The sequence below is a fragment of the Somniosus microcephalus genome, chromosome 12, assembly GCF_052327205.1.
Source record: "Somniosus microcephalus isolate GS21.2 chromosome 12, FLI_Smic_1.0, whole genome shotgun sequence".
Lineage (NCBI taxonomy): Eukaryota > Metazoa > Chordata > Chondrichthyes > Squaliformes > Somniosidae > Somniosus > Somniosus microcephalus.
Window position 1 is genome coordinate 39,528,214 of NC_140998.1, and position 72,089 is coordinate 39,600,302.

Here is a 72,089-nt window from a genome sequence, read left to right on the forward strand (position 1 = left end):
TTGTCCACCTTGTGTTGTAGGGGTATATCTTCATTACACATTGCCTTGATAGCCTTCTTGAATGTTTGGACAAACCTCTCGGCCAATCCATTAGTGGCTGGATGATATGGGGCAGATGTGTAATGCTTAACACCATTGTTCTTTAAGAACCTCCGGAACTCTTCAGACACAAACTGTGGTCCATTGTCAGAGCAAATCTGTTCAGGCAGCCCATTCCTGGTGAATATGGTTCGTAAAACTGTGATAGTTTTTTCCGTGGTGGTTGAGGGCATTTTTATTACCTCTGGCCACTTTGAATGTGCATCCACCGCAATTAAAAACATCGAGTCCATGAAGGGACCAGCAAAATCAATGTGCACCCTTTGCCATGGAGATGAGGGCCACTCCCATGGATGCAGAGGAGCTTGTGGTGGGGCGTTTTGGACCTTCTGGCATCCTGCACAGCTCTTGGCCATCTCTTCAATTTCTCTATCGATTCCCGGCCACCACACAAACGCTCTGGCTAAGCTCTGCATTTTTACCCCACCCAGATGACCCTCATGAAGCTCATTGAGCACTTTATCCATCAACTTAGGTGGAATTACTACTCTGGATCCACACATCAAGGTTCCTCTGCACACTGACAGCTGTTCTCTTCTCGGCGAGAATGCTGGCAACAGTGGTTCGCCATGTGCTGGCCATCCCTTCACCGTTAAATCATAGACCCGTGATAGTGTCGGGTCATTCCGTGTTTCCTTTTCTATGTTTGCATTCGTCACAGGGAGACATTCGACTATGGTCGAGTGGAATAACTCCATTGGATCCACTGCAAGGTCTTCTTCTTCCACCGTCGGCAACGGTAGACGTGACAATCCATCAGCATTTCCATGCTGTTTAGTTCCTTTGTACTCGATGTCGTATTGGTGTGCCCCCAGGAAAAGGGACCATCTCTGCAGCCGTTGTGCTGTCATTATCGGTACGCCCTTCTGAGGGTTGAAAATGGAGACAAGAGGTTGATGATCGGTTAGTCGAGTAAATTTTTGACCGTGCAGATAGTGATTGAACGTCTTCACCCCCCACACTAGGCTGAGGGCCTCTCTGTCAATCTGGGCGTAGTTACGCTCGGCAGAAGTTAACGAGCGTGACGCAAAAGCTATCGGCCTCTCCAAACCATCAAGGAATTTATGTGACAGTACCGCCCCAATGCCGTAGGGAGACGCATCACACGCCAGCCTGATTGGCAGTGCTGGGTTGTAGTGAGCCAATACTTCCTTCAAAGTGATTAAGTCCTTACTCTTCTGAAAAGCACGTTTACAATCATCGCTCCATTTCCATGCTACCCCCGTTCGTAGCAGGGCGTTCAGTGGGTGCAGAATTGTTGACAAATTCGGCAAAAACTTATGATAGTAATTCACCAACCCGAGGAATGACCTCAGTTGCGACACATTTTCAGGTGCTGGGGCCTTAACAACCGCTTCAATTTTGTCAGGGGACTTATGTAACCCCTCTTCATCAATCACGTGGCCACAATACGATATCTGTTTCTTAAAAAATTCGCACTTGGGGCGGTTGGCTCGCAGCCCATGTTCCCGTAGTCTACTGAGCACCTGTTCTAGGTTGTTAAGGTGTTCACTGTCATCTTCACCTGTTAAAAGGATGTCGTCCAAGTAACACTGAGTCCCCGGAATCCCTTGCAAGACTTGTTCCATCGCTCTTTGCCATATCGCCGGAGCCGATGCTACTCCGAATACCAATCGATGATACTGGTAAAGACCTTTGTGAGTGTTTATCGTGAGATACTTCCTAGAGGACTCTTCAACCTCCATCTGCAAATATGCTTGTGCTAGGTCAATTTTTGTAAAACGCTTCCCTCCAGACAGTGATGCGAAGATGTCTTCTATCCTTGGAAGAGGATATTGTACTGTGTGAAGGACAGGGTTCACCGTCACCTTGAAATCCCCACAGATGCGAATCTTCCTTGGCTCCCCGGACTTATTTCTTAACGTTTTCTTCATGACAGGAACGATGGGTGTCGCCCACTCACTCCAGTCGACCTTAGACAACACACCCTCCTTCTCCAGATTCTCCAGCTCTGCCTTGACGGCTGGGCGAATTGCATATGGTACCGGTCTCGCTTTGAAAAACTTGGGAACTGCATTCTCTTCTATTTTTAACGAGGCGGTTACGCCTTTAAGCGTGCCCAGTTCTTGTTGAAATACCTCTTTGGCGTTAGCTAAGATTGTTGACAATCATCCAGGAGTGACGTCGTCATCTTTTTTACCGTCCACCATCATTGCATGAATGTGATGCCAATCCAAGTTTATCTTCCTGATCCATTCCCGTCCCAATAACGGTGGTCCACCATTTGGCAGTATGTAGAGATACAATTTCCGTATTTTCTTGCCATTGTATTCGACAGGCACCCTTATTTTTCCTCTGGGGTATACTTTTTGCCCCGTATACGTCGTCAAGACGATGGATGTCTCTCTCAAGGGTATGTGTGAAAATAGCCGCTCGTAGTCTCGTCGATTCATGACGGTTAGCGCTGATCCTGTATCCAATTCCATTTTAACTTGGGACCCTGCTATCGTGAGAGTGACCCAAATGGTTCGGTGATCCTCTTTTGCGATTACATTGTGAAGTTTGAGACAGCTTAGTCTCCTGTTTCCGGATTCACTATCGCTCATCTGGTCTTTGGAACAGCTGTCTGTCATCTTTTGTACTTTCTTGTACGGTTCCTTAGTAGCCTTTTTGTTGTCGCTGGTCTTCTTCCCAGACCTACAAACTCGTGCAATGTGTCCAATCTTCCCGCATTGTCTGCATATTTTGTCTTTGGACCAGCACTCCTTCTGGTCATGGTTAGTTCTGTCGCAGCGATAAGATTTTGCAAATCCCTGTGTCTTTTCGTGGGTGCCGTATTCCTGTGGTTTTTGTTGAATTTCTGCAGCTCCCCTGGCTGCTGCTTCATACGATACTGCCACGCTGAAAGCCTGATCTAGCGTCAGCTCTTTTTCTGCGAGTAACTTCTTCTGTGTTCCTTCACTCAGGAGTCCACAGACAAATTTGTCCCGTAGGGTATCTGCCAGTCCTGCTCCGAACTGGCAGTGCTTTGATAGCTTGCGTAGTTCCGTAAGATACTCAGCATTGCTCTCATCTTTGTGCTGAGTTCTCCTGTGGAATTTAAATCTTTCTGCTATCAACAGCGGTGCAGGGTTTAAGTGCTCCTGTAGAACAGCAACAATTTCGTTAAAACTCTTCGCCTTCGGTTTGGCTGGAGTAATCAGATCCCGCAATAGGCCGTACGTTCTAGCGCCCATTAAGTTTAACAATATCGATGCCTTTTTCCCCTCCGCTATATCGTTTGCCTCGAAATATACCTCGACTCTTTCCACATACGTGGTCCAGTCCTCTAATGTATTATCAAAAGCAGTGATACAGCCAGTCTTCGACATCTTGCAAATCTAAAATGGCGCCTCCCGCGCTTTGCCTTCTTCTCCGATTTAACAAAATGGCGCCTCCCGCGCTTTGCCTTCTTCCCCGCTGTTGTTAGCGCTGCTTTCCACGGTTTCTTGCGCGTATTCTTTTTCTTTTATTATTTTCCCGTCGTGGAGCGGACCCTCTGGGACACTTCCCTCCCTCTTCTTAGGTCCGAACGCTGCCCAGCTTCGAAACACCGGCCGCGCCCTGTATGCTCCACCCTCTCTCTCTCTCTCTTTGCTTCCCGACTCGCTGCCCGGCCCCGTTGAAAGGCCACCCGATCGAGCTTCAGCTCGCCGCAGCCCAGGAAGGATCAGAGCACTACCTGCCACCAGCCCGATTAGCTGGGAAACCACGGACCGAGGAACCCAGCCTGGCTCTGGAAAGTCGCTCCTGCAAAGCCTTGAACCCGATGATTGACGGTCGACGCCCGTTTCTCGAGTTTCAGTGGCCTCTATTTTTTTTTTCTTTCTTCTGGCTCCGACCTTCAACAACGTCGTCGGAGCTGCTGCTGAGTTGCAGGTAAGTTCGTTTCTTACTCGTCGCCAGTGTTAAGTCCGTGAATGATTTAGACATTGAAAACAAACACATCTTTACTGGTGAAAGGCAATAATCAAACTAAAACAACAGAGGCTCTCTAGCACCTTTTATACAGGGGTGGTCACTGCCGGTACGGCAGTCTGAGACCAGTTATTCTCTTAAAGGTACATACACAACATAGACAACAGCACCATCTGCGGCCATGACCGGCATAACCACGACGCCAACCTAGAAAAATTCCTCCGTACGGCTCAACGGCTGAATCTGACATACAACAGAGAAAAATGTATGTTCCGCACCACGCGCCTCGCTATTCTTGGCTGCGTGGTGGAAAACGGAGTCATCGGCCCCGACCCCGACCGAATGCGCCCCCTCCTGGAACTACCCCTCCCCCACTGCCTAAAAGCCCTGAAGAGATGCCTAGGGTTCTTCTCTTACTACGCCCAGTGGGTGCCCAACTATGCAGACAAAGCCCGGCCCCTCATCAAGTCAACCTCCTTCCCCCTGATGGCAAAGGCCCGTGCGGCCTTCACCCTCATAAAAGAGGACATTGCGAAGGCCACAATGCACGCAGTGGATGAGTCCATCCCTTTCCAAGTGGAGAGCGATGCATCCGACTTTGCCCTAGCCGCAACCCTTAACCAGGCGGGGAGACCCGTGGCCTTCTTTTCACGGACCCTCCAGGGCCCCGAAATTCGACACTCCTCTGTCGAGAAGGAGGCCCAGGCGATAGTGGAGGCTGTACGGCACTGGAGGCATTACCTGGCCGGTAAACGTTTCACCCTGCTCACTGACCAACGGTCAGTAGCATTTATGTTTAACAACAGACAAAGGGGGAAAATCGAAAATGATAAGATATTGCGGTGGAGGATCGAGTTATCCACCTACAACTACGATATCTTATACCGGCCCGGGAAACTTAATGAGCCCCCAGATGCCCTATCCTGTGGGACATGTGCCAACGCACAAGTCGATAGGCTACGGACCCTCCACAATGATCTCTGCCACCCGGGGGTCACCAGGTTCATCCATTTTATTAAAGCTCGCAACCTGCCTTACTCCATCGAGGAGGTCAGGACCATGACCATTAACTGCCAGGTCTGCGCCGAATGCAAACCGCATTTTTATAGGCCAGACAGGGCACACCTGATTAAAGCCACCCGCCCCTTCGAATGTTTCAGCGTCGATTTCAAGGGGCCCCTTCCCTCCTCTGACCGCAACACGTACTTCCTCAATATTATTGACGAGTACTCCCGTTTCCCTTTCGCCATCCCCTGCCCGGACATGACCAGCGCCACAGTCATCAGGTGCCTCAACGACCTGTTCGCCATATTTGGCTTCCCCAATTACATCCACAGCGACAGGGGCTCGTCGTTCATGAGCGACGAGCTGCGCCAGTACCTGCTCGAGAAGGGCATAACCACGAGCAGGACTACCAGCTACAACCCCCGGGGTAACGGACAGGTAGAGAGGGAGAACGCAACGGTGTGGAAGACCGCCATGCTCGCCCTAAAATCCAAGGGCCCCCCAATCTCCCGCTGGCAAGATGTCCTCCCCGATGCGCTCCACTCCATACGATCACTGCTCTGTACTGCCACAAACGCCACCCCTCACGAGAAGATGTTCGTCTTCCCCAGGAAATCCACCTCGGGGACATCACTATGGTGTGGAAGGAGCAGCGCTCCGAAAGCTTGTGATTTCAAATAAAACTGTCGGACTATAACCTGGTGTTGTGTGCTTCTTACACTTGTAAATGTAGGGGGGTGGCGTGTGCCCAGTCAGCTCTGCCCCTGACTGTCTCTGAGCGGTTCGAATCGCTCCCACACCCCTGGGTTCTAGACACCGGACTTAGGTACAGACAGCGATACAGAAAATAGAGTAGACAAGTGGTTTGGTGCAAGAAAACCACAATTTTTATTAAAGGCACAAAAAAACACAATACTGAGAATTACGAGAATAATTACAGGCATATAAAATTACACTTATTTGGGAATGGGGAACACATGGCACATCGAGGGAACAAACACATTAAAAATCCCCTTATCCTTATCCCACCCCCAATACCTAACTAGATTAAGCTACGAGGGGCCAGGAATTCATGCTCACAAATGGGGTTTCTTTTACGGTTCGAAATCTGTCGATTAAGTCAGTTGTGGTTTTGGGGTTCGCTCTTGTTGTCCTTTGGGGCCTGCCATCATCACGTGGTCCCAGGGCACGGCGATGGAGTTGTCTGTGCAAAGTACCCTCCTTTTCCTTCTTTAGAGTAAAGTCTTTTGTTGGGTACTTCATCTTGCAGGAATGGTTGTTCTTCTGGTGGTGGTTTGGTCACCGACGGTGTTGTTGCGGTTGGGGCTCAGTTGTCAGTTTACTTTGATTTTACTACCCATGCTCCGAATACCAGCTTATTCTGCCCGCTTGCCCCCAACGCTTCTTTATGCTGCCCTTCTCTGCTTATCGGTTTTTGCCGTTTGTCTCATCTCGCCTGCCCGCTTGCGGCCCCATGTGTCTTGTGTGCGTTGAGTCAGGTCCCGTTCTCCCTCCCGCGTTTGGCCCCCGGTGTTGTAATGGGCGTCCCCGGTGTCGAGAGAGGCAAGAGCAAGAGCAAGCCAGAGCGAGAGCGAGCGACCCTTGGCTACCGGTGGGCCTATAATTATACCTGGTTCTTTACCCCTTATCTGCGTGCCAAATCAGGTTAGTTCTTTGTTTAATTTTGGCGAGCTCGTCTAAAGCAATTACAATCATCCACTTTAACTGTTTTTGGGGCGGTTGTTTCCTTGTTTAATGGCTTCAATATCCTGGCTGTTTGTTATTTATGATATTTAATCGTCTTTTCCTGGCTTGGTAGCTGCTTTGAGCTGTTACCGATTAATTATGCAGAAAGTTAATGGCCTCAAGATTAGGTCTATCTTGAGTTGATCTGCTTCCAAGGTGAAGAATGCATATTCTGTGTTTACCTAGCTGTCTGGCTTTAGAACATGACAAAGTCTTTCACAGATCAATGCATGTTAGGTTTCGTTCCAGGATTTGAATGGACCTTGTCTTTTAAAAATCCTGCAGGTTTCTGTCACGAGGTTTCAGAAGCCATTTTCTTTTGGGTACCCTTTTTAATAACTTGTCCATGCAGGGTCCCTTTATCCATAACTTTTGGGGCATGTGGGAATTTTGAGAACCCTACATAAATCTTTTCTGCACCTTCTAGAAAGCCGTCCTATCCTTCCTAAAGTGCAGTGCCCAGAATTGGACACAATACTCCAGTTGGGGCTGAACTAATATTTTATACAGGTTCATCATAACTTCCTTGCTTTTGTACTCTATGTCATATGCTTTTTGAACTGATTTCTCAACCTGTCCTGCCACCTTCAATGATTTGTGCACATATACCCCCTGGTCTCTCTGTTCATGCACCCCCTTTAGAATTGTACCCTTTTGTTTATATTGCCTCTCCTCATTCTTCCTACCAAAATGTATCATTTCGCACTTTTCTGCGTTAAATTTCATCTGCCACGTGTCCGCCCATTCCATCAGGCTGTCTATGTCCTCTTGAAGTCTATCACTATCCTCCTCACTGTTCACTATATTTCCAAGTTTTGTGTCATCTGCAAATTTTGAAACTGTGCCCTGTACACCCAAGTCCAAGTCATTGATATATATCAAGAAAAGCAGTGGTCCTGGTACTGACCCCTGAGCAACACCACTGTGTACCTTCCTCCAGTCCGATAAACAATCGTTCACCACTACTCTGTTTCCTGTCACTTAGCCAATTCCGTATCCATGCTGCCACTGTCCCTTTTATTCCATGGGCTTCAACTTTGCTGGCAAACCTAATGGCCCAGAAATTCGGGTCTCCACGGGTGAGTACGCACGGGGTACTCACCCGTAAGCCCAATGGAAGTGCCGGTTTCCTGCATGCACTGCGCATGCGCAGGAAACCGGCACTTCCGTTCCCCTGAACGAAGGGGTTCAGAGTTCGAACGCATGTGCAGGAGAGGCTGTGCGTGCGCATTGAACTTACGTTTTTTTTGCAGGTTTTCCCGGGAGGGTAAGTCTCCAGAATTTACACATTTAAAAAGCAGGCGTAAGGCCTGCTTTTTACAAGGTAAGTGGTGAATTAATTAAAATTAAAACATTTTTTCCACAGGTTTATTATTTTTAAATACTTTAAAGCAAGGTAAGTTTATTGTTAGCCCCGTTAGAAAATAAAATTATTTTTTTCAAAAATTTAAATTATTGTTTAAAATAGTTATTTCATGTAATTCATAGTTTATTTTAAAAATGTGATTTAAAAAAAAAATTATTTGAAGATTTAGTGATGTTTTGGGGCCCGTAGTATTTATAAGTTTTGACAGGTCTTCCTGCTCCGATTGGCTCCCCATGGCCCACATGATCCCAGGGGATGCATCAAACTAACTATGCCCCTGGGATACGCAAGCACTGCGCACCGACAGTTGGAGCAGGCCCAGGATCGGAATTCCACGCGGGCCCACAGCTCAACGGCCGGCACGCTAGGTAACTGCAGGTCGGGGGCTTACACCCGCGGGAAGCCCCCGACCCGAATTTCTGGGCCATTATGTAGCACTTTATCAAACGCCTTTTGGAAGTCTATGTACACCACGTCAACCGCATTGCCCTCATCAACCCTCAGTGTTACCTCATCAAAAAACTCAATCAAGTTAGTTAAACATGATTTGCCTTTAACAAATCCGTGCTGGCTTTCCTTAATTAACCCACACTTGTCCAAGTGACTGTTAATTTTGTCCCAGATTATCGTTTCAAAAAGCTTCACCACCACCAAGGTTAAACTGACTGGCCTGTAGTTGCTGGGTTTATCCTTACAGCCTTTTTTGAACAAGGGTGTAACATTTGCAATTCTCCAGTCCTCTGGCACCACCCCCGTAATGACAAAAGGGATGATGGTGCAAGGCATGGAACAATAAAGGAACAAAAGATGGGTCCTGAGGAGGTGTAAGTGGCTGCAGCAGCAGCTGCTGTCTCAGAAAATGGGAGTGGTGGTTATGATCTGAAGTTATTTAACTCAATGTTGAGATCGGAAGGCTGTCAAGTGCCTAGTCGAAAGATGAGGTGCTGTTACTCGAGCTTCCTTTGAGCTTCATTGGAACAGTGTAGGAAGTCGAGGACAGAGAGGTCAGAGTGGGAATGGGATGGAGAATTAAAGTGGCAAGTGACCGGACGCTCAGGGTCACACTTGCAGACTGAACAGAGGTGTTCAGCAAAGCGATTACCCAATCTGCGCTTGGTGTCCCCAATGTCTCACCAGAGAACTTAAATCCTCCAGTTATGCAACTATAGTTTAAGTTAAATAACTTGGTCATACAACGTTATCTGTGCCTTTTGATATTGGGTGAACTTGTGATACTATCTCTCTTCAGAGCACTCCTTGTCACCTCCTGGTACATTATTCAGCCCAATTATACAAAATTTAGTGCCATTCTTATTTTTTGTATTTATAGATTAGCGATAATCAGCAGTTAGTATAGGCAAAAAAAGAAGGCGAAGAGAGTAAAAATGTATTTTCTTTGAAAAATATGTATCTATTTAATTATCCATTTTTCTATTGATCATCCATCTATCCACAGTGTTTATATTTAAGCTTCACTGGTGGTAATTGTAGTTATTCTGCTTACAAGGCTAACACACTCTTCATGGCATTTACAATAGTTCAAAAAACATAAGAACATAAGGCGTAGGAGCCGGAATAGGCCACTTGGCCCCTCGAGCCTGCTCCGCCATTCAATAAGATCATGGCTGATCTGATCTTGGCCTCAACTCCACTTCCCTGACCGCTCCCCATAACCCTTGACTCCCTTACCTTTCAAAAATCTGTCCATCTCCTCCTTAAATATATTCAATGACCCCGCCTCCACAGCTCTCTGGGGAAGAGAATTCCAAAGATTCACGACCCTCTGAGAGAAGAAATTCCTCCTCATTTCCGATTTAAAAGCATGCCCCCTTATTCTGAAATTATGCCCCCATAATTCTAGATTCCCCCACGAGGGGAAACATCCTCTCTGCATCTACCCTGTCAATCCCCCTCAGAATCTTATATGTTTCAATAAGATCCCCTCTCATTCTTCTAAACTCCAATGAGTCTAGGCCAAACCTGCTCAACCTTTCTTCATAAGACAACCCCTTCACCTCCGGAATCAACCTCGTGAACCTTCTCTGAACTGCCTGCAATGTAAGTATATCCTTCCTTAAATAAGGAGAAGAAAACTGTACGCAGTACTCCAGGCGTGGTCTCACCAACGCCCTGTACAGTTGTAACAGGACTTCCCTACTTTTATACTCCATTCCCTTTGCAATAAATGCCAACATTCCATTTTCCTTGCTAATTACTTGCTGCACCTGCATGCTAACTTTTTGTGATTCATCTACAAGGACCCCCAGATCCCTCTGTACCTCAGCAATTTGTAATCTCTCCCCATTTAAATAATGATTTGCTTTTTTATTTTTCCTACTAAAGTGGATAACCTCGCATTTTCGCACGTTATACTCCATCTGCCAGATTTTTGCCCACTCACTTAGCCTATCTATATCCCATGCAAGATGAAGGATGAGAACTCGACGTTGAACGTCATACTCTTCCTCAAACAGCAGCAACAACAACTTACGTTTTATAGTGTCCCTGATATACAGAGAAATGTCTCAAAAGGCTTTATAAGCTGGTGGACAAATGTTGACACCAAGCCGGAGGGAGGAAGGAAAAACAATGTTGCGGGGTGTCAAACATGGCCTAGAAATTCAGTTAGGGGCACCCAGCTCGCCTGGGCGCCGGAATTACCGCTGCGCGCGGAGCCACTTGCGCCAGCGGGAAATTCAGTTTCAGCGCCCCAAGTGGAAGCCGGCCGCTAAACAAGGGTTTCGGTGCCCCACTTGGGGCGCTGAAACTGAATATCGGCGTGTAAAGTGCCGCAGCGCCACCCGCTGCGGCACGGCAGCCTGCGGTACTGCAGGCCTTCCTCTCAGTCTTAAGGGGGAGGTGGCTGCAACAGCGCGATCCCCGCTCGCGAGTGCCGGCAAATGAGCCCGGCACCAAGGAGAAGTGCCGGGCTCTCTGGAAACAGCCGGCAATGCCGCGGGGGGGGGGTGTAGGAGGCCGGGGAAGGAGGTGTGGGCAGGCGGCCGCCAAAAACGCGGCCGGCCGTACCTCCACCTTAACTCGCCCCACTACCGGCACAGGTAGGCCCCGTGTACCGATCGCTGTTTGCGGCCGGCGCGGGGGAGGCGGCAGCAACCAAATATGGCCAGCGGGGCGATAGCGGGGCGATAGCGGGGCACTGCGCACACCGATGACGTCATCGGTGGCGGCGCAGCGCTAATGGCTAACGCCGCCATTAGCGCCCCGCTAAATATCGCGGTAGGTTTGCACAGTGGCGCAAAAGCCCTCTTTGGGCGCAAACTGGTGGCGCAGGCCACTGAATTTCTAGGCCATAATCAGAGAGTCTTTAAGAAGCTTTTCAAAGCAGGGAGTGATAACACGCAGCAGTATTGAATAACGACGTTCTATTGGAGGGTTGATGGAGTGACTGCAGATGGTGGAGTAAAGGCTGTGTGTGGGGATATATGGCTGGGATATATGAGAACTGGTGTCTCAAAATCAGTTTGCTGGGCAGAAGGGGCCAATGAAGCTGGATGATGGGTGATGGGGGAGGGAACTGTGATGCAAGCTTTTGTGTAGGTGGGCCAGGGCATGTTGATTGAGTTGTAGTTTGTGGGAGTGGGAAAACTCGCAAGCAGAGTATTGCAGAAAATGAGCCTTAAGGTGACAAAGACATGGATTAGTGTTTCAGCAGCGGGAGAGAGGCAGAGGTGAAAATATATAAAATGGGGGAAAAATTTGGTTGATTATCGCCTCCTGTTTGCGCCCTAAGAGAGTGCTAAAGGGGCGCAAAGCAACTAACGCCCGGGCGCGTCTATGATTGCGCCACTTGCGAAATTGACAAGAGTTTTTGCGGTGGCGCTAAACACTACTGCCACAATCGCCTACGCCCGCAGATTGTGACATCAGTCGAACGTGCAATGACGCGGTTGCACCCCAGACCAGATATTGAGTGGCGCCCCCTTCCTTTCCGCCTGCTGTTAGCAACGACAGGTAGAGGGGAACATTTTGCAGTCGGGAAGGGACTGGGGGAGCGCTATTTAAAGGCGGACTCTTCCTGCCTTCTTTTGTCGGAGACATTTTTGCACCACGCATTCTGAGAGAGAGAGAGAGAGAGATTCTGAGAGAGTGAGAGAGACTTCTGGAGAGATTCAATGTTGTGTGACGGAGTTTTGGGTACTGAGCAGCACTTTGCAGGTTCTTTTTGATTTGACCTTCCTTGCATCGATTTAGAAGAGACTGTGGGAGCTGCACTGAATCAGGGCGTCGTCCTGCACCTGCAGAATTGGTGGCATCAGAGACACAGAGAGAGAATGGCAAATATGGCCAGAGGGGGGAGGGCCAACAAGCCTCTGCACAGGAGACCTTACCCTCTCAGGGTATTCCGGGAACAATTACATAGAAACATAGAAGATAGGTGCAGGAGTAGGCCATTCGGTCCCTCGAGCCTGCTCCGCCATTTAATGAGATCATGGCTGATCATCCAAATTCATTACTTTGTCCCTGCTTTCTCCCCATATCCCTTGATCCCTTTAGCCTTAAGAAATATATCTAACTCCTTCTTGAATATATTTAATGAATTGGCCTGAACTGCCTTCTGTGGTAGAGAATTCTACAGGTTCACCACTCTCTGGGTGAAGAAATTCCTCCTCATCTCAGTCCTAAATGGCGTACCCCTTATCTTTAGACTGTGACCCCTGGTTCTGGAATCCCCCACCATCAGGAACATCCTTCCTGCATCTAGTCTGTCTAGTCCTGTTAGAATTTTATAAGTTTCAATGAGATCCCCTCTCATTCTTCTACACTCCAGTGAATATAAGCCCAATCGACCAAATCTCTCCTCATACGTCATTCCTGCCATCCCAGGTATCAGTCTGGTGAATCTTCGCTGCACTCCCTCCATGGCAAGAACATCCTTCCTCAGATAAGGCAACCAAAACTGCACACAATACTCAAGGTGTGGTCTCACCAAGGCCCTGTACAACTGCAGCAAGACATCCTTGCTCCTGCACTCGAATCCTCTCGCTATGAAGGCCAACATACCAATTGCCTTCTTAACCGCCTGCTGCACCTGCATGCTTACCTTCAGCGACTGGTGCACAAGGACACCCAGGTCTCGTTGCACTTCCCCTTCTCCCAATCTGTTGCCATTCAGATAATAATCTGCCTTCCTGTTTTTGCCACCAAAGTGGATAACCTCGCATTTATCCACATTATACTGCATCTGCCATGCATCTGCCCAATCACCCAACCTGTCCAAATCATACTGGAGTTTCTTGGCATCCTCCTCACAGCACACACGCCCACCCAGCTTTGTGTCGTCTGCAAACTTGGAGATATTACATCTAGTTCCCTCGTCTAGATCATTAATATATATTGTGAAATAGCTGGTGTCCTAGCACCAATCCCTGCGGTACCTCACTAGTCACAGCCTGCCACTCGGAGAAAGACCGATTTATTCCAGCTCTTTGCTTCCTGTCTGCCAACCAGTTCTCTATCCAAGTCAGTACCTTACCCCCAATCCCATGTGCTTTAAATTTACACGCTAATCTCTTATGCGGGACCTTATCGAAAGCTTTCTGAAAGTCCAAATACACCACATCCACTGGTTCTTCCTTATCTATTCTATCAGTTACATCCTCAAAAAATTCCAGTAGATTAGACAAGCACAATTTACCTTTTGTAAATCCATGTTGACTTTGTCTGATCTTGTCACTATTTTCCAAGTGCTCTGCTATTACATCTTTTATAATGGATTCTAGCATTATCCCCACTACCGATGTCAGGCTTACCAGTCTATAATTCCCCGTTTCCTCTCTACCGTCTTTTTTGAATACTGGGGATACATTAGCTACCCTCCAATCCATGGGAACTGTTCCATAGTGTATAGAATTTTGGAAGATGGCCAGCAATGCATCTACTATTTCTAGGGCCACTTCCTTAAGTACCCTAGGATGTAGATTATCAGGCCCTGGGGATTTATCGGCCTTCAATCCCATCATTTTCCCTAACACCATTTCCCTACATATACTGATTTCATTCAGTTCCTCCCTCTCATTAGACCCTATGTTCCCCGACATCTCTGGGAGGTTATTTGTGTCCTCCTTTGTAAAGACATAACCAAAGTATGTATTTAATTGGTCTGCCATTTCTTGGTTCCCCATTATAAATTCCCCTGATTCTGACTGTAAGGAACCTACGCTTGACTGCACCAAGCTTTTACAGTCAGTTTTTATGTTCCCTGCAAGCTTACTCTCATACTCTATTTTCCCTTTCTTAATTAATCCCTTTGTCCTCCTTTGCTCAATACTAAGCTGCTCCCAATCCTCAGGTTTGTTGCTTTTTCTGGCCAATTTGTCTGACCTCTCCTTGGACCTTATGCTGTCCCTAATTTCCCTTGTTAGCCACGGTTGAATCACCTTTTTTGTGTTATTTTTATGCCAAACAGGGATGAACAAATTCTATAGTTCATCCATGCGATCTTTAAATGTTTGCCATTGCCTATCCACCGTCAACCCTTTAAGTAAAGTGCCCCAATCCATCCTAGCCAACTCGCACCTCATAACATCATAGTTTCCTTTATTTAAATTCAGCACCCTAGTCTCTGAGTCAAATACTTCACTCTCCATCTTAATGAAGAATTCTATCATATTATGGTAGCTCTGCCCCAAGGGGCCTCGCACAACAAGATTGCTAATTAATCCTTTCTCATTACATCATACCCAGTCTAAGATGGCCTGATCTCTAGTTGGTTCCTTGACATATTGGCCCAGGAAACCATTCCGTATACACTCTAGGAATTCCTCCTCCACAGTACTGCTACTAATTTGGTTAGCCCAATCTATATGTAGATTAAAGTCACCCATGATAACTGCTGTGCCCTTATTGCACGCGTCTCTAATTTCCCATTTAATGCCATCCCCAACCTCAGCATTACTGTTTGGAGGTCTGTATACAACTCCCACTAACGTTTTCTGCCCCTTGGTATTTCGCAGCTCTACCCATGCAGATTCCACATCATCAGAGCTAATATCCTTCCTTACTATTGTGTTAATCTCCTCTTTAACCAGCAATGCTACCCCACCTACTTTTCCTTTTTGCCTGTCTTTCCTGAATATTAAATACCCCTGGATGTTGAATTCACAGCCTTGGTCAACCTGGAGCCATGTCTCCATAATCCCATTCATATCATATCCATTTACATCTATTTGCACAGCTAATTCACCCACCTTATTATGAATGCTCCTCGCATTAAGACACAAAGCCTTCAGGATTGTTTTTTTAACACTCTTAGATCTTTTAGAATTATTATGTACTGTGGCCATGTTTGATTTACACCCTTGATTTCTCTGACTGCCACTTTTGTTTTTCTCCTTCCTGTCTTTTGCTTCTATCCTTGCTTCCCTTTCCTCTGTCTCCCTGCACAGGTTCCCAACCCCCTGCCATTTTAGTTTAAACCCTCCCCAACAGCACTAGCAAACACTCCCCCTAGGACATCTGTCTCGGTCCTGCCCAGGTGCAAACCGTCCAGTTTGTACTGGTCCCACCTCCCCCAGAACTGGTTCCAATGTCCCAGGAATTTGAATCCCTCCCCCTTGCACCATTCCTCTAGCCACATATTCATCTGAAATATCCTTCTATTTCTACTAACATGTGGCACTGGTAGTAATCCTGAGGTTACTACCTGTGAGGTCCTATTTTTTAATTTAGCTCCTAACTCCCTATATTCAGCTTTTAGGACCTCATTCCGGTTTTTAACTATATCGTTGGTACCTATATGCACCACGACAACTGGCTGTTCACCCTCCCCTTCCAGGCTGCCCTGCAGCCGCTCCGAGACATCCTTGACCCTTGCAGCAGGGAGGCAACATACCATCCTGGAGTCTAGTTTGCAGCCGCAGAAACGCCTATCTATTCCCCTTACAATAGAATCCCCTATCACTATAGCTCTCCACTCGTTTTCCTCCCGTCCTGTGCAGCAGAACCACCCATGGTGCCAGGAAGTTGGCTGCTACTGCCTTCCCCCGATAAGCCATCTCCCTCAACAATATCCAAATTGGTATATCTCTGAGAGGGGGATGGATACAGGGGACCCCTGCACTACCTGCCTGTGCCTACTACTCTGGCTGGCGGTCACCAATTCCCTTCCTGCCTGTGCAGCCTTTACCTGCAGTGTGACCAACTGATTAAACGTGATATCCACGATGTCCTCAGCATCGCAAATGCTCCAGTATGTATCCATTTGCAGCTCCAGCACCATAATGCGGTCTGCCAGTAGCTGCAGCTGGATACATTTCCCACACACATGGTCGTCAGGGACACAGGAAGTGTCCTTGATTTTCCACATAGTGCAGAAGGAGCATGCCACGGGGCCGAGCTGTGCATTCATGACTTACCCTTCAATTAATTTAAATTAAATTAAATTAAATCAATACCACCAATTACACTACAATTAAATGATATACTCAAGGGCCCTTGGTTACTAGCACGCCCCGATACACAACAGAGACCTTGGAAACTATAACCACAAAAATTAATACCTTCTAAACTTTAGAAGCTTTTAACCTTAACTGTCAAACTAATTCTCCTACATTCATTTGTCAGAGGAGCAGTGTTTCCGCAGGCTGCGCTTCATCAAGGAGGTGGTCACTGAGTTCTGCCACCTGCTGCAACCAGATCTGCAGCCTCTACTGAGGGCCAGGAAGTGTACAGGAAGTGCAGGGGTGCAAATAAAAAGGATATTAGGAAAGCAAAGAGAGAGCATGAATAATTCTTGGCAAGTAAAATCAAGGAAAACTCAAAAATGTTTTATAAATATATTAAGAGTAAGAGGATAACTAAAGAAAGGGTAGGGCCTATTAGAGATCATGAGGGTAATCTGTGTGTGGAAGCGGGAGATGTTGGTAGGGACCTTAATGAATACTTTGCATCTGTTTTCAAAAAGGAGGGGGCGAAGCAGACATTGCTATCAGGGAGGAGGAGTGTGAAATATTACTTGAAAAAAGCATAGTGAGAGAGGACGTATTAAGGGGTTTAGCAGCTTTAAAAGTGGATAAATCCCCAGGCCTAGATGAAATGTATCCCAGCCTGTTAAGCGAAGCAAAAGAGAAAATAGCAGAGGCCCTGGCCATCATTTTCCAATCCTCTCTGGCTTCAGGTGTGGTGCTGGAGGAGCGGAGGACTGCTAATGTGGTGCCCTTGTTTAAAAAGGGAGAAAAGGGTAGACCGAGTAATTACAGACCAGTCAGCCTAAACTCGGTGGTGGGAAAAGTATTGGAAAGAATTCTGAAGGACCGGATAAATCTTCATTTAGAAAGACATGGATTAATCAAGGATAGTCAGCATGGATTTTTTAATAGAAGGTCGTGTCTGACAAACTTGATTGAATTTTTTGAGGAGGCAACAAGGAGGATAGATGAGGGTAGTGCATTTGATGTAGCATATATGAACTTTAGCAAGGCTTTTCATAAGGTTCCACATGGCAGACTGGTCACGAAGTTAAAAGCCCATGGGATCCAGGGCAAAGTGTCAAGTTGGATTCAAAACTGGCTTGGCAACAGGAAACAGAGGGTAATGGTTGATGGGTGTTCTTGTGACTGGAAGCTGTTTCCAGTGGGGTTCCGCAGGGCTCAGTACTGGGTCTCCTCCTTTTTGTGGTATATATCAATGATCTAGACTTGAATATAGGGGGTATGATTAAGAAGTTTGCAGATGATACTAAAATTGGCTGTGTGGTTGATACTGAAGAAGGAAGCTGTAGACTGCAGGAAGATATAAATAAATTGGTCAGGTGGGCAGAACAGTGGCAAATGGAATTCAATCGGGAGAAGTGTGAGGTAATGCATTTGGGAAGGGCTAACAAGGAAAGGGAATACACATTAAATGGTGGGACACTGAGTAGTGTAGAGGAACAAAGGGACCTTGGAATGCATATCCAAAGATCCCTGAAGGTAGCAGTTAAGAAGGCATATGGAATGCTTGCATTTATTAGCCGTGGCATAGAAAACAACAGCAGGGGGGTTATGCTTCAACTGTATAAAACACTAGTTAGGCCTCAGCTAGAGTACTGCGTGCAGTTCTGGTCACTACATTACAGGAAAGATGTGATTGCACTAGAGAGGGTACAGAGGACATTTACAAGGATGTTGCCGGGAGTAGAGAAACTTAACTACAAGGAAAGACTGGATAGGCTGGGTTTGTTTTCCTTGGAACAGAGGAGGCTGAGGGGAAGACATTATTGAGGTGTATAAAATTATGAGGGGCCTAGATAAAGTGGATAGAAAGGACATATTTCCCTTAGCAGAGGGGTCAAAAACCAAGGGGCACAGATTTAAAGTAATTGGTGGAAGGTTTAGAGGGGATTTGAGGGGAAATTTCTTCATCCAGAGGATTGTGGGTGTCTGGAACTCACTGCCTGAAAGGGTGGTAGAGGCAGAAACCGTAGTGTATGTACCTTTAAGAGAGAACTACTTTTACAGCTCCTGTGTGCTGTAGTACCGGCAGTGACCACACCTGTATATAAGCCTTGAGCATGCCTCTGTACCCACAATCTTGAGACTACCCTACTCCAGTAAACACCTGTTGATTGTTAAGTTACAGCATCCGTGTAGTTATTGGAAAACATCATACTCTCAGAATCACGGATCTAACAGAAACCTTAACCACAATTAAAAAGTACTTGGATGTGCACTTGGGATGCTGTAACCTGCAGGGCTACGGACCAAGAGCTGGGAAGTGGAATTAGGCTGGATAGCTCTTTGTTGGCCGGTGCGGACACGATGGGCTGAAATGGCCTCCTTCCATGCTGTAACTTTCTATGATTCTATGATTCTAGGATTCTAGGACATCTCTGTTGGTGGCAATGAAGGTGACAGTGGCTCTGAATTTTTATGCCACCGGCTCCTTTCAAGCAGCTACTGGGGTCATCGCCAATATCTCCCAGTTCGCTGTCAATTGCTGTATCCAGGAGGTGACAAATGCCCTCTTTAAAAGGAGACGCCAGTACATCTCTTTCCCCATGACCCGGGCCAAACAGCATGAATGTGCATGTGGCTTTGCGAGGTTAGCGGACTTCCCCATGGTGCAGGGCGCTATTGATTGCATGCATGTGGCATTGTGGGCATCGCATGAAAACTGCAAGGGCTTCCACTCCTTAAATGTGCATTTGGTCTGTGACCACAGACAGCTGATGCTCGCTGTCAATGCCCGCTATCCTGGCAGCAGCCACGATGCTTTCATCCTGCGCCAGACTGGTGTGCCAGACCTTTTCCAGGCACCGCATCAGCCAAGTAGTTGGCTCCTCGGGGAGAAGGGTTATCCACACTGCACCTGGCTGATGACACCGCTCCATAACCCCAACACCCCTGCTGAGCTGCGGTATAATGAGAGCCATATCGCCACCAGGAACATAATTGAGCAGACGATCGGCGTGCTCAAGCAACAGTTCTGATGTCTGGACCACTCAGGAGGATCCCTGCAGTACTCTCCTGAGCGAGTCTCCCTCTTCATAGTTGTATGCTGCATTCTTCATAATCTGGCAATCCTCAGGACCCAGCCAATGCCACCAGGGATTGATGCACCACCGAAGGAGGAGGAGGAAGAGGAGGAGGAAGAGGAAGAGGAGGATCAGCAGCAGCAGCAGCACCAACGTGGGAGGGAGGCGCACAATGTTGCCACTGCAAGAGCCGTCCGTCAACGGCTGATAACAAGCCGCTTCTAGGCCCCGACTCAGAAGATGGCTTCTGGCATGGAGAACAACATCATGGAAAGCAACCTGCAACCCCTATAGCCGGCCAAAGCTGCAATGATTCCAAAGGCCAAATATGTACATTTTGAATACAACAACGTTTTTATTTAACAAACTGTGTGAGTCATTTATTCAGGACAAACAAATAGAAACAAACAAAACAAATCGTTAATTAACAGAACAGGTTCTCACAAGCTGGAGAAAAACGGCAAAACAGTAAACAAATGTTATCAGGCGAACCTCGACCTTTACTACAAACATTCCCATGATTTGTTTAGACCTCCTACTGTTTGCTCTTCGAGGGTGATCTCCATCCCCTGCGCACTTCCCCCCTTCCCACCCTACTGCTCCTCCGTAATGGGGCCCCAGTGGCTACAGCAAGGCTGGTGGAAGGCTGCTGAATGTCAGATCCAGAGACTACAGATGCCCTTGTAGGACGCCCTCGACCAGCTCTGGGCCTGGAGGGCCCGGCTGCAGAGTGCACCAACTCTGCATGGGCGGCAGCAGTCTGGGCTGGCTGTGTTGCAGGCGGTGGCAAGTGCAATGGTGGAGTGGCAGTGGTGGCAGCAGGAATGCTGTCATCCTGAGAGTGGACAGCACCTTCCTGCTCGACCGACACACTGGCACTCCCACGGGGCAGTACCTCAGCATCCGGAGCAATCTGCTCAAGCACATATTGGTGGCACTGTGAGAGCCCCGAGGCAATGTGGCCGAACCAGCGACAATGGCAGCAGTCAGTGCTTGCATTACATCAATCTGAGACTGCATGAGAGTAGTCTGAGACTGGATGGCAGCAGCCAGTGACTGAATTGCAGCACTAAGCCGTTGCGTTGCTTCGGCCTGTGCTGCAGTGGAGTGCTCCACACTCCTAGCCAGTCCATCCATGCTTTCAGGCACCCTTCCCATTGCACCCATGAGCTGAGTGTGCATGTTCAAAGCCTGGGTATTCATTTCCGCAATGAGGCGCTCCTTCTCTGCGTCCAGTGCAGCAGGACTCACTTCCCTACTCTCCCTCCGGGGAGAAGGCCCCCGAGCTTCCCTACCTCCATGGCGTTGCTGCAGCCCGCTGGGTCCCGGAGCTTCGTCTCCATCAGACCCTTCCCCTCTGCTCCCCTCCATGGAAGGCATGGGCCCAGTGTGGCATGGGCTCCCTCAGGAGACGCAGGCGCCGAGGCTCCGGTTTCCTCTTCCTCCTCGCCTGGGCTGCCGCTCCCACTGCTTAGTTGAGGGACAGGCTGTTCAGCTGGTGGTTCACTATCTGAAAGCAGGGAGGTACAAGAGTGGCTTTGGCATTAGGACAGCGGAGCAGTAAGGGAGCAAGGACTGGAGACATTTAGTAAGTTGGATTGAAAGTGTAAAAGGCTGGTGTTGTGAGGGGCAAGTGGAATGAGAGAGGAGGGAAAACTGATGAACATACCATTGCTGTCCCCAAGAGGGTTGACCTCTCCAGCGGCCACGGCACCTATCACCTGGCTGGCAACAATCCTGTGGACGCACGCCTCCAAATCGCTGAGGTCTGCAGCTCAGCCGGCCCTCCACCCGCCTATTGCTGCTGCCACCTATTGTGAGATAGCTTGGCCTGCAAGGAAAAGGACGGCGTCTGAGTAAATGTGCAGCCATGTGCTTGCCTGATGTGCCTCCCATGGTTGAATAGTCCTTAATGTATGCAGCCATGTGCTTGCCTGATGTGCCTCCCATAGTTGAATATCCGTTAATGTATGCAGCCATGTGCTTGCCTGATGTGCCTCCCATATTTGAATAGCCCTTAATATATGCAAGGTGTGGAATGTGCATGTGTGTTATATGAGATGGCCATAGGTCTTGGATGAGTGTTGGGCATTTGGGATTTTTAAACCCTCTAGGCACAGAGTGAGGTTGAGATGGAGGGATGTAGAGGTATTGAAAAGCAGCCACTCACCCTGACCACCCGAGTGAGATCGTTGAACTTCTTCCGACATTGGATGTGGGTCCTGGACACCATGCTCCTGGAGGAGATGTGCTGAGTCACCACCCTCCACACTCTTCTATAATCCTGCCACTCTGTGTGTAGAGTGCTGATCTTTGGCACTCCACTGCGCCAACCAGAGCCACCAACCCCGGTCGCTGAAGCACTGAGCTCATTCCCTGGGCCTCTCCATTCTTCTTTGCAGCAGAATTCAAGTTCAGGTCTGTCAAGGCCTAGATTCAAGGCTGCAATGAGCAGGGTGTGGCTGGAGAGCAAGATCGACCCTCCCCTTTAAGAACTGGCTGGCGCCAGTGTGTCTGTGTTCCATTGCTAACTGACATCACCTGAGCTTCACCAGCGCTGTGAGGTAACGCCTTGCTCCTTGGCGTTAGCGCCTTAAGAGAGCTGTATTGCACCTGATTTAGCACTCAAATCACCTCCAGGGGGCGATATAAGCTAAGTTTGCAGTCGGAGGCGATAATTAGCGCCAGGCGCTAAACTTTGCACCCGGCCGATAATTGCGCTCCAAACGGCGCAATACTGAATTTCTCCCCCAATATTTCAGAAGTAAAAGAAAATCGACCCAGATCAGCTGTGAAAAGAAGCTGAGCTTGGAGTTGAACTGAATGCCTAAATTCTGTACCTCTAAGGATTAACCTGAGGTGGTGACTGAGGCGGTGTTGACGAATTTGAGGCTGGACATGTGTAGGTGTCGGTGGGAGCTGAAGAAGATAGTTTAAGTTTTGCTGGAGGAAGCATACACAAAACTTTTCTAATCTAATAGTGAAGTTTCAACTGCACTAAGGAGCATGGGTAAAAATTCTACCATTTAGCTTATCTAAGATCGTCAGCAAGGCGAGTGAGACTTATGGCAAAACATGATTAATATTAACAACATCAAAAAAACAAATGCTTCTATACAGCCAGTGATAATTTTGATACATAGACACACTAAACAATGAACCTGAATTAATATTTTATATGTCTCATTCAATATTTTACTTCCAATCTTTATCATGGAAATTTCAATTCCCCGTCATTGGAATGCTAATATCCCTTGCAAGCATCAGAGAACAATACAGCTTGAATGTCATTGTTTGTTACAGTGATGTGGTATAATAAGAATGATTTGCCTCAATCTGTGATGTGCTTGCATTAAATTCAGTTGTGTTTCTGATAATGTACTCATCGTCCCCTAGTAATTGCCCATGGCAGTCAGGAAACATTGGCTTTGTATTTAGTGAATAAATTAAGTTATCACTAAAATAAAATGTGACATAAATACTTTGAAATGCATTGCAAGACAATAAGTATTATTCTTAAAGAATTTTTCTTAGTTAATTATTCGCCTTGTTATATAGCAACTTTCAACTAGACAAAATGAGTTATTGAACTCAACATCCAAAATTAAGAAGCACCAACCTTTTAGTCACACCTGCCTTCTTAAATCCTTTATTGTTTATAATCAGTAGTGAAATTGTTTGTTATATTGCAACAGATTTTAAACTGGTCTGATTGGAGCATTCGCAACTGTTAGCTGCAATAAATTTAGTGGATCTACACTCAATTCTGCCGATGCTAAAAGTACATCAATATACAGCAAAAGCTTTCAATGTGTGGAAAGTCAATACACAATTAATCAGAAGCTATCTGTTATAAGTAGAAAAAGTAGCAATACCAAGTGCTTCAAATTAAATTCAGACAATTTTGTCGCAGTAGCAACCTGTGTACAAGAAATAGTTGAATGCAAGATTAAAAGCTGCATCAAGCAGTCATGACAGATAATAGTGTCATTTAAAGTTAAGATATACTTTTATGGCAAATGTATTTTTAATAGTGAAGCAAAGAATATAATATATACTTTTAGAAAAAAAACAATTCTGGTTTTTGAGGTGGTTGTGGGGATTATGGAAATTACTGTTGGCGTGCTAACCAAGGGATCATTGACTGTTACTTTGGGGGTTACAAAAAATGCTTAACATCTGATTTTAGTGAGGGCACTAAAATGTGCTTTTACGTCTGCACAGTGAGCCATCCAATAACATCAATTAATGTAGTGGATCATTTGTTCAATGCAAAGATGAGGCATTGAACCTCTGAAATAGTGTAGGGAAGACAGGCCCAGCTGTTAGCCCAGCGATTTATGCTGAAGAATGCAACTAACCAGACACAGAAAAAGTCAGTTCTTTTGAGTTCTGACGGAAGGCCATTGACATAAAATATTAACCCTATGTTTCTCTCTCTGCACAGATGCTGCCTGACCAGCTGAGTTTTTCCAGGATTTTCTGTTTTTATTACAGAAAAAGCAAGATTCACAGGGGAGACTAAGGAAGCCTTGTCGGGAGGACTGAGAGAATGGAGGGGATAGTTTATGGGACGAATGGGTAGCCTCTCATGGTTACTCATCACTGTTGCAATGGAGGCCTTGTACTCAACTCTCAAAGATACTCCCTTGGTCAGCTTGAACATGCTGGGAATTAATCGGGCTAATTTTCTAACTTTTGCACTCTTAGTGAGGAGATTTGCCTACCAGGAACTCATATTGAAAATTTGGGTAACTGAATCAAACCATTGGAAAATCATGTGCTGTGCACGCCTGTGTTTCCAATACGTGCATCAGGTGGGTGAGGCCCCCTGGCAAGAGTGCAAAATCAGAAACGTTTTCCTACAGAGTCAACCTTGAGGTAGGGATTCACAAACATCATAACTGCTCAAAGTTCAGCTCTCTGATTGACCATGGACATGCTGAGTGAATGCTGTACAGTGTAGGAGAAATGCTTTACAAATTGCCTATGAATTGCCCAAATCCATGCCCATTTTACCCGCAGCGCCATGTTTGAATCCCTCCAATCCCCCTGCCACTGTACTGAAACAGCTCTTACCAAAGTCACAAATGAAATCCTATGTGACTGTGACCATGGTAAACGCTCCCTCCTCATCTTTCTCAACCTATCTGAAGCCTTTGACATGTTTGACTACACCATCCTCCTCCAGTGCCTCTCCCCCATCATCCAGATGGGTAGGATTGCCCTCGCCTGGTTCCATTCTTATCTATCAAGTCGTAACCAGAGAATCATCTGCAATGGTTTCACTTCCCGCTTCTGCACCGTTACCTCTGGAGTACCCCAGGGATCTATCCTTGGCCCTCTCTTATTTCTCATCTGTGATGAAATATATGCCTTCATCAGCCCCTGCGTTTTACCTGCATTGTATTGTGTGTACCGCCCCCCCTTTTTCCCCTATTGTGTGTATTGGCTCCGCCCCTGTCTTTTGTCATATAAAGGTCTCAAGAGTCATTCTGCCAGACGAATCCGGTGTGGAATGACGTGCAATGTTCTTAGCGATTAAAAGCCTTCAGTTGAATCCTTTAACTTCTTGTCTTTGAGTTATTGATGGCACATCAATTTTAATCGCTAAAACACCAAGATGGATCGACTCCTGAAACCAGAGCGCTTGGATCTGGACCCCCATGCCAAAGACGCAGCCATACAGTTTGGACACTGGTTCCAATGCTTCGAATTTTTCATCGAAACCTCAGCCACCGCCATAGCAGCCGCGACCGCCACCGGAGACGTGAAACTGGGAATCCTGCGAAACCGGGTGAGTCATCGGGTCTCCCCTCTCATCCGAGATGCCACCAGCTACGAGGATGCCTGCACCATTCTGAAGGCCCACTACGTGCGGCCAATAAACGAGGTGTACGCCAGGCATCTTCTGACTACTCGCACGCAGCGGCATGGTGAGTCACTAGAGGACTTCATGCTAAGCCTAAAAGTACTGGGCAGAGACTGTAACTGTAAGGCCGTGTCTGCCACCGTGTACACGGAGGAGCTGATCCGAGACTCCTTTATTGCGGGCCTCAGTTCAAATTACATTCGGCAGAAACTGCTTGAAAAGGAGGGACTGGACTTAAAACAGGCTATGGGCATAGCGCGATCGCTGGATATGGCCCAGAGGAACTCTGAATCCTGTTCCTCAGGCCACGCGGCCCACTCCGCCTCGTGCGCGCCGTGGGGGCCGCCATCTTGGAAGCCATCTTCACCTCCCAGGTCTCAGGCCAGCCCAGCACCGTCGGAGCCCCAGCCTCCACCCAGGAGCCCCACTACTGCCGCGATGCATCGGGGCCCGAAATGCTACTTCTGCGGCCAGGACAAACACTCCAGGCATCTGTGCCCAGCGAAGGGTACCACCTGTTTTAAATGCGGGAAGAAAGGACATTTCAGTAAAGTCTGCAGCGGGAACCCCGCCTCCAACTCCGCCACCGCCGCGTGCGCGCCGTGGGGGCAGCCATCTTGGACGCCATCTTGTCCACCCTCATGGAGTCCACCATCTTGTCCCGACTACACGGACCCCCAGGACCCACTGGTGGCCTCAATCACAGTGGATCAATCCAGGCCGCATCTGTTGTCTAGTTCGATGATGGACATAGAGGTAAACGGGAACAAGGTTAAGTGCTTGATTGACTGCGGGAGCACCGAAAGCTTTATTCATCCTAGCCTGGTAAAACGACTTTCACTAACGATAGTCCCTACACAGGGCAAAATCGCCATGGCTGATAAGACTCATACCTCAAAAATTACAGGTTTCTGCGCAGTTATGTTGTCGGTAAAAGGCACTGATTACAGAGATTTTAAACTGTTGATAATGCCAGACCTCTGTGTGAGCGTGATCTTGGGTCTGGACTTCCAGTGCCACCACCAAAGTATCACGCTTACCTACGGTGGGTCCCAGCCGCCCCTCACAGTGTGCGGTCTGGCTACCCTGAAGGTCAAGCCACCCTCTCTGTTCGCCAACCTCGCACCCAACTGTCGACCCATAGCGACCAAGAGTAGGCGGTACAGCTGGGAGGACAGACGGTTCATTGCGTCTGAAGTAGAAAGACTCAAGCGGGAGGGTATCATCGAATGCAGTACCAGCCCGTGGCGCGCCCAGGTAGTAGTGGTTAAGGGTAGCGAAAAGAAGTGGATGGTGATAGATTATAGCCAGACGGTTAATCTATACACCCAGCTAGACGCCTACCCTCTGCCCCGCATAGCGGATATGGTTAACCAAATTGCGCAATACCGGGTGTTTTCCACCATCGACCTAAAACCAGCATACTACCAGCTCCCCATTAGGCCGCAGGACCGTCCATACACCGCCTTCGAGGTGAACGGACGCCTCTACCACTTCCTCAGAGTCGCCTTTGGGGTAACGAATGGGGTCTCGGTCTTCCAGCGGGAGATGGACCGCATGGTCGATGAGAACCAGTTAACAGCCACCTATCCATACCTAGACAACGTCACCATCTGCGGCCATGACCAGCAAGACCACGACTTGAACCTCGCGAGATTTCTGAAAACCGCCCTCAGACTCAATCTCACCTACAATGAGGATAAGTGTGTCTTTAGCAGCACGCGCCTCTGTATCCTGGGCTGCGTGGTGGAAAACGGGGAAATCGGTCCGGACCCCGACCGATTGCGCCCCCTACGGGAGCTACCCCTACCAAACACTCCCAAGGCCCTGAAAAGGTGCCTGGGGTTTTTCTCCTATTACGCCCAATGGGTCTCCAATTATTCTGACAAGGCCCGTCCCCTCCTGAAATCAACGTCCTTCCCGTTCACGGCCGAGGCCCACGCCGCCTTCAACAGCATTAAACAAGACATTGAGAAGGCCGCGCCGCGGGCAGTGGACGAAAACATCCCTTTCCAGGTCGAAAGCGATGCGTCCGACTTCGCTTTAGCAGCCACCCTCAACCAGGATGGGCGGCCCGTAGCCTTTTTCTCAAGAACCCTCCAAGGGCCCGAGATCAGGCACTCCTCGGTAGAGAAGGAGGCCCAGGCCATAGTGGAGGCAGTGCGGCACTGGAGGCACTACCTAGCCGGCAAACGCTTCACCCTGCTTACCGACCAGCGGTCGGTAGCCTTCATGTTTAACAACAAACAGAGGGGGAAGATCAAGAATGACAAAATTCTCAGGTGGCGGATCGAACTCTCCACGTTTGAGTATGACATAATGTATAGGCCGGTAGCCCTCAACGAATCCCCCGACGCCCTATCACGAGGGATGTGTGCCAGCATCCAGGGGGACAGGCTACAGGGCCTCCACAATGGCCTCTGCCACCCGGGAGTCACCCGGCTATTTCACTTTATAAAATCCCGTAACCTGCCCTATTCCATCGAGGAGGTCCGGTCTATGACCAGGGACTGCCGCACCTGTGCGGAATGCAAGCCCCTGTTTTTACAGGCCCGACCGAGCCCACCTGATCAAAGCTACACGGCCATTCGAGCGCCTGAGCTTAGATTTCAAGGGACCACTCCCCTCCACCGACCGCAATGTGTACTTTCTCAACATTGTGGACGAATACTCCCGCTTCCCATTCGCCTACCCCTGCCCAGACATGACCAGTGCCACGGTCATCAAGTGCCTCGGCAGCCTGTTTTGCACGTTCGGCATGCCGAGCTACATCCACACTGACAGGGGGGCGTCGTTCATGAGCGACGAACTGCACCAATACCTGCTGTCGAAGGGGATAGCCACGAGTCGGACCACTAGTTATAACCCCCGGGGTAATGGGCAAGTGGAGAGGGAGAACGCGACGGTGTGGAAGGCGGTCACCTTAGCACTAAGGTCTAAAGGCCTCCCTACCTCCTGCTGGCAAGAGGTCCTCCCAGATGTACTCCACTCGATAAGGTCGCTACTGTGTACTGCTACTAACGCCACTCCTCACGAGAAGATGTTTGTTTTTCCCCGCAAATCAACCTCGGGAGTGTCCCTACCTTCGTGGCTCTCCACCCCAGGGACAGTCCTATTATGGAAGCATGTGAGGGGCCACAAAATGGATCCCCTCATGGAGGCAGTACACCTACTCCACGCAAACCCACTGTACGCGTACGTCAAGCACGCCGACGGGCGTGAGGACACCGTGTCCATAAAGGACCTCGCCTCGGCAGGAAGCAACGACGACCCATCCTCACCACCCCCAGAAGAACCTCCACCATCCCCAGAGGTATCCTCACCACCCCCAGAAGTACCTGCAACACCCCCAGCACATGGGTATGCCCAGGAGGGCACCACGGACTCCCGGTCGGAACCCGAGGTACTGTTGTGACGTTCAGGAAGGACTATCACACCCCCGGACAGACTAAATCTGTAGAAGGGGTGAATGTGATGAAATATATGCCTTCATCAGCCCCTGCGTTTTACCTGCATTGTATTGTGTGTACCGCCCCCCCTTTTCCCCTATTGTGTGTATTGGCTCCGCCCCTGTCTTTTGTCATATAAAGGTCTCAAGAGCTGTATGAGTCATTCTGCCAGATGAATCCGATGTGGAATGACGTGCAATGTTCTTAGCGATTAAAAGCCTTCAGTTGAATCCTTTAACTTCTTGTCTTTGAGTTATTGATGGCACATCATCATCCACATGCTGTCCCTCAGCAATATCATCTGAAAACTTGTCATCTTTCACATGTATGCTGAAGATACCTAGCTCTACCTCACCACCACCTCTCTCGACTCCTCCACTGTCTCTGATTTGTCACATTGCTTGTCCTACATCCAGTACTGGATGAGCAGAAATTTCCTCCAACTAAATATTGGGAAGACCGAAGCCGTTGTCTTCAGTCCCCACCACAAACTCTGTTCCCTAGCCACTGACTCCATCCCTCTCCCTGGCAACTGTCTGAGGCTGAATCAGACTGTTCGTAACCTTGGTGTCATATTTGATCCTGAAATTAGCTTCCGACCACATATCTGCGCCATCACCAAGACCGCCTACTTCCACCTCTGTATATTCGCCTGTCTCTGTCCCTGTCTCATCTCAGCTGTTGCTGAAACCCTCATCCATGCCACTGTTACCTCTAGACTTGACTATTCCAATGCTCTCCCGGCCTGGCCTCCCATCTTACACCTTCTATAAGCTTGAGCTCAACCAAAACCCTGCTGCTCGTCTCCTAACTCGCCCCAAGTTCCATTCGGCCATCACCCTGGTGCTCGCTGACCTACATTGGCTCCCGGTCTGGCAATGCCTCAATTTTAAAATTCTCATCCTTGTTTTCAAATCTCTCTGTGGCCTCGCCCCTCCCTACCTCTGTAACCTCTTTCAACCCTACAACCCTTTGAGATCTCTGCACTCCTCCAATTCTGGCCACTTGTGGAGCCCTGACTTTAATCGTTCCACCATTGGCAGGTGTGCTTTCAGCTACCTAGACCCTAAGCTCTAGAATTCCCTCCGTAAACCTCTCCACCTCTCTACCTCTCCCTCCTCCTTGTAGATGGTCCTTAAAACCTATCCCTTTGACCAAGCATTCGGTAAACTATCCTAATGTCTACTTTTGTAGCTAGGTGTCAAATTTTGTTTGATAAGGCTCCTGTGCGGCACCTTAGGACGTTTTGCTATGTAAAAGGTGCTATATGAATGCAAGTTGTTTTGTTGCTGTTAAATAAGCCCTCAAAATGTAATCAGTAGACTGAATCTAGGAAAGGAAAAGGCTAGTACTAATTAAACCATCAGGTCTTATACAAACAGATCACAGGCCCAGACACAGCATACTGGTCAAAACTATTATCGGGTAAATCTACAGATGAACAGTGGGAGGTGTTCAAAAAAAAATTTTGCTTAGTGCAGGACCAGTATATACCCCTAACAGGAAAGAGCTCTACTTATCAAATAAAACAGCCATGATTGACAAAAGAGGTGAGAGATAACAAAACTAAAGGTAAGAGCATATGAAATTGTGAAGAATATTATAAATAGGAGACTGGGAAATATATAAAGAACAGCATAGGATGAAAAATGAAATAGTAAGAGCTGCAAAAAGGGAATATGTAAAGAAACATGCGAGGGATATCAAGATTAACAGAAAAAGTTAGTACATTTATATTAGAAAAGAAAGGGTAGTCAAGGTTAAAGTGGGCCCTTTAAAACATATGTGGGTAATATTGCAAATGAATAAAGGAAATGGCAGACTTGTTGCAGTACAGGAAGATAATAATATGCCTCACATTTCAGGGAAATTAATAATGAATCAAGGACTGTAACTCACTAAAGTTAATTTAAGCAAGAAAGCAGTATTAGAAAAATAATGGCACTATAGACTGACAAATCCCCAGGTCCTGATGGTTTCCAACCTTGGGTTTTAAAGGAAGTAGGTGAGAAAATTGGAGATGCTTTAGCCATAATCTTCCAAAGCACCATCAATTCAGAAATTCTCCCTTCAGATCGGAAAATTGCAAATGTAACTCCATTGTTTAAGAAAGGTGAGAGAGAGAAACCAAGAAATTATAGACCTGCTCATCTAACATCTGTTGTGGGGAAGTTATTGGAAGTTATAATGAAGGATAGAGTAACTGAGCATTTAGAGAAATTTGAGCTGATTGGAGAGAGCCAACATGGATTTGTTGGGTAGGTCATGTTTAATGAACCAAATTGAATTTTTTGAGGAAGTAACTAAAGTAGTAGACAGGGGAATGTCTATGGATGTAGTTCATATGGATTTACAAAAGGCATTCGCTATGGTTCCACATAAGAGACTGTTAGCTAAACTTAAAGTTCATGGAATTGAAGGCAAATTATTAACCTGGCTAGGAGATTGGTTAGGTGGTGGAAGACCTAGGGTAGGGATAGTGTGTATGAACTCGAATTAGAAGGAAGTGGCTACCGGTGTCCCACAAGGATCTGTGCTGGGGCCTCAACTATTCACTATAATTATTAATGACTTAGATGACGCAAAAGGGAGTTGATGATGATGACTTCCCACAGTGCAGATAGAGGCCATTTCGGCCCATCGAGCCTGCACCGACACATATCCCACCCTATCCCCGTAACCCCACGTATTTAATCCCCCTAACACTAAGGGTCAATTTATCATAGTCAATCAACCTAACTCGCACATCTTTGGACTGTGGGAGGAAACCGGAGCACCCGGAGGAAACCCACGCAAACACGGGGAGAATGTGCAAACTCCACACAGACAGTCGCCCGAGGCCGGATTCGAACCCGGGTCCCTGGCGCTGTGAGGCAACAGTGCTAACCACTATCCAAGTTTGCAGATGACACAAAGATTGGTGGTATAATAAGTAATGTAGATGGGAGTGTAAAATTACAAAGAGACATTGATAGATTAAGTGAGTGGGCAAAACTGGCAGATGGATTTCAATGCAGGTAAGTGTGAGGTCATCCATTTTGGACTGAAAAGGATCGATCCAAGTATGGTGAAAAGCTATGAACAGGAGAAGTCCAAAGAGATTTAGGGGTCCATGTACACAGATCACTAGAATGTAGTAGTCAGGAGAAAAGTTTTGCTACAGCTATACAAAGCCCTGGTTAGACCACATCTGGAGTACTTTATCCAGTTCTGGTCACCACACCTTAGAAAGGATATATTAACCTTGGAGGGAGTGCAGTGCAGGTTCACCAGAATGTTATCAGGACTCCAAGGGAGGGATTACATAACTTCTTCATGCAAAGAGTGGTAGAAGTGTGGAACTCTCTCCCACAAAAAGCAATAGAATCTGAGATTGATAGATTTTTGCTACCCAACAGTGTTAAGGGATATGGAGCCAAGGCGGATGGGGTTTGAATGCAGATCAGCCATGATCTCAGTGAATGGCAGAGCAGGTTCGAGGGGCTGAATGGCTTACTCCTGCTCCTATGTTCCTGTGTTTCTAATGCTGCTTCAGCTAACTCAGCATTAGGGAGTGAATCTCTGAAGTTCCTGATCTGTGGTGCTCGGTGCCACACCAGATAGTGCATCAAAAAGAAATACTTCCATTTATATGGCGTCTTTCATGACCTTAGGATGTCCAAATAGCATTTTACAACCAATTAAGTACTTTTGAAGTGTAGCCACTGTTGTAATGTAGGCAAACATGGCAGACAATTTGCGCACAGCAAGGTCCCACAAACAGTAATGTGATAACGACCAGATAATTTTTTTTAAGTGTTGGTTGAGGGATAAATATTGGTCAGGACACCAGGGGGAATTCCCCAGCTCTTCTTTTGAAATAGTGCCATGGACTCTTTTATGTCCACCTGAGAGAGCAAACAAAGCTTAACGTCTTATCTGAAAGACAACACATCCCAACAGGACTTGCACCTTCACAGAAGATTAGAGGTAGGTCTGAAAATATCAATATATGACACCCCTAGTGCTTAAGTTCTTCCTTGGCTTTGGCTACAGATGTCTCTTTGGTCTGAAAGTTAATTACCTGGACCACAAAGGTTCTTGCGCAATTTGGGTTTGAAGGCATTAGGTCCAGGGTTCTATAAGCTCTATCCAGCATCAGGTCCACCTTAGCATCCAAATCTAAGAGTGACCTGAGGGTACTCTGGATGAAGAGGATTGACCTGCCTTTTTTTAAGGTCTTCCAGAGTTCCAAAAGCAAGGATGTTTATGCCTCACCTCCTGTTGTGAAGGTCATCTATTCTAATGAATGGTTCTTTATTCCATTCATGCAGCTAGGTTATCTGAGCAGTTAGGTTTGTTATGACGGTTCCATTTTTGTGGACGTGGCTCTCGAGCTCACTTATGCAGCATGGTTATTTACATCATGAAGTTTGTAGCTTTCCATTTGTATATTTTGGGCTGTCAAGTTCTCAAAGAGCTTGTGAAATTCTGTGAGTGAGGCTTTTTTAGTTCATTTTTTGCTGTTTTGTACTTAGGATCTGAGCCTGTCTTTTGTTGCCCCGTGTGTGGCTGAGGTCGTTGCTTGTGGATTCAGCTGTGCCAGATGGCGGGGGGTGTTTGCAATCTGCAGGGACCCATGCAGAGTTTCCATAGGATATTTGAAGGTTTTGGAGGTCTTTATTGAAGTTAAGTCTGTTAGTCAGTACAGAGGGTCTACTCTCAGTGGTGTCATTCAATCTGGGGCTGTTGATACTCGATTGCGTACTGGTAGCTGGCCTGGATTCCCCAGCCGGTAGTCTTTGGAAGGGAGGTCACAGTCAGGGGCTCTTGAAATTTGATTGGTTATCCTGGGAGGGAAGGCTATTGCAGATAATGGGGTGGGTGTCTCCTCCCACTCGTCCAGTGGGTTACAAATTTAACAGGAAGAGCCAAATGTCTGCAGGCTAAATTTTGGCACATGGAACCCAATTAGTTTTCTCTGAAAACCCTCTGCACCGTCTCCAAGTGACAGATCAGCTGTCTTCTTCAATTATAGGTTTGGCAGCTAAACTTTGACATTTGAGAAATGCTTGTTTGCAGCACTCTCTGTGGAGCTCTGAATGCATTACATGTATATCTGCTTATATTGTAATCTAATATTTGTAAACTTCAAATGAAAACCAAATTGTAGCATATTAAGCAGATGGAGATTAATTTACCCTTTTTTTGAATATTGCACTCCAGTAAGCCAGAGATATAATATAACAGGGGAAAAGGCTCCAATGACTAATAAAAGTGAATGTGAGCAGAGTAAATTAAAATAATATAATGAATATTATAGTATAATGAATAATATCATCAAAATATGTTTGTCTCCACAGCAGAGATGAGGTAAACAATTCACAAACACATGCCGTGCAATGAGCGTCCGGAACAACCAAATTAGCACGTAGAAAAAATAAATCCAATGGTGCTCAGTGAGTCAAAACCTGATAAATAAAAAGGAAAAAGATTCCTGGCAGACCCCTGGTGAGAGAGGTAATGAACTCCTTTAGCTGTTTGCTGACAGCTGCATGCACAATATTGCTGGCTATTTAACAAAAACAATTCGAAAACACAGGTTTTACAGTCCAATTACAATTAGGTTATGCCACAGTGAGAGTACTGTGCGCACTTTTGGGTGCCGCATAATAGACAGGACTTTAAAGCCCTAGAGAGCGTAAAGCATACATTTGAGAGACTTGAGATGCTAGGGCTTATTCCACTGGGGCAGAGATGGATAAGGGGAGATTTAATCGAGCTTTCTAAAACTATGACGGGTTTTGACAGAATGAATGGAAAGAGACTATTTTCTCTGGTTCTTTTTGTATCTTACACACTCTTCCATAGAATCATAAAATCATAGAAATTTACAGCACAGAGGAGGCCATTCGGCCCATCTTGTCCATGTCAGCTGACAAAGAGCTATCCAGCCTAATCCCACTTTCCAGCACTTGGTCCATAGCCTTGTAGGTTACGGCACTTCAAGTGCATACCCAAGTACTTTTTAAATGTGATGAGGGTTTCTGCCTCTACCACGCTTTCAGGGAGTGAGTTCTAGACTATTCTAGATCTATTAAGGCTAAAGGGAATCTATTAAGGCTTAAGGGATCAAGGGATATGGGGAGAAAGCAGGGACAGGGTACTGAATTTGGATGATCAGCCATGATCTCATTAAATGGTGGAACAGGCTCAGGGGCCGAATGGCCTACTCCTGCTCCTATCTTCTATGAATCTATGAAACTAGACCTCCACCACCCTCTGGGTGAAAACATTACTCCTCAAATACCCTCTAAACTTCCGACCAATTACTTTAAATCAATGCCCCCTGGTTATTGACCTGTCTGCTAAGGGAAATAGGTCCTTCCCATCCACTCTATCTAGGCCCCTCATAATTTTATACACTTCAATTAGGCCTCCCCCTCAGCCTCCTCTGTTCCAAAGAAAACAATCCCAGCCTATTCAATCTTTCCTCATAGCTAAAATTCCCCAGCCCAGCCAACATCCTCATCAATCTCCTCTGCACCCTCTCTAGTGCAATCACATCTTTCCTGTAATGTGGTGACCAGAACTGCATGCAGTACTCTAGCTGAGGCCTAACTAATGTTTTATACAGTTGAAGCATAACCCCCCTGTTCTTGTTTCTATGCCACGGCTAATAAAGGCAAGCATCCCGTATGCTTTCTTAACCACCTTACCTACCGGTCCTGCTACCTTCAGGGACCTGTGGACATGCACTCCAAGATCCCTCTGATCTTCTGCACTTCTCAGTGTCCTACCACTTATAGTGTATTCCCTTGCCTTGTTAGCCCTCCCCAAATGCATTACCTCACACTTCTCCAGATTGAATTCTATTTGCCACTGTTCTGCCCACCTGACCAGTCCATTGATATCTACCTGCAGTTTGCAGCTTTCTTCTTCATTATCAACCACACGGCCAATTTCTGTATCATCTGCAAACTTCTTAATCATACTTCCTACATTCATGTCCACAAAAGCAAAGGACCCAGTACTGAGCCCTGCAGAACCCCACTGGAAAAAGCCTTCCAGTCACAAAAACACCCTTCGACCATTACCCTATGTTTCCTGCCTCTGAGCCAATTTTGGATCCAACTTGTCACTTTGCCTTGGATCCCATGGGCTTTTACTTTCGTGACCAGTCTGCCATGCGGGAACTTATGAAAAACCTTACTAAAATTGTTATAGACTACATCAAACAAACTACCCTCATCGACCCTCCTTGTTAACTCCTCAAAAAATTCAATCAAGTTAGTCAGACACGACCTTCTCTTAACAAATCCATGCTGACTGTCCCTGATTAATCCTTGTCTTTCTAAATGAAGATTTATCCTGAACCTCAGAATTTTTGCAATAATTTTCCCACCACCAAGGTTAGGCTGACTGGCTGTAATTACTCAATCTATCCCTTTCTCCCTTTTTAAACATCAATACCACGTTAGCAGTCCTCCAATCCTCTGGCACCACACCTGTAGCCAGAGAGGATCGGAAAATGATGATCAGAGCCTCTGCATTTTCCTCTCTTACTTCTCTTAACTGTCTGGGATACATTTCATCTGGGCCTGTGGATTTATCCACTTTCAAAGATGCTAAACCCCTTAATACTTCCTCTTTCACTATGTTTATTTCATCTAATATTTCACACTCCTCCTCCCTGATTACAATGTCTGCATCGTCCCTCTCTTTTGTGAAAACAAATGCAAAATATTCATTAAGAACCATACCCATGTCTTCAGCTTCCATACACAGGTTACCTTTATGGTCCCTAATAGGCCCTACCTTTACTTTAGTTATCCTCTTGCTCTTAATGTATTTATAAAACATCTTTGGGTTTTCCTTGATTTTACTTACCAATATTTTTTCATGCCCTCTCTTTGCTTTCCGAATTTCCTTTTTGATTTCACCCCTGCACTTTCTATACTCTTCTCGGCTTTCTGCAGTATTGAGTCCTCGGTATCTGTCATAAGCTTCCCTTCTTTCCTTTATCCTACCCTGTATGGCCCCTTGACATCCAGGGAGCTCTAGATTTGTTAGTCCCACCCTTGCAAAATCGTGTGAAGTAGTGGAATGATTCACAGGCTGATGAACAGTTTGACAGGCTGCGACGTGAGTGCTCCTTTGATGGCTCTGTCCATCTTTATACCAACCGATAGGTGGTTAGTCCTATACGCTGGGAGGGTTTTATGGGCTCCTACAACCCATATGATGACGCAGGGCTGTCCACACCCATCGGACATGAGTATCCCACTGGACAGCAACTTCAAATTAAGAGCCGGAGCTGTCTGGAGCAAGGTTTGAACCCTGCACCTTCTGACTCGGAGGTGGGAATGCTACCAGTAAGCCAAAGTCTCACTCCAGGGGATCAGCATTCACTTCTATTGCCTGGCATTAATGGGAGGTAACAGTCTCATAATGAGGCTGGCAATATTTTGAAAGGGGTCAACCGCTGGGGCCCGGAATACCCGCATTTTTCGGGCGGTAGGCCCCTTTTAATATGCAAATCCTTGGACCTCGATTACCATTTTAGGCTGGGCCATGTGCCATGTACCCATGGCAGACGTGTGTAGATCCACTCGCAGCCAAAGAGGCTCAGCCACGTTATGTTCGGAATGATTTCTGCGAGGGTTTCAGCAGCAGAAGTGCTCCTCCAAGGCCCACAAAAATAATCTGGACCACTGCCACCCCGGGGCCCATACCCACTGCGAATGCAACCATCCTGCACTTATCTTACTTCTGGACGAGAAAGCCCAATATTGGGAGACCTCAATCCGGAAAAATGCTTTGGCACCTGGTCAGGGGAGCCATGACTCACTGTTTGACCTAACAATGTAGGAACTGCTAGATGATAAAGATCAAGGTCCATCTAGTTCGCCTTCTACCATCCTGATAATCGCAGGATACAACGATAGCATGATAGTTGACTAACCATGGCAATCAATCTCTATCAATTAGTCTACAACAGAACCACACATGAGGCGTGGAAAACCCCAGTGGTAGAGAGCCTTGGGAACCATAGGTCCAACGTCCCCTTTTTCCTTCCAAGGATGCTACACTTACCACATGTCATGTCTGAAATTACTCATATACTGTATCCCAAAATGTTATTTTCTGAGTAGGGATTATACATGTGGAGTATGACCACAATGAGGTGTTCAGCTGGGTTTTAAAAATGCTCAGTTAGAGCAGTGGATGTCTTAATGATTTGAGAAAGTGGACATTCTTGTCCATGCCCTCCCCCACCACACACAATAAAAGTTTACTGGGCCAGAGGGCAGCATTGTCCATGTATTTAAGCAGTAAATACATCTTAGCTATTAGGGTGCAATTTGCAGCCCACAGCGTAAATCAAGTGCTGGCAAATCGATATCAAACTGTGCATTCACCAGCTTCAGACTGCAATGCACTACTTAACTGCAACGTATTTTTTTTAATACATTCATGGGATGTGGGCGTCGCTGGCAAGGCCAGCATTTATTGCCCATCTCTAATTGCCCTTGAGAAGGTGGTGGTGAGCTGCCTTCTTGAACCGCTGCAGTCCGTGTGGTGAAGGTACTCCCACAGTGCTGTTAGAGAGGGAGTTCCAGGATTTTGACCCAGCGACGATGAAGGAACGGCGATGTACTTCCAAGTCAGGATGGAGTGTGACCTGGAGGGGAACTTGGAGATGGTGGTGTTCCCATGCGCCTGCTGCCCTTGTCCTTCTAGGTGGAAGAGGTCGCAGGTTTGGGAGGTGCTGCTGAAGAAGCCTTGACAAGGCTCAGAGGGTGTAGAATTCTTAAAGTGCATCCAGGAGAGCTTTTTGAGCCAGCATGTAGAAAGTCCTACAAGAGAGGGGGCGGTACTGGACCTAATCCTAGGGAATGTGGCCGGCCAAGTGGAAAAAGTGCTAGTAGGTGAGCACTTTGGTGATAGTGACCATAATATGGTAAGATTTAAGGTGATCATGGAAAAGGACAGGGATGGGCCGGAAATAAAGGTTCTAAATTGGGGGAAGGCCGATTTTAATAGGATAAGGCAGGATCTGGCCAAAATGGACTGGGATCAGCTACTTGTAGGAAAATCCGCATCGGAGCAATGGGAGGCTTTCAGAAGGGAGATTGAGATCATACAATGGCAACATGTTCCCGTAAAGGTCAAGAGTGGTTCCAAAAACCACAGGGAACCTTGGATGTCAGGGGATACACGAGAATGGATTAGGAAAAAAAGGAGGGCTTTTGGTAGATACAAAAGGCTAAAGACGGAGGAAGCCCTAGAGGAGTACAAAAAGTGCAGGGGGATACTTAAAAAAGAAATTAGGAGATCAAGGAGGGGCCATGAAATAACACTGGCGAGCAAAATAAAGGAAAATCCGAAGATGTTTTATAAGTATATTAAGGGTAAGAGGATAACTAGGGAAAAAATAGGGCCCATTAGGGACAAAAGTGGCAATCTGTGTGTGGAGCCGGAAGATGTAGGAGGGGTTCTAAATGAATTTTTTGCATCTGTTTTCACTATGGAGAAGGACGATGTAGACATAGAAATAGGGCGGGGGGACTGTGATATGCTCGAACATATTAACATCGAGAGGGAGGAGGTATTGGCGGTTTTAGCTGGCCTAAAAATGGATAAATCCCCAGGCCCGGATGAAATGTATCCCAGGCTGCTGTGTGAGGCAAAGGAAGAGATTGTGGGGGCTCTAACACATATATTCAGGACCTCTCTGGCCACAGGGGATGTGCCAGAGGACTGGAGAACCGCTAATGTAGTACCATTATTCAAGAAGGGTAGTAGGGAAAAACCGGGGAACTACAGGCCAGTGAGCCTAACATCAGTGGTAGGAAAATTATTGGAAAAAATTCTGAGGGACAAAATTTGTCTCCACTTGGAGAGGCAAGGATTAATCAGGGATAGTCAACATGGCTTTGTCAAGGGAAGATCATGCCTGACTAATTTGATTGAATTTTTTGAGGGGGTGACTAGGTGTGTGGATGAGGGTAACGCAGTGGATGTGGTATACATGGATTTCAGTAAGGCCTTCGATAAAGTCCCGCACAGGAGACTGGTCAAAAAGGTAAGAGCCCATGGAATCCAGGGTGCCTTGGCACATTGGATACAAAACTGGCTTAGTGGCAGAAGGCAGAGGGTGATGGTCGAAGGTTGTTTTTGTGACTGGAAGCCTGTGGCCAGTGGGGTACCACAGGGATCGGTGCTGGGTCCCTTGCTGTTTGTGGTCTACATTAATGACTTGGATATGAATGTAAAAGGTATGATCAGTAAGTTCGCGGATGATACAAAAATTGGCAGGGTGGTAAATAGCGAGGAGGGTAGCCTCAGTCTGCAGGACGATATAGATGGGTTGGTCAGATGGGCGGAACAGTGGCAAATGGAATTTAACCCGGAAAAGTGCGAGGTGATGCACTTTGGGGGGACTAACAAGGCAAGGGAATACACAATGAATGGAAAGACCCTAGGCAAGACGGAGGGTCAGAGGGATCTGGGTGTGCAAGTACACAGATCCCTGAAGGCGGCGGAACAGGTGGATAAGGTGGTAAAAAAGGCATATGGGATACTTGCCTTCATTAGCCGAGGCATTGAATATAAGAGCAAGGAGGTTATGATGGAGCTGTATAAAACACTGGTTAGGCCACAGCTGGAATACTGTGTGCAGTTCTGGTCGCCACACTACAGGAAGGATGTGATCGCGTTAGAGAGGGTGCAGAGGAGGTTCACCAGGATGTTACCAGGGCTGGAGCGCTTCAGCTATGAAGAGAGACTGGCAGATTGGGTTTGTTTTCCTTGGAGCAGAGGAGGCTGAGGGGGCCATGATTGAGGTGTACAAAATTATGAGGGGCATAGATAGGATGGATGCTGAGGAGCTTTTTCCCTTAGTAGAGGGGTCAATAACTAGGGGGCATAGATTCAAGGTAAAGGGCGGGAGGTTTAGAGGGGATTTGAGAAAGAACTTTTTCACCCAGAGGGTGGTTGGAGTCTGGAACTCACTGCCTGAAAGGGTTGTGGAGGCAGAAACCCTCACAACATTTAAGAAGCATTTGGATGAGCACTTGAAATGCCATAGCATACAAGGCTACGGGCCAAATGCTGGAATATGGGATTAGATTAGACAGGGCTTGATGGCCGGCGCGGACACGATGGGCTGAAGGGCCTCTATCCGTGCTGTATTACTCTATGACTCTATGACTCTAAGTTGCTGCAGTGCATCTTGTAGATGGTGCACACTGCAGCCACGGTACGCTGGTGGTGGTGGAGGGAGTGAATGCATAAGGTGGTGGATGGGGTGCCAATCAAGCAGGCTGCTTTGTCCTGGGTGGTGTTAAGCTTCTTGAGTGTTGTTGGAGCTGCACTCATCCAAGCAAGTGGAGAGTATTCCATCACACTCCTTACTTGTGCCTTGTAGATGGTAGAAAGGCTTTGGGGAGTCAGGAAGTGAGACACTCGCCATAGAATACCTAGCCTCTGACCTGCTCTTGTTGCCACAGCATTTATATGGCTGATCCAGTTAAGTTTCTGGTCAATGGTGACCCCCAGGATGTTGATGGTGGGGGATTCGCCGATGGTAATGCCGTTGAATATCAAGGGGTGGTGGTTAGACTCTCACTTGTTGGAGATAGTCATTGCCTGGCACTTCTGTGGCACGAATGTTACCTGCCACTTATCAGCCCAAGCCTGAATGTCGTCCAGATCTTGTTGCATACGGGCATGTACTGCTTCATTGGGGCAGAAATTCGGGTCGGGGGCTTGCCGCGCGTGCAAGCCCCCGATCTGCACTTACCCGACACGCCGGCCGTTGAGCTTCAGGGACGCCTGGAATTGCTGTTTTAAAATGTTGACTCCCGGGCAGCGTCTGACGTCACGCCGCCCAGGAGTGCAGCCAGCGCGAAGCCTGGAGCGAGCAGTGCAAGTGAGACACGCCCCTTGAGGTCTCATTTTAAAAGGACACGCCCCCAATGTTTCTCACAAGCTGCAAAGCATTTTTACATGTAGAGCAGCATTTTAAATAGGTTTTTGGTATTTTTAAGAAGCTTTTGGTAACTTTTATAAACTTTTAAAAACGTTTACATTATTTTGAAGAATCTGAAGTAGTTTTAAACAGAATTAAAGCGATTTAAAGACTTTTAAAAGCCCTGAAAGCATTTTTTTCATTCCATTTATTTAATTAGCAACGTCGTCGTCGTACGTGTCTTCACACTGTTCCCTTTGGGGAACTGTATGAAGTGGTGGAAGGATTTCTGGCCGTGATTAACGCTCCTTCCGTGACCGTAACCATCTTTGTACCAGCCATTAGGGTGGTTAGTCCTATGGCGGGAGGGTTTTACGGGCTCCCACAACCTAAACGAGGGGGGGGGGCCACCCACACCCACGGACGCAAATATCCCACTGGATGTCTACCCAGAATTTAGAGCCGGAGCTCCGACTCCACTTGCCGGGACTGTCTGGAGCGGGGTTAGAAACCCTACGCCGTGTGGCCCAGCGGCGGGGATGCCAAAGGCCCACTCAGATTAGCAACGTGAAATGGCTGGAATGAGCACAATTCACGGCATTAAAAGAACTCACAATTGAACTGATGATGACCTCAGCAATCTCCTCAACGAGGTGGAGGCGCAGCGCCTGCTCATCATTGGTAATGAGAAGTCCAAGGCGCCACAAAAAGGACAGATGATAGCTTGGTCTTTCAAGTGGCAGCATAGGGCTCCAGTCACAGGGAGGGAAAAGGCGCAGGAAACATATGGGTGTCATCTTTTGCGCGGAGTGGGCCTTTTGCGTAGCGGTAAGCATCCCCGCCGCTGGGCCAGAAGGAGTAGGGTTTCGAACCCCGCTCCAGACAGTCCCGGCAAGTGGAGTCGGAGCTCCAACTATAAATTCTGGGTGGACATCCAGCGGGATACTTGCGTCCGCGGGTGTGGGTGGCCCCCCCCCCTCAGATGGGTTGTGGGAGCCCGTAAAACCCTCACGCCATAGGACTAACCACCCTAATGGCTGGTATGAAGATGGTTATGGTCACGGAAGGAGCGTTAACGTGGCCAGAAATCCTTCCACCACTTCATACAGTTCCCGAAAGGGAACAGTGTGAGGATACATACGACGATGACCTCTTGCGCAATGCACCTCCTTGGACCCTCAGTCGCAGATGCGAGGGGGCAAATCGTGCAATTGTTAAATTTTTCATTTTATTGACATGTAAAATGAACGGCCCAGTAATTCCGTTCCAAACGCGTGAGTATGGTCGGGGTACTCACGCGTCTGGCCAGAGGAAATGCCGGTTTTCAGCATGCACAGCGCATGCGGGGAAAACCGGCATTTCCTGTCCTCTGAACGAAGGGGTTCAGAGGCAGAACGCATGCGACTGCACAGGCAGCACGTGCGCAGTAAAATTCGTCGGTTTCATTCATGCTTTCAGTGAGGTTAAGTCCTTACAACTTACACATGAAAAAAGCATGAGTACAGTTGCTCCAGAGGCTGCGGAGGAAGATGTAGTTTATCGTGGAGCATCTGAAAGGCAATATTTTTGTTTGGGAAAGGGAGGAAAGTTATTTTAAGAAATGCTGAGGTAAGTTTTAAAGTTTATTTTTGTTTTTTAAAACAGGTTTTCAGTACTGTAGGTAGAAGGAGCAATTGTGGCTATGTGAATTGAATTTGCTGTGTTTTTTAAATGTGAAAATGACTCCAACATTTTTAAGAAAGAAACTTTTCATCAGTAATATATTCTTTTAAGTAATTATGTATGTATGTCTGTATATATTCCTTTGCGTATATGTAAGTATATATTCCTTTACTTATGTGTATGAATGTATGTATTTAATTATGACTTTCAGAGAAAGTAACTTATTGGAAAATCATAATTAAATACATACATTCATACACATAAGTAAAGGAATATATACATATACGTAAAGGAATATATACGGACATACATACATAATTACTTAAAAGAATATATTACTGATGAACAGTTTCTTTCTTAAAAATGTTGGAAATGTTACATTACTCATTTTAGAACAGTCATTTTCACATTTAATAAACACAGCAAATTCAATTCACACAGCCACAATTGCTCCTTCTACCTACAGTACTGAAAACCCGTTTAAAAAAAAAAAATTAAACTTTAAAACTTACCTCATCATTTCTTAAAATAACTTTCCTCCCTTTCCCAAACAAAAATATTGCCTTTCAGAAGCTCCACGATAAAATATATCTTCCTCTGCAGCCTCTGGAGCAACTTTACACATGCTTTTTTCATGTGTAAGTTGTAAGGACTTAACCTCACTGAATCCATGAATGAAATCGACGAAGTTCACTGCGCACGCGCTGCCTGTGCAGTCGCACGTGCTGTGCCTCTGAACCCCTTCGTTCAGAGGACAGGAAATGCTGGTTTTCTCCGCATGCGCTGTGCATGCTGAAAACCGGCATTTCCTCCAGCCAGACGCGCGAGTATCCCGACCGTACTCACGCGTTTGGAACGGAATTACTGGGCCATTATCTGAGGAGTTGTGAATGGTGCTGAACACTGTGCAGTCATCAGTGAACATCCCCATTTCTGACATTATGTTGGAGGGAAGGTCCTTGATGCAGCAGCTGAAGATGGTTGGCCTAGGTTGGCCTAGGACACTGCCCTGAGGACCTCCTGCAGCGATGTACTAGGGCTGTGATGATTGACCTCCAACAACCACAACTATCTTACTTTGTGCTTGGTGTGACTCCGGCCAGTGGAGAGTTTTCCCCCTGATTCCCATTGACTTCAATTTCACTAGGGCTCCTTGATGCCACACACAGTTAAATGCTGCCTTGATGTGAAGGGCAGTCACTCTCACCTCACCTCTGCAATTCAGCTCTTTTGTCCATGATTGGACCAAGGCTGTAATGAGGTCTGGAGCCGAGTGGTCCTGGTGGAACCCAAACTGAGCATCGGTGAGCAGGTTATTGTGAGTAAGTGCCGCTTGATAGCACTGCTTGATAGCACTGTTGACGCCACCTTCCATCGCTTTGCTGATGATTGAGAGTAGACTGATGGGGCGGTAATTGGCTGAGTTGGATTTGTCCTGCTTTTTGAGGACAGAACATACCTGGACAGTTTTCCACTTTGTCGGGTAGATGCCAGTGTTGTAGCTGTACTGGAACAGCTTGGCTAGAGGCACGGCTAGTTCTGGAGCACAATTCTTCAGCATGACAGCCAGGATGTTGTCAGGGCACATAGCCTTTGCTGTATCCAGTGCGCTCAACCATTTCTTGATATCAGTGAATCGAATTGGCTGAAGACTGGCTTCTGTGATGATGGGGACCTCGGGAGTAGACTGAGTTGAATCATCCACTCAGCTCTTCTGGCTAAAGATGGTTGCAAATACTTCAGCCTTGTCTTTTACACTCACATGCTGGGCTCTGTCATCATTGAGGATGGGGTTTTTCATGGAGCCTCCTCCTCCCGTAAGTTGTTTAATGGTCAACTACCATTCATGACTGGATGTGGCAGAACTGCAGAGCTTTGATCTGATACGTTGATTGTGGGATCGCTTAGCTCTTTCTATCGTATGCTACTTCTGCTATTTAGCATGCATGTAGTCCTGTGTTGCAGTTACCCCAGGTTGGCACCTCATTTTTAGGTACACCTGGTGCTGCTCCTGCCATGCTCTTCTACACTCCTTATTGAACCAGGGTTGGTCCCCTGGCTTGATGGTAATGGTAGAGTGAGGGATATGCCGGGCTATGAGGTTACAGATTGTGGTGGAATATAAGTCTGCTGCTGCTGATGGCCCACAGCACCTCATGGATGACCAGTTTTGAGCTGCTAGATCTGTTCTGAATCTATCCAATTTAGTATGGTGGTAGTGCCACACAACACTGGAGCGTGTCCTTAGTGTGTAGCTGGAACTTCATCCCCACAATGACTGTGCGGTGGTCACTGCTACCAATACTGTCATGGACAGATGCATCTGCAACAGGTAGATTGGTGGGGACGAGGTCGAGCAGGTTTTTCCCTCGTGTTGGTTCTCTCACCACTTACCGCAGGCCCAGTCTGGCAGCTATGTCCTTCAGGACTCGGCCAGCTCGGTCAGTAGTGCTACCGAGCCACACTTGGTGATGGACATTGAAGTTCCTCATCCAGAGTACATTGTGTGCCCTTGCTGATCTCAGTGCTCTTCCAAGCGGTGTTCAAAATGGAGGAGTACTGATTCATCAGCTGAGGGAGGGCGGTAGGTGGTAATCAGCAGGAGGTTTCCTTGCCCATTCTTGACCTGTATCCATGAGACTTCATGGGGTCCGGAGTCAATGTTGAGGACTCCCAGGGCCACTCCCTCCCGAATGCATACCACTATGCCGCCTCCTCTGGTGGCTCTGTCCTGCCAGTGGGACAGGACATACCCAGGGATGGTGACGGAGAAGTCTGGGACATTGGCTGCATAACTGCAATGCACTACTTAACTGCAACGCACAGCCTAACTGAAATGCACGACTTTATTGCAACGTACTGCATAACTGCAATGCACTGCATAAGTGCAACATAAAGCATCAGAATTTCAGTGAAAATCAGACATTAAGTGTAAAAAAAGGGTGATTACCTTCTTTGGCATTTTCTGCGCCCTTACCATCCAGTTAAAATCAAAATGGGCAACCATGTAAACAAATGCAGCCATCTAAAGATACACACCTTCTCGGAATTGTTACCTTTCTAATCTAGAATAATACCACAGGGATATGCAAGTGATTAGACTGACAGGAGCTTGGAATTCATGCTGTTTTTCAAAGCTGTTGCAGAAGCAATGACCTTTCTGCCATTTGCTCAATGGCCGTGTGCCTTATAAGACATGGGTGCGTCCATCTGTCCATTCATCTGCCTATCATAACATTTTTTAATGCCAATCAATGTTGGGCAATCATTAGTAGCCGGAGCGGTTATGTTACTGAACTACTAATCCATGTTAGACCTGAACTACTGATCTGGGGGCACAAGTACAAATCCCACTACGGCCGCTGGGGAATTTAAATTCAGTTCATTAAATAAATCTGGAATAAAAAGCTGGTATCAGTAATGGTGACCATGTACTACTGGATTGTTGCTTCACTAATGTTCTTCCTTTAGGGAAGGAAATCTGCTGCAATGTGGTTGATTCTTAACTACAATCCACTCAATTGTACCACACAGACTGCAGCGGTTCAAAAGGTGGGTCACCACCACCTTCGCAAGGGCAATTACGGATGGGCAATAAATGCTGGCCTTGCATGAATAAAAAAAGTGTTCTGTAACATCTTGTGATTAGCATCTTGTGAATGCCGTGGTGTTAATGCCTATGAAAATCACTTTGTGTTGATTCATTTAAATAATAATCATTTCTCAAAGTAGATATCTTTTTATTTTTGCATCATTTCAATTGTAAAATTGAAGAAAATTTATCAATCTGAAATATATAAAAAGAAATGAGCACATTCACATTTTCACAAACCTTTTTGTAAGGTTTTCTATTTATGGTCAACTTCAGATAGTTCTGTCATTTTTGTGCCATAAGAAAAGTCAATAACTTACAATATGAATGTATTGGCTAATTTAAAGTTAATGACTTACATGTTATCAGACTAGAGTTTTGCTATATATTTAATACAGAAGCCAATTTGGCTTGACAATAAATAATATGGGATCTTGATTACACACAGGGCTGTACAAAAATGCTCATGCCTCATTTAAAAAAAAGTCTGGCAACATTTTCAATTAATTGCACTATTAACTCTGTGAAATGCGAAGAAAAAACAACCCTTAATTGGCATGAAAAAAAAACCAATGATCAACTACAAAGCTGAAACAATCTACAAATTAATGAAAACATTTTGGATTCTTTATGTCAGCAATTTGCTATTTGCTGAATGTTTAAAAATTACTCTTAAAGAATGGTCTGAAGATTATGCAAGTTATGACAACAGCTTAATCACAGACAAAAATGATCTGCAAGACTAGATTTCTGTCATCGTATTATTGATCAGGTTGAAAAACAAAAAGAACCCAAATTTTGCTAGATTAAGCACAGAGCAACAAAGCTCTAAGTTTTTCCTTTGCTCCTTGTGTTTCCTGAAGAGCCTTTGCTCCAGGACTACACTCTGGCCATTGTAAAATTACATTTTATTTTGTTTTGCTCTTCCGATACTGGAGGGAGTTTTTCCACTATTTACTGCAGAGTTTCTACCACCCATGACCAACCAATCAAGTTTTACTTACTCTTGGTGGCAAGTTAAGCCATTCAGTCATCAGCGACCAGAAATAATGGCAAATCAAGTTTCATATGTGACTCTTACCCACAGAAATAACCAACGTAATACCATTGACAGATCTGATCATAAACTGGCCTACTTAACAAAATTAAACCACATAGAAGCCCAGATTTACTATTTAGGATAGAAAATGCTGGAAGCAATCAGCAGGCCAGGCAGCATCCGTGGAGAGAGAAACAGAGTTAACGTTTCAGGTCTGTGACCCAAGGGACCCTGAAACGTTAACTCTGTTTCTCTCTCCATGGATGCTGCCTGGCCTGCTGAGTGCTTCCAGTATTTTCTGTTGTTATTTCAGATTTCCAGCATCCGCAGTATTTTGCTAATTTGGGAGGTGGATATTAAATCCGTGAATCTTAAGGTATGGTGTTCTTCAAAAAATAGACGGAGACTGCAGATCAACAATCAACAGGTGTTTACTGGATGAGGGTAGTCTAAAAACTAACAGTACAGATGTCTGCTCAGGGCTTATATACAGGTGTGGTCACTGCCGGTACTACAGTATACAGGAGCTGTAAAAGTAGTTGGCCTAGAAATTGAGTTTTGGCGCAGCCAGGGCTTTAGCGCCGGAAGTTAGTGCCGGAGCTAAGTCGCACTGGTCGGGCCCAAAATTCAATAGTTCTGCGCCCAAACGGCTGCCGGCGCTGCTGAGAGCTGTTAGCGCCTGAAAACTGGCGCAACGCGCTGAATTTCGGCGCTATTCCGGCGCTGCGGCGCCCGCTGCGGTGCGGCAGGTTCTGGAAGTGCAGGCCTCCTCCTTCCCTTAAGGAGGAGCTGCCTGCACCCGGCCGCGGCCCGCGAAAATCTTTTTTAAAATGACCCCGGCACCTCGGACAAGTGCCGGGCTTGCTTCTGTTCCGGGGGGGGGGGGGGAAGTCCGGGGAGGGAGTTGCGGCCAGGCGGCCGGCGGGAAAGCGGCCGGCCGCCACGGGGCCTTTAATGCGCCGGCGCAAAAACATGTTGGACTCTGTTGCCAGAGTCTTAGTTGCGGCTGCCACGGGCGAGGCGGCCGCAACTGAATTTCGGCGCTGGGGCCCGTCGGCATGGCAACCGGGACGCTGCGCACACCGATGACGTCATCGGTGCCGGCGCAGCGCTACCGGTCTACCGCGGCGGAAGGGCCCCAGGCAATTTAGGCGCCGGCGCCAATTGCAGCGCTAGGCCCTCTAGCGCCGCAAAATCGGCGCTAAGGGCACTGAATTTCTAGGCCGTTCTCTCTTAAAGGTACATACACTACAATTCCTCCCCTTTTAGATTAACAGTACCATAACATTCAAGTAACAGTTAACACTTTTAACATGCACATTAACTGAAATAGTCCATTTATAGATTCAGTCTTTGGGGCGGCATCCTGATCCTTTCTGGATAGCGCCTTTCCTGAGTGTCTTGTTCTTGGTGCGGAGGTGATTCTGGCCCCCTGTCTTCGGTTAGTTCATCAGTTTCCGATGCTACTGTTTCTGGGGTAGATGCTACCGGTATGTCGGGTTCATCACCAGGTACGCGAGACATGGGGTTGACTCGTTCCTGTGACACTAGGATCTGGTCGACATGGCATCTCACAATGTTCTCCCCGACATCCACTGTGTACATTAGTGGCCCCTGCCGTGTGTATATCATTCCGGGTTGCCATTTCTCTGTTCGGTAGTCGCGGGCCAAGACTGGTTGTCCTACATTGAAGCTCCTTGTCGGCTTCTCATTGATGTGCTGGAATTGCTTATTCTCAACATTTCTTCGCACATTTGGTCTGAGCAAATCCAGACGAGATCTCAACCTTCGGTTAAAGAACATCATGGCCGGGGTCTGGTTGGTAACTGCATGTGTCGCATTTCTGTAGGCTAACAGGAAATTGTCCACCTTATGCTGCAGTGGAATGTCGTCATCGCACATGGCCCTTACTGTAATGATATCAGCAAATAGTGATGGTATTTGCCTGTTTGATTATTATGCCTTACCAGCATATTTGCCTGTTTGATTATTTATGCCTTACCAGCAGAGGGCATGTGAGAGAGAGAGTTTAGTTTTAGTTTCGTTTTAGATGGATCTCTAAGATGGTGTCTCCTGTAAAACTGTTAACATGCTTGAAGACACTTTAGATTTAATGACATAGGCCTAGAAATTCAGTATAGCCACTTTTGGGGCGGTAAAGTCGGGCGGGCGCTAAAGTTTGCGCCCGGCGCAAAGTCGATGGCACTTCGCCGATATTCAGTAGCTTCGCCCTAAGAGGTTGCTTGAGCGCTAAAACTGGCATTGCATGCCTATCTTTAGGTGCTAAGCCGGCGGTGCAGAGGGATAGCGCCAAGGCCGGGCGCAGCGCAGGTGCGGTCATTTCTTGATTGACAGCAGACACCGTGGCGCCGGCCAGCTCTTAAAGGGGGAAGGGTCGACTTGCTCTGCTGCAACGGCCTGCACACTGCAGCCTTCCAGCTAGGCCTGAACACTGCTGGTGATCAGAAGGAGCCATGGCAACGGTACAGAAGGCCCGTGAGCGTGCCCTGCGCTTCTCAGCCCATGACTTGAAGGTGATGGTGAGGGCCTTGGAGAAGAGACAGCACATCTTGTTCCCGGACACTGGCAGGAAGCCTCCAACCAGCGTCTATAGGAAAGCCTGGAGGGAGGTCGCCCGCTGGGTGTCGGCCACCGGCGATGCCCCCAGGGACAATGTCCAATGCCGGAAGAAGTTTAATGACCTGACCAGGATTGTCAGGGTGAGTACCCTTTCCAGTCTCCTCCTCATCCTTGCATGTACACCTGACATGATGGGCAAAGGGACCTGAAAGCCCTAATGGCCAGCCCTCAACCAGCAGCTATGGGACAGTCATGAACATCAATTGCACATTCTGCACTTTACACCATGGGAGGCAGTGCACACCACATCAGGGCTACACACTGGCCAAGCTATTCCACCATGGGAGGCAGCGCACACCACATCAGGGCTACACACTGGCCAAGCTATTCCACCATGGGAGGCAGCGCACACCACATCAGGGCTACACACTGGCCAAGCTATTCCACCATGGGAGGCAGCGCACACCACATCAGGGCTACACACTGGCCAAGCTATTCCACCATGGGAGGCAGCGCACACCACATCAGGGCTACACACTGGCCAAGCTATTCCACCATGGGAGGCAGCGCACACCACATCAGGGCTACACACTGGCCAAGCTATTCCACCATGGGAGGCAGCGCACACCACATCAGGGCTACACACTGGCCAAGCTATTCCACCATGGGAGGCAGCGCACACCACATCAGGGCTCCACACCGTACTTACAGGCCGTCCTTTCTCTTGCAGGCAAAACTTGCCAACAACCGAAGGCACCAGGAGCAGACCGGGGGAGGCCGCCCCCAGATCCAGGAGCTCACTCCCCTGGAGGAGCGCGTGAGCCGCCTCATGGGACCCCGGGTGATTGGGCCCATCGCCTGTGGAGATGCCGACCCTCTTCTGGGCAACAATGGTATGGACATCACCTTTTGGACCTCTCTCGTCGCACTTGCGCATCCGATCTACCTCCTTTGCCATTGTCCGACCAATGCGCTGAATGCCACCAGTCATGCCTCCCTCGCTGACGCCCTCTCCTCACTCTAAAGCTACTCTTGTGCCTTCCTGCTTTCAGCTGGTGACGAGGAGCTCCCTGAAGCTGCCAGTGACAGCCCCTCTGAGGAGGAGGAGGAGGAGGAACAGGAAGGCGGACCATCAGGGCAGCAGTCAGGTGCGGCTGCAGGTGCCGAAGTAGTGGACACGTCTTCCCTGGAGGAGAGCCTGGAGGAAGTGTCGGAGGGGAGTGGAGCTGCTGGGACCAGTGGCATCCAGCAACCCAGGAGGGCTGCGGTTGGTCCGCGGCCTTCCCCCAGAGGGGGGAAGGATCGGAGGGGAGTGCAGTTGCTGGGCCCAGTCGCCACTGGCAACGTGGCAAGGGTCAGCCAGCTCTGCCCCCTGCTCCCCAGCGGGAGAGTCCGGACTCCAGTCCGGCCACCTTCAACTCAGAGGAGGTGCGCCACCTCGATCAAATGGCCCAGGATTCGGATCGCCGGCACACCGAGCTGATGGGGGTAGTGGCACGGATGCCTGAGGCCATCGAGTCCCTGGCTAGTAGTGTGCGCGAGTTCGGGGCCTCACATGCCGCGAGTGGCCGGCTGATCAGTGATGCCGTCCAGACAGTGGCTGCTCTGTTGCGGTCGCAGACCAGGGCAACAGGGGCACTGACTGCTGCCACACGCGCTGCGTCAGCCAGGCATCGCCTGGACACCCGCCGCGCTGCAGCAGCACAGCGGGCTGCCCTTTGGCAGATTGGTGCGCATGCTGCAGTGCGGGCCCGTGCGAGTGCCAGAGTGGCACATCACCAGCCAGGGCCGACCATCCGCCAGATTGCACACATTCCTCCAGCCGTCACCGCCACTCCCCCAGTGGCGCCTCAACGGCAAGCGGCTGCGAATGATGTTGGCCAGGCACAGCTGCGCCAATCACCAGCCGGACCATCGAGGGGCAAACCCCGTCTAGGCCGCCCCCCAAGGGCATCTGCCGGAAGGACATCTAACCCTCAGGAGCCTTTCCCCAGCCTCGCAGCAGCCACTGGGCAGAGCTTGCGGAGGAGCAGCAGGCTGGGCAGGGGCCCCAAAAGGCTCGACAAGGTCTCGCCCTCGCGGCCCAAGAAGTAGACGGTGTGGCCAAGTGTTATTTTATATGGCGATGCCTATGTTTCTTTTGTCCATGGTTGTTTTGTTTCTGGGGATGTTTTTTGGGTTAAGGCCGAGGATGAAGGCCATTTTTGAACAAATGTTCAGTTATTCCTCCCCAGGTTGTGGGAGTGAGTCATTTGATGTACTGTTTTTTGGGGCCGTTTAATGTTTCTGGGTTTCATGTGTGTAGGGGTTTCATTGGTCTAAAATAAAGGTTTCTCTTTATTCAGAGAGTGTCCATGTTTGTTGCTGTAAGTGTTTGTTGCCTTCGCCGGCTGAGGGCTTGCAGAGCGGCTGCGTTCATGTTCCTTCATGGCCACAAGGCATTCCCTGACAGGGGGCTTGGAAGTGACGTTCAATAAGCCGCCGACGGACGGCCCTTGGACCTTCTCGCTCCCTCCTGGGATGGTACTCCTCCTCCTCCTGCTCCTCCTCCTCATGCTCCTCCTGCTCCTCCTCCTGAGGTGGTGGTCCAACGTGAGGTGGCAGTGCCTGAGTCCTGCGGAGAGCCAGGTTGTGCAGCATGCAGCAAACAACGACGAATTGGGACACTCGGTCCGGGGAATACTGCAGAGATTCGCCGGAACGATCTAGGCAGCGGAACCGCTGCTTGAGGACGCCAATTGTTTGTTTGATTATGTTCCTGCTCGCTTGATGACTCTCGTTGTATGCCTCTTCAGCAGGGGACCTGGGCGCGCGGAGCGGGGTCATGAGCCAGGTACACAAAGGATAGCCTTTGTCCCCGAGAAGCCATCCTCTTGGGGGAGGCTGTGCCTCGAACATGTCACGCACAGTTGTCTGCCGCAGGATAAAGGCATCGTGGCTGCTGCCTGGAAAGCGGGCATTGACAGCTAGGATGCGCTGCTTGTGGTCACACACCAGCTGCACATTGAGGGAATGGTAGCCCTTCCGGTTGCGGTAGTCCTCGGCATGCTCCACAGGTGCCCGCAAAGCCACATGCGTACAGTCAATGGCGCCCTGCACCAAGGGGAAGGCCGCGAATCTTGCAAATCCCAGTGCACGCTGATGCTGCCTCTCCAGGGCCATGGGGAAGGAGATGAATTGGCGTCTCCTTCTGAAAAGGGCATCGGTCACCTGGCGGATGCAGCAATGCACGGCGAACTGGGATATGTTAGCTATGTCCCCAGCAGCGGATTGGAAGGAGCCGGTGGCATAGAAGTTCAAGGCCACCGTCACCTTCGCCTCCACCGACAGAGACATCCTGCTCCTAAGCTTTGGACGCAGATCTCTGCGAAGCAGATGGCAGATCTCTGCAACCACCTCCTTTCGGAATCTCAGCCTTTTTACACATCTCGCGCCACTCATGTTGAGGTAGGTGCGCTGCTGGCGGTATGCCCTGACTGGGTAAGGCCTATGTTGTCAACGCCTGTTGCCCCCTCTGCGTCTAGCCAGGGCTGCCCCTCTCACACCGCGTCTGCAAGCCCTACAGACATGACGCTGAAACTCAGCGTTGGCACCCCATGCAGCCCCCATAATATGCTGCCAAACAGTCAAATATACAAGAGGCCACTTGCAACGCTCTGGCCTGAAGCCAAAAATACCTGAGCTAGTGTGGGCCCAAACCAGAAAGCTGTCTTCCTTGGTCTCTCTCCAGAAATCCGTTGCACAAGAGTGTTTGCTGCAAAATGGCTGCCCTTTATAGTGCAGGGTAAGTGCCCTTTAATTTACGCTCCCCGGGTCCCGCGTTGGCTCTGTTGCATTCCACTAAACAAGCATGCGGGCCGCCGGCCGCACAATGGGGCGGTCCCACTGAAGTTCTGGATCGGGGCGCGCAAAGGGCGTTGCACGAGGATATGACGTCATTTTCTGCGCGCGCAGGTGAGCGCGCGCTAAACTTTGCGCCGGCGCTAAATGTGTACTTAATTTGGGGCGAGGCGCAGATCGCGCTGTGCCCGGACGCTACACGCATAGCGCCCGAAATTAACTTATCTTAAGGCGCTAACAGCTGGCGCAACCAATTGAATTTCTAGGCCACACTCTTTCATCAATGTGTCGTCATTGAACCCACATACAAATCAATACATGATGTCAGAAGTGATTGAAAGAGATGAAGAGGAAAAATCTGAAGTTAGCAACTCGACGAGATAGTGGCAAGCAAGCTATCCAGCGAAATCAGCTCTCCACATATTAGCAAGCCAAAAGAGAACATCGTTACTTACCTTTGGAGAATAGCTAACGAAGTGAAAAATGGAAGGTTTACACCCACCAGCGAAGCTTCAGTTGACAGGTAATGTGGCTGAAAGTTGGAGGAGGTTCAAACAACATTTCAAGTTGTATTTAGCAGCAATCGGAGCTGACGAGAAAAGTGATAAAATGAAAGCGTCAGTGTTCTTACACGTCGTGGGTGATGAAGCGCTGGAGGTGTATAATAACTTCACATTCGCTGCTGATGGAGACAAAATGAAGCTAGATAAAATAATGGAACAGTTTGATGCCTACTGCATACCTAAACGTAACGTGACGTTTGAGAGGCACAGAATTTCACATCTGTACAGAAAACGGGAGAGACTGTTGATCGGTATGTGACTGAACTGAGAAACAGAAGCAAAACGTGTGAATTTGGGGGACTGACAGACTCGCTGATAAAAGACAGACTGGTGTGTGGTATTCCAGATAATGGTCTAAGGGAAAGACTGCTAAGAGAGCAAAATCTAGACCTGGGAAAAGCCATAGCACTGTGTAGGGCTACAGAGACTATGAAGTTGCAGGCAAAGGAGCTGTTCAGTGACAGTAGCTGCAACGTGGATGCAGTGAGAAAGAACGGACACAAACCGTTTGACAAAAAGAGCGGCAATGTGAAAAAAGAGGCGTGGCCAGCGAACAAAAATGAAAGGGGCAATCGAAAGTCATGTAGTCGATGCGGTACACAGCATCCACCAAAAAAGTGTCCAGTATATGGTAAAAAATGCAATAGTTGCAACAAAAACAACCATTATGCCCATTGCTGTAAGAACCAAGCGCAACAAAGCAAGATCCATACAGTAGATGAAAGCGAGATAGAGGAGTTCTATGTGGATGTTGTGTCTGAAAACAAAAAAGAAAAAAGAGTCTGTATGTTGACACTAAAAGTGAATGACATACACATTCCATTTAAATTGGATACTGGAGCACAAGTTAATGTGATATCAGAGACTGATTTTAAGAAAATTAGACCCAGACCAAAGATACATGGAATAAAAGTGAAAGTGACAGGATACTCAGGCATATACCAGTGAAAGGAAGATGCATTGTCAAAGTGACACACAAGGACAGAGAGCACACGCTAGCATTAATCGTGGTGCCAAAGGATGTGCAGGCCATACTAGGTTTAATAGCCTGTGAGAGACTGAACCTGGTAAAGAGAGTCCTCGTTGTGGAAAGCGAAGGAGAGACAGTCTATGATGAACTCATGAAAGAGTACAATGACCTATTTCAGGGTCTAGGCTGCCTTCCAGGAGAACACACGATCAGAGTAGATAAAAGTATGCCAACGGGCATACATCCATGCAGAAAAGTTCTGTTTGCTCTTCAAAAGCAACTGAAGGCAGAGTTGGACAGGATGGAAAGCCTGAACGTGATTCAGAAGATAGATGAGCCAACTGAGTGGGTGAGTTCCCTCGTTGTTGTGGACAAAAAGAATGGAAAGCTCAGAATTTGCCTGGATCCAAGAGATCTAAACAGAGCAATAAAGAGAGAGCACTTCAAGCTTCCTACACGTGAGGAAATCATGTCACAGTTTGCAAATGCAAAGTATTTCAGCAAGTTAGATGCATCATCAGGATTTTGGCAGATGAAACTGGACAAGGCAAGTTCAAGACTGTGCACGTTTAACAGTCCATTTGGCAGATACAGATTCCTAAGGTTACCATTTGGCATTGCCTCAGCTCCTGAAGTGTATCACAAAACTATCCATATGATCTATGAGCACCTGGAGGGAGTTGATACATCAATGGATGACATCATAGTATGGGGAACCACGAGAACTGAGCATGACGAGAGACTGAAAAAAGTGCTGGAAGCAACAAGGAAAACAAACCTGAAGCTGAAGAGAGAGAAATGCCAGCTCGGGGTGACAGAACTGACATTTGTGGGAGATATCCTTAGCAGTGAGGGCATCAGACCAGATCCCAGAAAGGTGTCCGCCATTGAGAATATGCCAAAGCCACAATGCAAAAAGGACGTGCAGAGGTTTAATGGAATGATCAACTACATGGGTAAATTCATATCCAACCTCTCAGAAAAGATGGCGCCACTGAGACGACTAACTGAAAAGAACATAGAATGGGAATGGAATCATGAGCATGAGAAGTCATGGAGCGATCTAAAGAAACTGCTCACAGAGGAACCAGTTCTGAGGTTTTATGACCCAGCGAGACCCATCAAGATATCATCAGATGCATCACAGCGTGGGCTCGGTGCCGTTCTTCTGCAAAATTATGACTACTGGAACCTATTGCATATGCATCGCGCTCAATGACAGACGCAGAGATGCGATATGCTCAAATAGAAAAGGAGCTGCTCAACATCACATACGCCTGTGAAAGATTTCACCAGTTTGTGTCAGGACAAGCAATCAGTGTAGAGACTGACCATAAGCCCTTGATTGCATTGTTCCAAAAGCCACTAAATGGGTGTTCGCTTAGAATACAAAGAATGATGATCAGGCTGCAACGCTATACACTGAATGTTGCGTACACCCCGGGTAAGCTAATGTATACAGCAGACACGTTGTCCAGAGCTGTTGACCCAAGAGAGCCCGCAAACACCAAAATGGATGAAAAGTAAACGCCTACGTGGACATGATCACAAGTGCACTGCCCATAGCAGATGCAAAAATGGAGCTCATAAAGACTGTGACAAACAAAGATGAAACACTGAGACGACTGAGGAAAAGCATCTTGGATGGATGGCCCAACATGAAGCAAGACTGCTCACCTGACATGGCAGAGTACTGGAACTGCAGGGCAGAACTATCGGTGGTCGAAGACATCATCTACAAAGGAAGTAAAATAGTTATCCCAAAGAGTCTGAGAAAAGAGATGCTAAAAAGGATCCATGGAGGACATCTGGGAATCGAAAAGTGTAAGAAAAGAGCACGAGAGGTGATGTACTGGCCATGAATCAACCAAGATGTGACAAATGAGGTGTCAAACTGCACAATATGCCTGAAATATCAAGCAAGCAATCCGGTAGAACCACTAAAGCCACACCCAGCGTCAGACAGACCTTACCAGAAGGTAGGCGCTGACCTATTCGTATGTCAAGGGAAGGACTATCTTGTAGTCACAGACTATTACTCCCTGTATCCAGAGGTTTGTAGACTGTACACCACCACTGCAGATGCTGTGATAACATGTATGAAAGCCATATTCTCCAGACATGGCGTGGCAAGCGAGGTCTTCACAGACAACGGACCCCAGTTTTACAATGCAAGTTTCCGACACTTTGCCAAAGAGTGGGACTTTGTCCACACAACGTCAAGTCCTCACTTTCCACAGTCCAATGGACTAGTGGAAAAATCGGTCCAGGCAGTGAAAAGACTGATGTACAAGGCAAAAGACAGTGGAACTGACTTCTACCAGAGCATGCTTGTATACCGCACAACGCCGCTTGAGTGTGGTATGTCACCAGCCCAACTCCTTATGGGATGTCTGCTAAGGCCAAACCTACCCATCCCGGAGAACCTCCTGAAAACAAAAGAGGGGGAGAAAGTGAGGAAGTTCAAAGAACAACAGAAAGAAAAGCAAAAGTACTACTATGACAGAGGAACACAAAACCTACCTGAACTCCACACTGGTGACCAAGTAAGGTTCAAAGACAAAACAAACATATGAACTCAGAAGGGAACTGTCCTGAGTGAAGTTCAACCAAGATCATACACCATTCAGACAGATGAGGGTGCTGTTCTGCAAAGAAATCGTCGGGATCTTCTCATGAGACCAGCCACAGCAGGTCAAAAGACTGGTACTGTTGAACAACCTGATCACACAGCAAGTCAAAAGACTGATACTGTTGAACAACCTGATCACACAGCTGAGAAATCATCATCTGAGGCAACAACTCAGATTCAAGGACAATCAATCAGAAAATCCTCAAGACACGTGAAGCCTCCTGAGAGACTCATTGAGCAAGTTTAAGGACTCTTGTTATAGAAGGAAGTATTGTTATCTTATTCTCTCTTCAAGTTCTAGTGTATTTTCATATTTCATGTGAACACACAAAACAAGGTTAAAAAACCTTGATAATGATAATGATAATGTAAGTTCATTAAGTGTTACAGTTAAAATGCAGAGTAATACAAAGAAAACATGTTGTTAAATAAAAGTAAAATACTTTTTTTTTAAGAAAGGGAGATGTAATGATATCAGCAAATAGTGCTGGTATTTGCCTGTTTGATTATTATGCCTTACCAGCATATTTGCCTGTTTGATTATTTATGCCTTACCAGCAGAGGGCATGTGAGAGAGGCAGTTTAGTTTAGTTTTAGTTTCGTTTTAGATGGATCTCTAAGATGGTGTCTCCTGTAAAACTGTTAACATGCTTGAAGACACTTTAGATTAAAAGACATTCTCTTTCATGAATGTGTCGTCATTGAACCCACATACAAATCAATACACTTACGGCCTTTTTAAAGGTTTGTACGAACCTCTCAGCCAATCCATTTGTGGCTGGATGATACGGGGCGGATGTGTAATGCCTTACCCCATTCCTTTTCATAAATTTCCAAAACTCTTCGGACACAAACTGTGGTCCGTTACCAGAGCAAATCTGCCCTGGCAAGCCGTTCCTGGCAAATATGGTCCGTAGGACTGCAATCGTTTTCTACGTGGTGGTGGAGGACATTTTGATCACCTCAGGCCATTTCGAGTGTGCATCCACGGCTATTAAAAACATTGAGTCCATGAATGGACCAGCAAAATCAATATGCACCCATTGCCATGGAGAGGAGGGCCACTCCCATGGGTGTAGAGGGGCATGTGGTGGTGCATTTTGGACCTTCTGGCATCCTGAGCAGCTCTTTGTTAGGTCCTCGATTTGTTGATCGATTCCCGGCCACCACACATAAGCCCTAGCAAGGCTTTTCATTTTCACACCTCCCAGATGGCCTTCGTGAAGCTCATTGAGCACTCTCTCCCTTAACTTGGGTGGAATTACCACTCGGGATCCACACATCACTGTCCCCTGGCATACTGACATCTGTTCTCTTCTGGATGAGAATGCTGGCAACAGTGAGTCACCATGTATTGGCCATCCCTTCACCGTCAAATCATATACCCGAGGCAGTATTGGATCATTTCGGGTCTCCTTCTCTATACCCGCGTTAGTTACTGGCAAGCGTTCAATTATCGACGAAAAAAATATATCGACAGGGTCCACAGCTGGTGCTTCCTCCGCAGTAGGCAGTGGCAGGCGTGATAGCCCATCAGCGTTTCCATGCTGTTTCGTGCCCTTATACTCTATTTCATATTGGTTCGCCCCTAGAAAAAGGGACCATCTTTGTAGCCGTTGCGCAGTCATCACCGGAACGCCCTTCTTTGGATTAAAGATGGAGACAAGTGGTTGGTGGTCAGTCAGCAAGGTGAACTTCTGCCGGTGCAGATAGTGGTTGAACTTTTTTACTCCCCATACTAGGCTGAGGGCCTCCCTGTCAATCTGGGCGTAGTTGCGCTCGGCTGAGGTTAGTGACCGAGACGCAAAGGCTACTGGCCTCTCCAACCCATCTGGGAATTTGTGCGACAGCACCGCTCCAATACCATAGGATGATGCATCACACGCCAACCGAATTGGTAGTGCTGGGTTGAAATGGGCCAACACCTCTTTTGATGTGATCAATTCTTTGCACTTCTGGAAAGCTCATTTACATTCGTCATTCCACTTCCATGGTACCCCCGTCTGCAGTAGGGTGTTCAGTGGGTGTAATACTGCAGACAAATTTGGTAAGAACTTATGGTAGTAGTTCACCAGCCTGAGGAACGACCTCAGTTGTGACACATTTTCCGGTGCTGGAGCCTTGACTACTGCCTCAATCTTTTCAGGGGACTTATGTTACCCCTCTTCATCAATAACGTGGCCACAATATGAGATCTGCTTCTGGAAAAACTCGCATTTGTGGCGATTAGCTCGTAGCCCATATCCCTTCAATCTAGTGAGCACCTGCTCCAGGTTGGCGAGGTGATCACTTTCATTTTCGCCCGTGACCAGGATGTCGTCCAAATAACACTGGGTCCCTGGAATCCCTTGCAGGACTTGATCCATTGCCCTTTGCCAAATAGCCGGAGCCGATGCTACCCCGAACACCAGCCGGTTGTATTGTTAGAGACCTTTGTGGGTGTTGGTCGTGAGGTATTGTTTCGAGGCTTCTTCTACCTCCATTTGCAGGTACGCCTGGGCTAGATCAATCTTAGTGAAGCGTTTTCCTCCAGATAGCGAGGCGAAAATATCTTCACTCTGCGGAAGCGGATATTGTACCATGTGAAGGACTGGGTTCACTGTCACCTTAAAGTCCCTACAGATGCGAACATTCTTTGGTTCCCCTGGCGTATTACTCAACGACCTCTTCATTACAGGAATGATGGGTGTAGCCCACTCGCTCCATTCCACTTTGGACAGTGCTCCTGAACGTTCCAAACCTTCCAGCTCTGCTTCAACGGCTGGGCGGATCGCATAAGGCATCGGTCTGGCCTTAAAAAACTTTGGGCTTGCATTTTCCTCTATTTTAATCATCGCTGTTATGCCTTTTAGTGTTCCGAGTCCCTCCTGGAACACTTCTTGTGCATCAGTTAGCATTTTTGACAGTCGTCCAGGTGTGACGTCGTCATCCTTTTTGGCCTCTACCGTCAGTGCCTGTATGGAATGCCAATCTAATTGTATCTTCCGGATCCATTCACGTCCTAGTAGTGGTGGTCCTCCATCTGGCAATACATACAGGTCCATTTTTGGTATTTCCTGGCCGTTGCATATCACGTTCACCCTTACTTTTCCTTTGGGGTAGACTTTTTACCCGTGTACGTCTTCAAGACAATCTCTGTAGCTCTCAAGGGTATATGTGAGAATAACCGCTTGTAGTCCCTTTGGTTTATGACTGTTAGGGCTGATCCTGTGTCCAATTCCATTTTCACTTGGACTCCGTCTATCTTGAGCGTGACCCAGATAGTCTGGTGATCCTCCATTTTGATTACGTTATGTAGTTTCAGACAACCCAGCTCCTTGCTTCCGGAGTCTGTATCACTTTTCTGTTCGTCTGAACTACTCTCCGTCACCTTATGTACCTTTTTGTACTTCTCTTGTGGAGATTTCTTGCTGCTGGTTTTCTTCCCCGACCTGCAGACTCTTGCTATGTGTCCTGCTTTTCCACACTGCCTGCACACTTGGTCCTTGAACCAACAATCCTTCTGGTCGTGTGTTGTTCTGCCACAGCGATAACACTTCCCTGCTCCATATGACATTTCATTGGTGCCATATTCTTGCGGTCTCCGTTGTATCTCTGCAGCGCCCCGTGCGGCTGCTTCGTGTGATACTGCCATGCTGAAAGCCTTGTCCAGCGTAAGATCCTTTTCTGATAGAAGCTTTTTCTGGGTTCCTTCACTTTGAAGCCCACACACAAACTTGCCCCTTAACGTATCTGCTAGTCCCATTCCAAACTGGCAGTGTTTCGACAGCTTGCGCAGTTCCGTTAAGTACTCAGCATTACTTTCGTCTTTATGCTGGTTCCTTTTGTGAAACTTAAATTTTTCTGCTATCAGCAGCGGTGTGGGGTTTAAGTGGTCCTGTAGGATTTCCACTATGTTTTCGGAATCCTTATCCACTGGCTTCTCTGGGGTTATTAGGTTTCACAGTAAGCCATACGTTTTTGCACCCATGGAATTCAACAAAACCAGTGCTTTCCTGGCATCTGGCACTTCATTCGCCTTGCAGTACACCTCAATGCGTTCCACATATGTCGCCCAATCTTCGACTTCATTGTCGAATGCTGTGACACTGCCACTCTTCGGCATCCCTGGGTGTGGTTAGACTGGCTAAAATGGCGTCTCCCGCGCTTCCCTTTCTTCCCGCGCTCGCCCTTCTTCTCTGCTGCGGCTTCAAAAATGGCGTCTCCCGTGCTCTCCCTTCTTCTCCGCAGCTCAAATGGCGCCTCCCGTGCTTCCTTTCTTCCCCTGCGGACGCTGCTCAGCCCTTGAGCCCTGGCTGCGCTCTGCGCGTTTTCCTGTGCGCGTCTCTCGTTGCCGCCACTCGGACCTGAACCCCGGCTGTGCTTTACCCTCTCTCTCTTTTTGTTTTCCGTCGACGCCGCTCGGTCTTCAACCCCCGGCTGTGCCCTGTGCGCTTTACCCTCTCTCTTACCCCGTCGACGCTGCTCGGCCTTTTCTGTGCCATCGGTCAGCTCCAGCCGCCGCTGTCCGGGAAGGGTCTGCGCTGTACCTGTTGCCAGCCTGTTGCTGGATCGTCATGGCTGGAGAACCAAGCCCAGCTCTCAACAGCCTCCCCTGCGATGCTCACTCTCTGCCGGATGACTGGGCGGTTGCTCGTGGTCGACGCCCGTGCTTCTGGCCTCGACTTTCTTCCACTGTCCTCCAGGAGCGAATCCTTGGGAGGAAATGCAGAGTTGCAGAGAGGTTCGAATCGACCTCGTCGCCACTATTAAATCCGTGAATCTCAAGGTATGGTGTTCTTCAATAAATAGACGGAGACTGCAGATCAACAATCAACAGGTGTTTACTGGATGAGGTTGGTCTAAAAACTAACAGTACAGATGCCTGCTCAGGGCTTATATACAGGTGTGGTCACTGCCGGTACTACAGTATACAGGAGCTGGAAAAGTAGTTCTCTCTTAAAGGTACATACACTACAGTGGATCTGGTGGGGAGTATATTTGGCTCAGGGGTCGGTGCTCTTGACATACTCATTAAGAGGAAGGCCAAGAAGGAGTCAGAGGAAGAAGTTGCTGAATACAGTTGCATGTAATGAAAGAACTTGGCATAAGGTGCACAAACATTTAACAACGTCAAGAATACCATCAATAATTGACTACATTCATCTGCCAAGCCAAACAACCCTTTGGAGGAGAATCCATACAGATGAAGGTGCATTAAAATGGCAGGGTTTTCAGCCTTGAAAGTCTGAATAATGTAGAGTTCTTGAAATGGGACCTAGTTCCCTGCCAGACTCTATTAACTTAAAAAAACTACTGGCAACTACTAATATAAATAAAGAAAATTAGAAACGTGAAATATAATTTCATTAGTTGCAATATAGCAACCTCCTGTCAATAACTACCATTTTTCTTACTAATGTAGATGTCTCTTTTCTTCGGCAGTCCCTCGGAACCGAGGATGACTCGCTTCCACATTAAAAATGAGTTCTCAGGTGACTGATGAGTCCAATGCGAGACCTACAGCCTCTGTCACAGGTGGGGCAGATGGTGGTTGAAGGGGCGGGTGGGTGGGGTGCTTGGGTTGAGGTGCGCTCCTTGCGCTGCCTGCGCTTGGCTTCCGCTTGCTCCAGGCGAAGAGACTCGAGGTGTTCGGCGCCTTCCCGGATACTTCTCCTCCACTTTGTGGGGACTTGGACCAGGGATTCCCAGGTGTCGGTGGGGATGTTACACTTTTTCAAGGAGGCTTTGAGGGTGACCTTAAAGCATTTCCTCTGCCCACCTGTGGCTCTCTTGCCATGTCGGAGCTCCGAGTAAAGCGCTTGTTTTGAGAGTCTCGTATCGGGCATGCGGACAATGTGACCCATCCATCGGAGCTGATTGAGCGTGGTCAAAGCTTCGATGCTGGGGAAGTTGGCCTGAGCCAGAACACTGACGTTGGTGTGCCTATCCTGTCAATGGATTTGCAGGATCTTGCAGAGGCAGCGTTACTGGTACCTCTCCAGTGCTTTGAGGTGCCTGCTGTACATGGTCCATGTCTCTGAGGCATACAGCAGGGCGGGTATCACTGCTGCTCTGTAGACCATGAGCTTAGTGCCGGGTTTGAGGTCCTGGTCTTCAAACACTCTCTTTCTCAGGCGACCGAAGGCTGCACTGGCACACTGAAGGCGGTGTTGGACTTCATCGTCGACGTCTGCCCTTGTTAACAGTAGGCTCCCGAGGTATGGAAAGTGGCCCATAGCCTTGTCGTGGATTTTGATAATTGGGAGGTAGTACTGTGTGGCAGAGGCAGGTTGGTAGAGAACCTTTGTCTTATGGATGTTTAGTGTAAGGCCCATGCTCTCGTACGTTTCGGTGAATGTATTGACGATGGTTTGGTGTTTGACCTCCGAGTGAACGCAGACGTAAGCGTCGTCTGCATACTGTAATTCGACGACAGAGGATGGGACGACCTTGGATCTGGACTGGAGGCGACAGCGGTTGAACAGTTTCCTGTTTGTTCTGTAAATTAGCTCCACTCCAGTGGGGAGCTTACTGAGGGTGAGATGGAGCATTGCAGCAAGATGTGAGGCTCTGGTCATACACTTCCAATTGTTTATATCCACAGATAAACTTGGACCATCTAGAAGCCAGAGCACAATGCTCTACACACTGCACCAAATGCAAGCACTATGCAATTGAGATTCATATAACTAAATTATTGCCCCATCATATGAGCATTTACTAGACATTGACAATTCTAATGTATGTCTGTTGGTACATGAGGGAGAGATATACTCTAGCCTAGCAACAGTCGAGAGAGAGAAAGAATTACAGATCACCCTAGCAACAGTCAGTGTTCAAGATTGAAGTAAGGCCTTGGGATGTTTATAGTAGTGCCATAATAGAATGTTTAGATTATAACTGTTATGGTCGCAACAAGGACACTGCAACTTACATGAAACATTGTTGATGTACGTATGTTGTAGAGAAATCTAAATTTGCGTGTATAAGAATCAGCTGATGGACTGTGCATTGACCAGAGACAACTATATAAGACAAAATGCCAGTTCCAGTTTGCTAAGGAAACAAACAGTGTATAAAAGAGAAGCTTTTGTATTCAGTTTTTGAAGAGAGAAACATACAAGGATGAACGCATGCCTACGTTCAAAACTGCTGACAAAACTCCGCTGGTAAATTGCGTTATACTCTGAAGAAATTATAGTCCACTTTTAGATTTTTTTTATATTAAAGTAGAAAAAAATAAAGTGATTAGAACCATAAGACTGAATTTGTTACTATTCAAGTGAACAACGGGAGATTGTTTAAAACAACAATGTCCATAAGAATTAACTCTGAGATTGGTAACTTTAATTCTTCTACTGGGCTACAATGTGCAAAGAAACATTTCTGCCCATGCTGGTAATGGCAGAACTGATGGTGCCTATACTCCAGGAGCTGCATGTATTGAAGTTAAAATAAATGAGGAGTCATCAGGCCATATTGGAAAACAAAAAGGCTCAACTTTTCTCTGATTAGAGAACATTTCTAATAATAAAATAATCAATAAGCTAACAATGATAATTATAAATTAGATTGGGGGAGTGGTAAGTTTTGTATAGTATTAGCTAACTAGCTGAGGGCCCTTGAACTAAGAAATGCTATCCCACAATATCATCATTCCATGGTGGGAATTATGATAGGTGATGTTCTCGTATAAAATCTAAACACAGTCACACCAAATTCCTCTTTGAGCTATTTGCTTTAAATGGGATAAAATAGCATACAGAGAAACTTGGTACAAGCATGTTAAGTGTTTGTAATTTCTACCTTCTCATCAAAAGAAGCTACTGTATTACAACAAAGTTGACCCGCAATTATCTGAACTGCACGGAGACACTACCAACAAATAGATATATAATGTGATTGATAGTGAGAATGATCCCTTTACCTCCCATTACATAGGCACACCAATATAATTAAGTCTGCTCTTTAAGGCCTATCATTTAATCAGTTCCCTGTACAACATGTGTTTGAAGCAATATTAACATCACATATAATAAGATAATTTTTGCAAAGCAGTGTGACTTAATTTGAAAACAGTATGATCCAATTGAATGCACCACAGGGAGGAGTTTAACTGGGATTTAGAATATTTTAGGTGGGTATTTCATTCTTTGCTTGGATGAACTGTGATTTGACCACTTTAAAATGCCAAATAAATCCTTTCCCATGGTACAGTGAAACCAGGTTTATACATCTCTGCACACTAAAGGGCATTATTTAGTGAGATGCACCAAGCAGCAGTTGACTCAACAATATGAAATATGTTTAATTGATAATAGGGAGATTTTCTTGTTGAGAGCGTGAGTAAATTCATCTCTTCAATTATTTGCAGGATGCTTCAGATGTATTCTGCAGTAAGGTGCAAACAACAATTAACCATAATAGTAAATAACCACAGAACATAGAAATGACCACTGCAGTCCTTGTGGCCAGTCCCAGTATCTAAGAAACATCACATCCCATCAAACCTGCCTTTGGTTCTCTTTTTCTCACCTTTGCAGAGGTTGAAGAACAATGCATAATATGTTCTAATTATTAAATATCGCTCTTGCTCAAAATCAAATATCAGGTCACATAAATATTTTCCTTGATGTGGTTTGCTGTTTTTCATGGCTGCATTGCAATGCTGGCATTAACTGAAAGAACATGGGCATTAACTAAGAAAGGTTATTAAGCACCATTTCTATTCAAAAGCAGCAATAATTCCATACACCTTGAACTAGGTGCAAGATGATTGATGAACTTGGCAAGCTTTGTCCACAAATCAACCCTAACTCTGAGAATAGGTCTACTAAGCATAACATTTGACATAAACTGAGAGTTCCAGACCTCAGTGTTTGGCTGAAAATTAGAATATATAATGCAATTTCCCCAAGGTTTCCATGTGGAGCACCATCTTTTCTTCTGATTGTCTGTATTGTATGAGATATTTCATATTAGAGAGTACACATTATTGAGGGAAACTTCTGTACGTGTGAGGGTAGCTTACTTTAAGCAACAGCAACCCTAACCCTAACCCTAGGGTTAATGCCAGCAAAGTTGAAGCCCATGGAATAAAAGGGACAGTGGCAGCGTGGATACGAAATTGGCTAAGTGACAGGAAACAGAGAGTAGTGGTGAACGGTTGTTTTTCTGACTGGAGGAAGGTATACAGTGGTGTTCCCCAGGGGTCGGTACTAGGACCACTGTTTTACTTGATATATATTAATGACTTGGACTTGGGTGTACAGGGCACAATTTCAAAATTTGCAGATGACACAAAACTTGGCAGTATAGTGAACAGTGAGGAGGATAGTGATAGACTTCAAGAGGACATAGACAGGCTGGTGGAATGGGCAGACGTGTGGCAGATGAAATTTAATGCAGAAAAGTGTGAAGTGATATATTTTGGTAGGAAGAACGAGGAGAGGCAATATAAACTAAAGAGGGTGCATAAACAGAGAGACCTGGAGGTATATGTGCACAAATCATTGAAGGTGGCAGAGCAGGTTGAGAAAGCGGTTAAAAAAGCATATGGGATCCTGGGCTTTATAAATAGAGGCATAGAGTACAAAAGCAAGGAAGTTATAATGAACCTTTATAAACCACTGGTTGGGCCTCAACTGGAGTATTGTGTCCAATTCTGGGCACCGCACTTTAGGAAGGATGTGAAGGCCTTAGAGAAGGTGCAGAAAAGTTTTACAAGAATGGTTCCAGGGATGAGGGACTTCAGTTATGTGGATAGACTGGAGAGGCTGGGGTTGTTCTCCTTAGAACAGGGAAGGTTGAGATAAGATTTGATAGAGGTGTTCAAAATCATGAGGGGTCTAGACAGAGTAGACAGAAAGAAACTGTTCCCATTGGCGGGAGGGTCAAGAACCAGAGGACACAGATTTAAGGTGATTGGCAAAAGAAGCAATGGTGACATGAGGAAACACTTTTTTACGCAGCGAGTGGTTAGAATCTGGAATGCACTGCCTGAAAGGGTGGTGGAGGCTGAATAAATCATGGCTTTCAAAAGGGTAATGGATAAGTACCTGAAGGAAAAAAAAATTGCAGGGCTACAGGGAAAGGGTGGGGGAGTGGGACTAGTTGAAGTGCTCTTGCAGAGAGCCAGCACGGACTCAACAGGCCAAATGGCCTCCTTCTGTGCTGTAACCATTCTATGATTCTATGACATAAAGTTGCACATTCAGTGATGCTGTGTTTTTTTTTATTTTGTAGAGGCTATCACATTCAGTATCATAAGTCACATTTCAAAACTAAAGCAGACTCTGTTACTTGGCAATCAGGTTTTGTTTGAAATACCATGATGACATTAGGTGCAATTGTAATGCACTGTACTTCTGTAGTAGAACCACTGATTTATAAACAGGCTCAGAGCGTGATCTCAGGATGAGTATATAAGGGAATGAGAAGCCATAAGGGAGCTGGGCAATAATTAATAATAAGTACAGTTCTTGTTTAACAGAGCATTTCCCAAGGTGAGGGCATAGTTTCTTGACTCTCTCAGGTTTCACATCTTATACAAGTGATTCATTCTATAGACTGTAGTCAACAAGGACTGTAACAGATGTTCTAAAGTTGGACAAACTTGCTAGAAAACAAAACAATAATCCCATTGTATTTTGAAACAGCATACCCTTCAGAACAGGAATAGGAATACAACTTGGACCAAAATGGTGATAAATAAGTAATCAGAGAGCAGACCCACTGCTTGCATGGTGCCTTGCTAGATGTGAACGTGAGTCACAGGGTACAACACTGTAGCCCTCATTCTGTGCCACACAATGACATCACATTACATTGTTGTGCATTGCTCTACTTACAAACTTGACAAAGTATCTTTCAAGCTTTCTTACCTTTTAATGTTCCAAATATTGGCATGTGATTTCTGGAACTTTAAGATGAAGTTATGCTATTGAAAGAATAGGCCTACGCACTCAAGAAATTACTAAGGATTCACAATTCATTTTCACTTACGTGTCCATTCTGCATGTTGAAAAGCTGCAGGTTCCAATGCCTAACTTTACACTTAAAGTAGAAGGAAAGCTAAGTGAGGACTTGGGTGCAAAGTATTCCTTGTTTATTATTACTTCAGAAGAAGATGAAAAAAATAATTACTTACATTTATGTAGTGTTTTCCATGTTCTCAGGACATCCAATCGATACAACCAGTGGCCTACTTTTGAAGTGCAGTCACTGATGTTATGTTTGTAACCACAGCAGCTCATTTGCACACAAGTTCCTACAAACAGCAAATTAATAAATCTCCAGGAAATCTTTTTATGACACTATTGATTGAGGGAGAAATATTGACCATGACACCAGGAAATCTCCCCCCTCTTCTTCAAATAGTGCAACAGGATCTTTTACCTCGACAGGCCCTGAGAGTCTGGAACTTGCTTCAGCATCTCATCCAAAAGATGACACGTTTGACAATGCAGCACTACATCAGTACTGCACCCCAGCCTGGAAAGAAACATCTTCCCTTTAGTGAGCCATTTCATTAAGGTAGAGCTTGTTCTCTCAGATCTCTGTTGGCACCTGGAGTTGCTTCAATTATTCATTTGGAAGAATGCCAATCTGGAAGTGTCCAAGTTAGAAATAAGTTAGTACTGGCGAAGTACCCAACAATAACCAGCCAGGAAAGTCTCGAAGGTAGGCAAAGTGACTTACTAATTTGATGACATTTCCTTCCAGGCAAGACACACGTGAAATAGCCACAAACACTGAAGATATTCACCCCTAAGCTTTCCATGACTCTATGGCCACGATTTTGCCGGCGCTCAGAGGGCGGGTTTGGAGGCGGGTCAGGAGTTAGATCCAAAATGATTGATGGCGGGTTGTGAACCCGCATCCACGCGACTTTCCAAAGTGTCGGGTCTGCGACTCCTGATCAGACTCGACACCAAGTGGCGGGAGAGGCACTTAAGCTTGTTACCTATCTGTTTAATGCTATTTTGAGAGGGTTTTTCAATTGTGCCACATTTTCACCGTGTTCCACGGCATTCGGCAAACACACCAGCTGATTGTGTCAGGTTATCCAACAAGCTGAATAGTTCACAGCTGTAACTGCAGCATTAAAGCTAACCTGCCACATCAGTTCAATTTCAAATGCCAGAACTTTCTAATTTCAGGATTTGGAAGACATATTTCAGTTTTTTTGAGGTTTTAAGTGTGTGTTGTGAGAGCTACATGCATCTATGTGACCTCCTTGGAATAACCTTTCTCCACATTGACTGAGCACTTATAACATTTCATCCTCAAATGACATTTTCACCAGCAGAATGGGAACCATTTATACCCTCTCATCCTTGACCTCAGAATCAGAGGAAGACCAGCTGTGGCAGCAGCAGAACCAGGCACAATAGCAGCAGCAACAACAGGAGCGCCAACTTTCTCACCCACCTGATGCTGTACGGGGCAGAGGGCGTCAGCGCAGGGCTGCTCCGCACCGCAGGAGATACCCCCAACACAGGGTTTACAGGCAGAGGATGAGCTTTCTCAACATGACTGAGCAGCAGTGCCAAAGGAGGCTGAGACTTTCATGAGAGGTAGTCGCAAACATCTGCACAATGCTGCACCAATACCTGGAGCCCAGAGGAGCATGTGGACACTTCTTACCAGTGGCTGTCAAAGTCACCACCGCCCTCAACTTCTTTGCTTCAGGATCCTTCCAGGGATCAGCGGCATCTCCCAGTCGGTCACCCACAGATGCATAACACAGGTTACCGATGCCCTGTTTGGCAAGTCAGCCAATTACATCCACTTCTCAATGGATGAAGCAAGTTTTACCACATGGGCAGTTGGATTTGTCAATCTGGTTGGCTTCCCAAGGGTGCAGGGCATCATCGACTGCACACATGTGGCCACCAGGGCAGCCCATCACAACCCAGCTGTATTTGTGAACCATAAGGGCTTCCACTCCCTTAACGTGCAGCTGGTGTAACCACAGGAAGAACATTATGCATGTGTGCACAAAGTTCCCTGGCAGCTGCCATGACTCGTTCATCCTGCGGCAGTCTATTGTGCCTCAGCTCTTCAATCCGCCAACCCAACTTTCCGGATGGCTACTTGGAGACAAGGGCCATCCCCCGAAGACGTGGCTAATGCCACCAATGAGGGGGCCATCAAACGAAGCTGAGGAGCGTTACAATGTGAGTCACATTTCCACCAGAAGCATCATAGAGCAAACCATAGGCTTGCTCAAAATGCACGTCAGATGCCTGGACAGATCTGGTGGAGCCCTACAGTAATCACCAGCCAGGGTGTCCAGAATCATCGTGGTCTGCTGTACCCTGCACAACATCGCACTGCAGCAT